Source organism: Wolffia australiana, chromosome 5, assembly GCF_029677425.1.
Source record: "Wolffia australiana isolate 7733 chromosome 5, ASM2967742v1".
Lineage (NCBI taxonomy): Eukaryota > Viridiplantae > Streptophyta > Magnoliopsida > Alismatales > Araceae > Wolffia > Wolffia australiana.
The window spans coordinates 18431676-18503764 of NC_135839.1; the positions used below are offsets into that span (position 1 = coordinate 18431676).

Sequence of the window (72089 nt, forward strand, 5' to 3'; positions counted from 1 at the left end):
ATCGATTTCGTCGGGTCTCTTTCTAAGTTCTCTTTCTTCTCGGATCGTCCACGTGTCAGCCTGTCAGGACTTCCCTACCCTCTTATCGGTTCCGAAGGCGTCCGCTCTATATTAATTTTTTTCACCTTTTTTATTTTCCTCCTTTCTAATTTTCTAATTGGTTGGTCAGCGGCATAAATAATACATAGAATCGGCCCGGCCAGGTGTTAAGGTTCGATTACTCTGTCCGCAGAGAGAGAAGAAAGAGAGATAGAGAGATAGAGAGAGAGAGAGCGGGCTCAGTGAAGGAGGCGGCTATGGAGGCGGTTGGCCTTCGGGAGCGGTCGACGATGGGGAAGAGCTGAGGAAGCTGGGGCAGAAAGAGGAAGACGATTTTTGAATTTTTTTTTTCGGAGTGTTGTGATTGAGGATGGGGGCGGCGAGGTGAAGCGTGCGGCGGAGTTTCTTTCTACTTCCGGATCTTGTTTTCTGGTCTGTTGCTAGCAGTCTATAGAGAAGAGGACGAGTCGCCGTCTCGGGAAACCCTAACTTGGCTGCCGATCCATGTTTCTCTATTGCGATCCCAATTTCTGAGAGGTTTTCTGGACGGCAGGGTTAAATTTCTTCCTTTGTACTGGTCTAGCGTTTGTGGGCGCTTTTCTCGCGATTTTGGTTGCCTCTAAGGATTTTATCCTTCGAATTGGTGGAGAATTGGGCGCGAATTAAGGGTCAATCGATGGAACCTCGACTGGGAAGCAAGTTCCGTCTCGGTCGTAAGATCGGGAGCGGGTCATTCGGAGAGATTTTCCTCGGTCTGCGTTTTCCCTTTGCCTTGAATCAGCTTTTAATTTCTGATCTGATAACTTATGCTCTGCGACTGGATGGATTTCACAGGGAGTCATATACAGACGAACGAAGAAGTTGCCATTAAACTCGTGAGTTTTTCTCGTCCTTTGTCATATTTTCATGCATGTAATCCGCCGTTTTCGAAAGACAACCAAGCATTGTCACCACGCGTTACTTTTTTTCGAAGTTCTTAACTTTCTAATTATTTTTGCCGTTTGGCTGCTGTACTTGATTGTATGGTTCAGGTCATCGATTGCCACTAGCGAACTTGGTTGGTAAAACGTTTCTACTCTGTTTGTGTCCGACCTCGCTCTTAGGTTATGGTTTTGTCGAATTCAAGTTCGGTAACAGGTTTTCAATATTATTCGGCAAATGGGAAAAATGTTGGAAAATAGAAAACTGTCATTTCTCTATAATATCTCATCAGCTCAAAGGGTGGGCTCGGCAAACTTTAGGATTGATGAAAGTGAAATTTAGTTTTTTAAAGCGAATTTTTGTTTTAATGTCTTGTTTCGAAGTCCCAAAATTTAGTTGGTTGTGACCACTGATTTACTGATGCCAGTCCATTTCTTTGGTGGCTGGGCCAGTTTCTGCTTCGTATAATATGTTATATAGATTTACACGAGGTTGTCTTTCTATTGATCCACAAAAACTGGTTATCCATAACAATTTTATGGGATCTTTTTTTTTATAGGAGAGCTCCAAGACGAAGCACCCTCAATTGTTGTATGAGTCGAAATTGTACAGAATCCTACAAGGAGGAAGTAAGCCATCATGCGGGCATTTTATCATTTTCTGCATTTCATTTCTTATTTCTAACTTTGCCTGTCTGCCTGCCTTGATAATTTCCAGCCGGAATTCCGAATGTTAGATGGTATGGGGTCGAAGGTGATTACAACGTTCTAGTGATGGATCTTCTAGGGCCTAGTCTTGAAGACCTTTTCAACTTCTGCAGTAGAAAACTCACTCTGAAGACTGTGTTAATGCTCGCAGATCAAATGGTAGATGGAATGTTTTAAAAGACACCTGCGGTAGAAAATCTGTTTTCTTCGAATGGTAATTTAAGGGATTTCTTTATTTTGGTACAGATTAACCGCATAGAATATGTCCATTCCAAATCGTTTCTGCACCGAGACATAAAACCGGACAACTTTCTTATGGGTCTTGGAAGGCGTGCGAATCAGGTTTTATTCAAATAAGTTTGTTCTTCTCTACGTTGATGGTATCGTATCATATCTTTGGATAAATATTTGTGAAACGTCCTTTGTTCCGCTAGGTTTTCATCATTGACTTTGGATTAGCGAAGAAGTATAGGGATTTTTCAACCCATCAGCATATCTCTTACAAGTAAGCGATTGTCAACGATTAGTTTTATGCTTTTATCCTTAGGTTTGTTTTTGAGGTGTTGCTGTTTCATTCTAAGCTTAAGAGCATACGACGCACTGTCTTCATTAAATTGTGACAATAGATGTTATGGCTATCATATCTTCTGAAATTTGGACGAAGGTTGCTAGATTTTATGTGCTGCATAATTTATGGCTATGTTTCTTTCCGATTTGAATCGTGACATATATCAATTTCTTTCTGATTTTTTGCTGTTTCTATTATTGGAACGTGACATATTTGACGAGTGCTAATATATTTTCGTTGAATAAGTAATTTTGTTTGTATATTCATTTTGATTGTTGTCCGCTAATTTGGGATTCGCGATGTTGGCTTTTTTTATTGAAACATAAGTCGGTAATGAGCTTTATATTTTCCTCTAGCTCGACTTCTTATCACGATTGGGTAATGTGTTTCTTAGGATACAGACAGTGCGTTGATTACTTCTATGTTGCTAATATGCGTGCAGCTTCTCAGTCTTTGTACACAATAAAAGTGCCGATGAGGGCAATAGTATCCGTATCCGCTGGCCTTATTTTTGGTCTGTCCAAGCGTTAGATTTTTTTGGTGTGTTCTTTTATGATTTCGCTTCGACATGAGAGCGATGAATTATCACGAAGTTATATTTTTTGAGAACTTAAACTGTGGAAGGAGCACTGTTGGTGCTCTCCCTTAAATAATGTGGCTACCATTCAACTTCGCATGTCTGCACGATCAGAATCTATTAGAACGGGGCCCATTGAAGTCCAATATCGAGGAAACTTGGTGATTCTCGTTCATCCTGTCTCACCTTTTCCTTCTATCCTACATACTTTCCATGTTTGATTCCTGGATTTTGATACGATCCCACAATGATCGTATCGTCTCCGATGTAATTTGAGGATAAGGTGAGTTCCCGGGGTGAAGAGGAGAATGGGATGGTGGGGGGGAAGGCCGAGCTGAAGGGGTAGGGATCGGCCGGGGACGAGCTTCCTGAAGATGCGGTGAGGGAGAGACGATCATGAGGACGGGGATCGTAGAGGGAGATGGATCTTGGACAAGACGAGAGGAGGGGAGGGAAAACAATCACTCAATATCAACTTTCAGGTTGCCCTCCCCAGAAGAAGGGCTGTGCTATTTAAAGGAACGGAAAAGGAAAACATGAGGAGGATTCCCTCGACATGGCCCGGGAAACATATCAATTAGCTCGTTGCAACTAGAGCTGTGAGAACTGTCTTTCACAAAAATGGTTGTCCATGTGTACTTTTACGGTAAAAGTAGGACATTCTTAGGATATGATAACAGGATTTTGCTTACTGAGAATTAGTTATGAACTGCTCAGCTAATGCCTGTCTGTCGGCTTGCTTCGGGAAGTCATTTGATACAGTACAGTATCGAATGGTAAAAATTCTGATAAATTGGACTTACAGTTGGTCCTCGCTCGTAGCTTCTTCTCACACAAGAACTCCCGACTTTGTCCTCGTGCTTCTCCGCAGCCATGAACCCCTGATGAGCCTCTAACCGGTTGCAGCTGCAGCTCCTCCGGAATAACCGGCTCCAAGAAAAGCCCCAAATCCTCCGTACCCCTTTCCCGGGTCCTTTTCCTTTATTTATACTTTTTTTTTATTTCCTTCCTACGCTAACATTCAAGAAGTAGGTAGTTATTCTGCCAGCTCAGCACCAGCTGACCCACTATCTTTCCCTCCTCACCTCTTTCTCCTTTCATATACTCTTATAGGGATCGTATCATCTTTATTAATGCATTTGGTGCTAATTTTTTATGTTATTCTGAGAATCACGCCTTTCACTTTTTCACTAATGTTTAATTCTCTTAACGGACTTATTTTTTCATTTCATGCACTATTCTTTTGATCTCCTGTTATTTTATGATTTTCATTGCGAATTCGAGATGTTACTCCATTATTTTCTCACATTTTCAGGGAAAATAAGAATTTAACTGGGACTGCAAGATATGCCAGCGTGAACACACATCTGGGAATCGGTAAGTTTAATGTGCTGTCAATAGCTTTCTCCAACTCCATTTATCGATGCGACATTTCCTATGGGCCTTCATCGTTTGATCGCTGACCAGCTTTTTTCCTCTTGGATATGATAGAGCAAAGCAGGAGGGATGATTTAGAATCTCTGGGCTACGTTCTCATGTATTTCCTGAGGGGAAGGTAGCGGACTTCCTGTCGATTATTCTTTAAAAATAATGTCTTTTTTATGGTAGGTTCTAATACTTTCATCATTCTGCGTGTATAGTCTTCCCTGGCAAGGCCTGAAAGCTGGGAATAAAAAACAAAAATATGAAAGGATTAGCGAGCGCAAAGTCAACACTCCGATTGATGTGAGGCTTGAACCTAGAACTCTCGTTATCTTCTTCTTGACAGGGTACTGACTGAAATTTCTCCTCTTGCGTTTATATCCTCTTGTTTATTAGGTCCTATGTCGTGGATATCCTTCGGAATTCGCTTCATATTTTCATTACTGCCGTGCCCTTCGCTTTGACGAGAAGCCAGATTATGCTTATCTAAAGAGGATATTTCGCGAGCTGTTCATCAGAGAAGGTATGCCGCATAATGCAAAACGGAACTAACTCTGAAATCGACAATTACGAAACTAGTTTAACTAGCATCGTTTGGTAAGCTCCAAGTTTATTCTTCCCTGCAGGATTCCAGTTTGACTATGTATTTGACTGGACGATCTTGAAGTACCAGCAGTCTCAGACGACGAACAGACCTTCTAGACCTGCTGTAAGCCTCAATAAAAAATAGGCTTATGTCCCCTTGGCACGTCATCATTACTCTTTTCAATATTCTTTAGGCTGCAGCCGGTGCGGGGCCGAGCTCTGGATTAACTCCTGGCGGGCCCAACGCAGAGAGACAGTTAGGTAGTAAGTTCTCTCATCTCTTTTTTTTTTTCCCTTGAATTTCTTTTTAGGCGGCCCAAAAAAACAGAATTTGGCGTTTTCAGGGGTTGAAGAGGGAGCGTCGTCTGGCTGGCCTGCGTTGGAACCTTCTCATCGGCGTTCAGTAAACACCGGAGGTTTCTCCAGGCAGACCCCGACCAAGGAGGTTCCGGTGAGTGGTCGGGTCCTCTTATAACCCACTTAACCCTTCTCACCGTTTGGAAGAACACACCAAGAACAAATCATATTTTATTTAATGTTGAGCCATTTTTGAAGGGGTGATTGCAAAGTTAGGCCAAGATTGGCTCGTATTTCTGGTAACGGTATTTATTGCCTGAATTCACCCATGTAGCTGCCCAGTTACAGCGTCCTGGGCCGTTCAGGTGGATCCTCAGCGCGTGCTTCTGCTGTCCCTGCCCTCTCTAGCAATCGACTGACCCTCGACTCTGCCCTCAAAGGCATCGAAACACTCCACGTAATCAGCGGCGAGGACCAACTCCGTCGTCAGTGAACTCCGGTAAAAATAAAATAAAATAAAATCCCATAAAACCCATCAAAAGCTTATTATTCCTCACTAACTGGTGTTCCCCAAATGTCATGGTTTCATCTGCAGGCACTCCTCTCTGATCTGCGAGAAGAGCCCGGTGCTGAGGTACCTCTCTCCGCCGCTGGCAAAGACGGTGACGATCATCTTCCCTCTCATCTCCTCCCTCTTCGCAATCTGCTACCAGATTGTGATGATGATGATAGCCATGATGATGATGATGATGATGGTGGAATGGGTAAGTTAAAAAGAGTCATCTTTGGGGGGTGGTTCACCTTGAGGGCGGCAGCTAAGTTGGCGCCGGAGGAGATGCCGACGAGAAGACCCTCGTCGGTGGCGAGCCGCCGAGCTTGTGCCATAGCCTCCGCCGAGGTGACTGTGATGACTTCATCAATGTTCCCCAATTCAAGATTTTGGGGGATGAAGCCAGGCCCCATTCCCTGAATCTCATGCGGCCCTGCCGACCCACCTGCTTTTGAATTTAGCCGATCAATTAACCTTGTTTTCTCTTGTGTGTTTTTTTTTTTAAAATCTCTCTCAGATCAATTGAAATTACCTGATATGACTGGGCTCTCCGCAGGCTCCACGCATATGATTTTTATGGCAGGGTTCTTTGATTTGAGGAACTTGCCCACCCCGGATACGGTTCCTCCTGACCCTGATCCGCACACAAACACCTCCACCTTCCCTGCCGTGTCTTCCCAAATCTCAGGCCCTGCCATCGGTAAACAATTCACTAAATTCTGCTGACTTCACTGACAATCGAAGCTATAGAAGAAGAAACTTGAAGAAGACGAGAAACTTGGCTAACCTGTGGTTAGGAAATGTGCATCGATGTTTGATGGGTTGATGAGCTGGTCGAGGGTGTGGCCGTGGGAAGCGCCAAGTCTGAGCTGGTTCACCTTGTCGTACATTCCCTCGATGCCCAGCTTAGAGTCTTTGTTAACCGTGGAGATTAACCCGTGATCTTAAGCTAATCGTGTTTTCTTCTGAAATGTTTGTTGTGGGGGAGTTGGTTACCGGAGAGGACGACGTCGGCGCCGAGGGATTTCAAGATGATGCGACGCTCGATGGAGTAGTAATCCGGCATCACCGCGATGAACTTGTACCCTCTCCTGGCGGCGATGGCGGCCATGGCAATGCCCAAGTTCCCACTCGTCGGCTCTACCAGCGTCGTCTTTCCCGGCTCTATCAGACCCTTCTCTTCCGCGTCCACCATCATCCTAAACATATAGATTGACATGCAGATCGTTAGATAGATAGATAGATCGATATACAGATAGATAGATAGACAGGTAGAGATAAGTTGATAGATAGATCAATAGATTGATAGATCAATTCAGACAGGCGGACAGATAGACAGGATCCAGATACGGATATATGGACAGACAGATGGATGAATAGATTGATAGATAGCTAGATAGATCAATAGAGAGAAAGAGGAACGGTTTATCGTAAGAGATGATAGATAGGCAGACGGACAGATAGACCCATAGAGATACGGGCAGAGACAAGTACACAGGCTTATAGATAGACATATAGACAGAGACCCAGATACATAGATACACAGGCAGATGGATGGATGGATGGATAGATAGATAGATAGACAGAGAGACAGATATACATAAAGGCATACAGAATGACTGAGAGAGAGATACACAGATATAGCTGAAGATAGATAAGTAGGTAGATGTATTAATAGAAATATAGATGGATAGACAGGTAGACAAATAGATAGATAGACAGATACATCGAAATATAGAAAGAAAAATAGATGGAGAGGCAGACAGATACAGACACATATACACAGACAGACAGACAGACAGACAGGCAGGCAGATAGTTGGATGGATAGATACATGGACAGACAGACAGATGCAGTGACGCAAATACACAGATAGACATATAGATATGCAGATAGTTGGACAGATAGATGGATAGATATGTAACATATAGGCAGAGACACATATACGCAGATAGACAGATAGACAAGCAGATAGTTGGATAGATAGATAAATAGATAACATATAGACAGAGACACATATACACAGATAGACGGGCAAATAGATGGACAGGGAGAGAGATAGATAGGTAGGTAGAGGTAACAGAGAGATGACGAACCGGAGGGCAGCTCGATCCTTGATGGAAGAGAGGGGCTGGTACATCTCCAGCTTAGCCACCAGACGCGCCTCCACACCATCTTTCTCAGCCACTCGATTCAGCTCCACGAGCGGAGTCCACCCTATCAGCTACGGGGAGGCCGCTTATCGTGAGATGCAAACACCCATATCATCTTTCTATCTCTCTCTCTTTCTCACTGTGATACCTGGATGATGTCGGTGGCGATGCGTTCTCCTTTGGCCCGCTCTTCGGCCGGAGGCGGTGCAAATGAAGCGATTCCCCTGCTGTTCATTTCCCAAGGTTAAGCTGCTCGGCGAACGGCGCAAAGTCGCCGATTTGTCTGCTAAAGATTGGAATTTGCTACTGTGTCGAACTATCCGTCCCCGACTGAGGATCGCGGCCCGCGAAGTCTGTACGATAGCCACGTACGACGGCACAGGAGCGAGATGAGAGAGTACAGCCGGGTATGATCGTGAATGACTTCAGCCGATGACTTGGATGATCGGCTATCGCATTAATATTGTCGGTGGTGGCCGGGAGATAGTTTCAGGAGAGAATAAGATGACAGATATTATTCATTATCAGTTAAGCGTGGTAGCTGGAAGATAGTCAAGGCGTAGAGTTGAAACATGTGCATCACTTGTCCTGTAGGGTGGCAGTGTCCAAGGGAATGAATAATTGATTCTGCAAGTAGTAAAATGGGGAAATACTAAGCCGATTATTACGTTGAGTTGATCAATTTTCTCACTTGAACAGTTTGTAGAAGCTTTGGGGTGGGGCAGATTGGACTTGCTGCATTGGCCCAACGACTTGGAATAAAATTATTTGATTCATCCCTTGCTATATTTTTATGATAAGACTAAGATCATAGGTATTGTAAAAAGGGATATTTTTCTTCCAAGACATTTAAAATATTGGCTGCACCAAATGACATGTTTCTAAATTATATGGACTTATATTGATATCAGCAACAAGTTTTGTATTTAATGAAAACTCAAACTGTTCCTAAAGACCTCCAGAAGTTGATTTTATCGAGTAAATAGCTGACAAATCCTCAAGGGTAGTCTTATTTTGTTTGTGATTCCTCCAAATCCTGCATTAGAGGACACTATTACAGATTCTATTGATTTGTACTGATCATGGGAACAACTTTTGCACAGGATAAAAATTCAGAACTCTTTAGTGAAAAATCTCCTGGAGAGTATTTTGAGATATTGAAATCGTACGATTGAGCAACTGTGCAACCCAATGGATGCAATGGGAGGGATATAAAAAGGAGATTGATTTTCAAATTTAGGAACTTTTAAGGAGGAAGGAAATCACATATCAAAGTCATCCGCATTCAATCAAATGATAGTGAAAAAGGAATACAACAGAGAGCTTGTAAACTCGTTGATTGGATGACCCAAGTCTTGCTTGGTATACTCTCTATCCATGTGATCTATCTAACATGTGATTTTTAATTAAAAGGATGAGGAAAACTTGGACTCAAGCTGTCCTCGTTCTAATTAGGTGGATGTATTGGTGATAGGGTGTGTGCGTGTGTGTGGGATGAGCGGTTGGGGTGCTCTTCAATTTTTTAAAGATGAGTATGGTAGATTGTGGTATGAAATTAATGACTCGGATGTTTACGTAAGATGGATCACAAATTCACCACCATTTTTGAGGGAGTTTAAAGGGTTTCGACAAATGACTGAGATGCATCAAAAAATTAAGCAAAAATGTTTAACTCATTAAAATCCTGTACTAACACGCTTAAACTCCCTTCAAACTCCTTAAAAAGGCATGGAGTTACAATCCATATCAATAAATACTTACGTATGTATATATTCTAGATGTATCTTTAGTAGTATGATCATAAGTTCCACCAAGTAATGAAAGGGAAGGCATGTGGTGGTGACATGCTTGAAATTTCATTATTCTCATATATGTGCCACAATGAGTTGAACCCATAAAATAACTAAGCAAAGCTTATTCAAATCTTATGCACCTTATTTGACAAAAATACTATACTTGAGTATCATAGTATATCTCAAAAGAAGATAGACACATCCCCACCATAATGTTGTTAAACAGAGGGCCAGGAAACTACCTGGGAAAATCAATGACATTAGAGTGATATATTTGGTGGATATTGACCAAAGGTCCCTTACCCTCAATCCATGAACCACATAAAAAATTACATTCCTTGGTGTGGCATCACAATTAGTGGATCTATAATGGTCATTTGACAGTTGAAGGCCCCACATTAGGCACAAAACTAGTGAGTTTTTCTACCAAATCTGTTGGGTTATGGGGTATGTTTTGTTCATGAAATTTATATTCAGTGAAGAAGAAGGTAAAGATGAATTCAAAATTGATCTCTAAAATACATTAAATATGAAGTACCTTGTGGGGAACCTTTTCACTCTTGACTTGGTTCTTAGGAAGGTTTCTTTAAGCTGTTCAATTGCCTGGCCTCTAGAAGTATCCACACAATTAGAAGGTTGTTGGATCTCCTCTCCTTATTCACCACTCATTCTTGAAGACCTTGTGGATCTTCTTATCATCTAGGGGTGCTTGAATAGCGAGTGGAGAAAATAGAGAAAGAAAAAAGGGGGAGGGGGAGTTTCCCCCTAGATCCAACTGGCATGGGCACCTAAAATGGGTGCCTCCGTATTTATAATTATTAAGAATCCTCAATAATAAAGTATATCTACTAACGTCGTTTTAGCCTTACGTGTTAGACCCTTTAGGCACATATATCATTCTAGTCAATAACCTTAAAGGTCTAATAACATTTGTCAAAAAAACTTATTATTTTACTACATCAACACAAATTATTAATCAAGAATCAATTTAACCCGATACTTTAAGTTTCTATACCATGGGGTGCCAAACTACACCTCATGCTCTAGAAGATATAGTGTAGTCTTTGAAATTTGATATGGAACCTTATTTGACATTAGTTACCGTGCATGTACAATCCTTCATCTTTGCAAAAATCTCGGATGATTTAGGGTATGATTGATATGTAACATGAATCATTGGAGAGTGCCTTCTCCAATATCCTCACTACTATGGCCTAGAGTTTATCTGTATCATCTTCCTTGAGTCAATCTCCTCCTAAACCAAAGGCAGATGATCCCGTCTTGACCTTTCATCATCTCTGTGTTCTTGTTATTACATTTGAGCTAAGAATTCTTTGAATCCCATGGTTAGAGTCTTGTAAGTCACAACCAAGAATAGTTGTCCATCCACAAGATGTCATTGGTGTATGGTTAATGGATCTCTCGTACAATCGTGAAATTAATCAGCCTAATTAAATTTTAGGTATAATACTATTTATACATTCATGTAGATCAATTTAATGAACTCTTCCTCCAAAGAACTCTCACCATTTGTCCCGAGTGTCTCCCTACTTAGTGTTGAGCTCTGTGCCTTGGTTCAACATAAAAATATGGTTTCATGGATGCAGAAGCTTTAATTGATTCAAAATCAATCTATGAAGTTATACATCACATGTACCTTATGGGGAAAGTTTTCCACCCTTGACCTGCACTTTGAGATTGTTCAAAAGCTTTTCACGTACATGACCTCTAGAAGTATGCATTCGATCACGTTGCTCATGGATCTCCACATCTTCTTCCTCAACTCGTCTTGAAAATCTTCAAGATCTTCTCACCATGAACACTATCTTCTTGGTTGAGTGGATAAAACAGTGGAGTGGAGAAAGGGGGAGCTCTCAATTATGGTTGACCTGGGTGCTTGAAATGAGTGCCCCTTCCATAAAGCAAAATATGTTCACCAATGCGCCTATGATCTTATGCGCGTGACCCTTTAGGCCGATGTATCATTTTAGTTGATAACTTTAGTGGCCCAATAACAATTATTAAAAACCTTAACAATTAACTATATCATCATATAGATCAATTAATTAAGGATTGATTTAACCTAATCGATAAGTTAAGTTTCCAGCCCGTGAGTTGCCGAGCTACACCTTGTGCTCTATAAGATATCGAGTAGTGTTTGAACTCTCTCATGGAACCTTTACTGTCATCGGTTACCGTATATATATAATCTATCAACCGCATGAGACTCTTGAATGACTTAAGGTAGGGTCTATTGTCAAACCTGAATCCATCATTGGATTAATACTAATGGGTAAAGGGATCATTGGAGAACGCTGTCTCCAATATCCTCACTATCATGGCTAGGGATTTTCTGTATCATCTTGCGTGAGTCAATCTCCTCTTATACCAAAGGCGGATGATCCCGTCTTGACCATTCAATCATCTCTGTGAGCTTCTTCCTACATTCGAGCTTTGACTTGTTTAAATCCCATGATTAGAGGCACGTAAATTGTAGTTAATATCTAGTCATCTATCCGCGTTGTCCTTGCTGTCTCAGGTCAATGGATCGCTTATACAATCATGACATGAATCAACCTGATTGACGTTTAGATATAATACCATTCAGGGATTCTTCAGATCAATTCGGTGAACTAGTTCTCCAAAGAGCACCCATTATATGTCCTTAGTGTCAGCACACTAATAGCCACATGATTAGCTATACTTATCATATAAGCAAGATCATCTGGTGCTATTCTATCCAGACACTTTGATGTCCAACTCAACTATCCATCGAATAGGAATATTTAGAATACATGTTTAAAGACTAGTGATCACTATATTATGATCTCATGATAATTCACTAGGTCATTGTATGTATTCATTAACTTCATTATAAATATCACACTAGAATAATAATGAACGTAATATTTTATTCAATGAACTTAAATAAAATATGGTGGTGTGATTTGGCTTGACTTCCATGTAATACCCGTAACTAAGGATAACGATATTAGTCATACTTATAATGTAAGTATGATTAGATAGTGCCTTTCTATCATGACATTTAGATGCCTATCTCCACTATAATTGAATAGTAATATTTTGAGAATACATGTTTATAGAGTAGTGTTCATTGTATTACGATCTTATCATAATTCACTAGGTCATTGTATTTATTCATGGACTTCATTGTATACATCACATGAGAATAAAAATGAATAGATGTTTCTTTCAATGAAATTAAATAAAATTTTTCGTGCGAATCGGTTAATGGAAAAATACTATATGTCGAATTCCTCAACAAAGTTTGGCCTAATATCGAGGGGTGCACGTTACTTTTCTCTGTGTATTAATTTTTTAATGAATTTTAATTGTGCCCTAAATGATGTATATGTTTTCACTAAATGTAGATTCTTCACAAAAAAATATAGAATTTTCTGACATTTTTACTAATAAAAGAAATACATCAAATCTATAATCAGCAGCATAAGACATGCCTTTTCCAGACCATGTTACCATCATTCTAATCTAGTATAACTTGAAGAGGTCGGATTTTTTGCAACTATTGTAAATAAACATAGATATATAGAGAAATCTTGCAACCAATACTGAAAAATAAGCAATATACCAAATAAAAGGACATGATCATGTATTTTAGATCAATCTTGCAACCACTACTGATAATCACCCATATCACATGGGAAACAAAGGCACTAATGTAAATTAAATTCATTTTTCTGGTTAATGTGGAGAGAAGATGTTTGGATATTTTTATTTGAAAGAATTGGGATTCAATGCCTTTTCATTTGGTGATCATATGCTTGGGTAATAGAGGACATTGATTTACAATATATGTTGTTCAATGAATGGGACATGCCCAAGTACATGACATCTCATATGTGTCAATATACCTTCTCAACTGAGGCCATAGTTGGCCCTCCCTGAGATACACTATATTTTCTCAATCTATCATACCATCCCAAGTATTTTCTTACCTCAAATCTTGCTATGTAATTATGACACACCAAAAACACTGATGTTGATATATAATTAATGACACTTTACTATGAGGTTGTCAATTGATGTCTTTAGAAGGGGAAATCTATGAATTATCTCTCAAAATAAAATTAGATAATACTTGAATTTCGCCTCTTATTCATGAATGAATTCATTTCATTGGTGAAAGAGAATAAGCGTGCACTAATATCTACTATATTGTGCTTAAAAATATAAAAAGTAAATATTTTAATTAGGTTCATAACTAGTGCACTGCTAGAGGTAATCTTCTCATCCATATGTAATTTCATTAAATTCATCAGGTTTATCTCCACGTCACAAGTTATTAAATCATTTATTAAGGTGAAGTGGTGGTGACCTGTCCAGGGTACCAATGACGATGTTGCTGAAAAATAGAATGATGAAGACAAATAAGTAGTAAATGGTGTGGCTCACTATCCACATTTGTGATGTCCTATTCAAGACACATATTCCCAGCTCATCAGATTCCTTTTCATGATGTATCATAAATTAATCCAGTGCATATATTTTTATTACATTAAAATGGTATTTTAATTTTTACTGATTAATGATATTTTATGAATTATAGATTTTGATGTATTTTATAAAAATGAATAATGGTGGAAAATTAGACCACCATTATTCATTTTAACATTTTTATGAATTATTTTTAGAATTTATGATATATATATATATTTATGATCATATGATATGAAAATAAATAAATAAAATACATTAAATTTATATTAAAAAAATATGTTATTTGTGATTATCACCTATCCCCTAATTGGTCTCATTATCTCGCTACTCCAACCTACTCACCATCCCATTACTCACCAGTGTAATTCTTTCATATTAGTAACCCAATAATTATCTCAATCCTACCAATAATTATCGACGCACCCTAATGACTAATCCTGTGACACTTAATCCCACTCTCACTATCACAAAGGCTAACCCCCAAGCCCATAATCATTCCGACTCCAATGACACAATAATCTTTATTGACATTCTGAATTAATTAATTATATTGTCATATAGACAAATGAATGTTGGATCAATGAGACCCAAACGATAGGTTGAGTCTCCATCCTATGGGGTCCCAAGCTACACCTTGTGCTCTAGAAGCTACAAAGGAGTGCGTATTGACTCACTTGTGGAACATGTTTGTCATTAGTTACCTTGTACATATAGTCTTTCATGCAGTTAACACTCCTAGGATTACTTATGGTGTGATCAATTGTCAACCCTAATCAGTCATTTGAGTAAGTACTGATGCGTTCAAAAATCATCTACGAACTCTTCTTTGATGTTTCACTACCTTGGCCAACAACATCATCACACCATCTTATTTGAGCTTTCATCTCTTATACCAAGGGTGGACGATTCCATCTCGATCACTGAATCGTCTTCGTGAACTTGTTGATGCACCCAAACTAATAATATTTATAATCCCATGATTAGAGACTCGTAGGTCATAGTCAAAGTAAAACTTTTCGTCTATAAGACGACTTTGGTGTCTCAGGTCTAAGGACCCCTTACACAACCATGAAGTGAATCAACCTGGTTAATAATTTGGTAGAATATCATTGGGGGATTTGTACGGATCAATTCAGTGAACTCTTTCCACTAAAGAATACCCACTATCTATCCTTATTGTTTCCACACTAATGGCTAAGGAACTGGCCACACTCATCATATAAGTGAGTCCAGAGGATTCTATTAGGATACTTTGATGTCCTTTTGAAGTATCCTTAGAATAGGAATATTTACAACATATGCATAAAGACTAGTGATCTTTATATCACAATCTCATCATAATTTACTATTCATGGACTTCACTATAAGCATCACTTGTGCACTATAATGAATATGTTCTATTTATCAACATAGAATGAGATATGGAATGTGTGATTGGCTTTTTGGCCACATATATTTACATCAAAGCCTCCAGCCCTTGGTTTTCTAAGTTACACCTCTTTGTCTAGAAGATACAAAGGAGTGTTTTCAACTCACTCATGGAACATGTTTTTAATCAGGTACTGTGCATTTATAATCCGTTATATTATTGATGCTCCTCACACAACTTAGGGTAATCTTAGGATGTTTGATATAGTACCGTTTTGGGATTTTTACGAATCAGTTCAGTGAACTCTTTTCGCTAAAGAGCACCCACTATCTATTATGTGTTTCCGCACTAATGGTTATAGGACCAGCCATACTCATCTTTTGCTCTATCCACTTATCTTGATGTCCTTCTTGAGTATCCTTCTAACATGAATATTTAGACCAAAAGCTTACTCACAAGTGATCTGTATCTTATTTTTTTGTAAATATGGAATCTAAGTTTACTTTTTAGGGTAGGTTGAGAAAACAAGATGAAGAATATAATATATTTAAAGAAGGATGATTAAATGTTTCCATTAGGGTGTTTATTATTTGAATTGTTATATAGAGAGAAACTATTATTTTTTTAAAAATAAATAGTAATAGTATAGTTTTAAAGTTGTAATTTACACTCTTTGCATTCTCTCTTTCTTCCTTAACTGTTCAAAATTGTTTCTCTTAGCAGCTCAGAATTCTATATAGGGAATGTCTTGTAGTGAAAAAATTCACACATCTTCACAAATTCACACAAATGATTTCCGTTCTATGCTTCAAATATAATATCACTTGTTAAAATTGTAGAAAAAATAGATAATTAAATGACAACCATTGTATATCCCCAAGATATTTATGATCATAAAAGATTCTTAGTTTAAATTTAGTACCAGAACAAAAGACTTCCACAATTATGAAGATAATTTTGATATTACACAAACTGTAATATTTTACAACCATAACTTTTAACATGTTAATATATAATTTTATAAAATATGTGTAAGTTTTGAATAAATTTATGATTGTTGACTTCTACTCTTATTTAATGAATAGATTTTATATGACACAAAATTATTAACATTTAGGTTATTATTTATGAACCATAAGTTTCAACCTAGGCATAGTATTTTACATAAAATATTGGTCTTAATTAAAGTTATTTTTTTTAACCTCCACCACTATCTGGATAATAACTAGTATATATGAATTCTTGTTAAAATTATGATTAGATTATATAACCATTAAAATGGAACATTTAATGAAATATTTATAATATAGAAATCAAATACGCTAGAAATGAAAATAAAAATTAATGGCCCAATAAAAATGAGTGGTTTTTGTGTGTCTCTCATCAGAACAGAAATCATTGTCTGACAACCATTGTAGACAGATGTCAACTGTCGTGACAATATCACAATGCTCATTTGAAACATTATTGCATCTGTAATACTGCACTTGACATGTGCCAGCTGTCTCATTATTTCTTTGATCATAAAAATTGCTTTTTTAGCCGATGGTGCCTTTGATTGGCAAGCAAGGGCATTACCAATCATTTGGGTTGCAATATACCAAAAAAAACCTTCAATATCATGATGTCAAGAACATCCCTCCTCTCGACTCTGGCTACCATCATATCATACATAGAATTCTTCCTTAGGGCAATCTAAGGATACCTCTTTCTCGTCCAATAGACAAAACTACTAGCACAATGCTAAATGGTATTTGCCACCTTATGGCGAACCCTTTATTCTAGTAACTATCTCCCTGAGCTGAAGTATGGCTTCACCTGATGTAGATGAACCAATGTGTTGTTCACTTTTATTCACCCCCAGGAATATCATTATCATTTATAGTCACACATACCTTTGACTTCAACTCAATATCCTCTGAAATTTGGTGACTGCTTATATGCTCATGTTTTCTCTAGTGAATGATTCATCCAACTAATGTATGCCAAGCACATGCTCACTCATAGCGCATTTTCTAATGGCCCAATGCATTGTCCCCTGCATCAAGTGTTAGCTATATTTAGGCAACATAGGCCAAGTTTCTTCCTATGCTTTTTTCATATCCTTGTAACGTGATTTTGCTTTTGCTGTAATAACTCTCAACGATGGGACATCTATCTCTTCTTGTGTAATATAAAGAAGATGACTCACTAAGTACTTCCTAAAAATAGCCCATAATGAATTGTAAGTACATGTGAATTACAAGAATTCTTTTGTCGACTATAAGCCACTGTAATGCTGGTTTGTACTGTATTAGATAAGTCAGCTAGTGACCATTATTCTGGTACTCGACTCCCCATGCCCTTCAAGGTGACATATGCTTTACGATGAAACCTTAAAAGACATATCTACATTGGATTGCTGCTATAATATTTAATGCGGTCTACAATGACACCACATAAGTTGCATATGAATTTCTATCCTCCCATAGAAGTGTAGTATCTTAACTACTCATACGAATGAAGGCAAGTTATTTTCTGTTTGATGTTTTTGCTACTGCCATTTGATTCATCTTTTGTAGACATGTCTAAAAAATCTGGTTCGTGTGAAGATGCTTCATGTTCCATCTAATTATGAAATAAAAAATGCAAGATTAACCATTAAAGAGAAGAATGAAAAATCATGAAGGAAAAATAAGAATCGTAGAAGAGGGCTTTGAAATACTTCTAACCATCAGCTATCGCTAAATAGATAATAATGTTGCAGATATTTTTCTATTAGTCGGCTTATTAGTTTTATGCGGAAAAAATAAGATGTGCCAATTAAACGAGACATTTGATGATTAATAACCAAAGAAACATTTTTTGTGTGAACATAATACATGGATGTTTATGAGCAATGATGAAGTGGGGCCAGATTGTTGCAGAGATCTGCTGAAATCATACTTTGGCTTTTGATGATTTGTCATCTATTAGAAAAGTCAGATTATGTGTGGAAATGAAGTTTTCTGTAGAAAATTAATTCAGCCAAGGAAAAAATTGGATGTGACATATTTTATGTGAAAAATCAATTTCCATCTGCCCAAGATCACAAAAGCAAGTGGTCCAATAAAATGATGTAGAATAATCCCTCATAAAGAAGGGGTTTTGTTGTGGATAGACACTAACTAAACCCTCTACATTTCATTAATAATACTTTTTACAGTTTCATCAATGCATCCATTAACCACAAAATCATTATGCTTATATATCACAATACACATTTATGCAATCCTTTTTAATCGCAAAAATGGCGAAATAAAAATTCTGGAATATGAGATAGATTAAAGGACATTGTCAAAGCAGTTTAACTGTACCTGCATGAAAATATGTTTTCAAAGGGTCTAGATTTTTCCTGTTGTTACATGTGGCATAAAAGAGGAAGAAATAGTTTCATGTATATCATATATTTGTATACATCCTTAACAAAAAATTAATGGCAAGTAACTTTATTCTGAATGCCTAGATGAATAGGTTAGTTAGACGAGGTGTCTTACCTTGTTTCTCCTTTCTGGCCAATGTTAATCCAGCCGTTCTTCTTGGCATGAGCAGAACCTAACTTGAAAACCCAATCACCCAATTTTATATGTACAAGCATCAGAAAATAAGAATAATGCCGCAAAATTTCTCAATAAATAGAAGATAAACAAGAAGTTATACCTAAGAATTTTAGTGGATAATCCTTTTGGGACACTTTTTGCAGTGACTGACTAATTGTGATGGCGAGGACGCCATCACATCACCGTCAAACGCGTCGCCTCGGTCAACCGGAGTCAACACGTCTGCTATGGACCCAACGGCGAATTCAACCGAAGTCAACCCGCCACGGTCAACCAAAGTCAACACCAAAGTCAACACGCCGCAGCCGTCGACAAGCACATCTCCACCTGCGCACGTCCCTACGCGCGTCATGACACGACGCCAGAGGCAGATCCACTACTGCCCTTTGGCGTGACACGGCGCACGTCTTTACTTTCTCGTCTCTAATTTCTCGTCATTTTCTTTTTCCTCCAAGGCCTATATATAGGCCATTATTTTCAAGAAACATTAGGCAGTCATAATTTCAAGAATTGAGTTTCAGTTAAACTTTTCTTGGAGGACTGCCCAGCCTCCCTCTACCTTCAAACCCTAGCCGTCGCCGCCGCCACCGCCGTCGTCACCGCCGTCGTCACCGGCCACCACCTCTCCCCATCCACCTTCTTCTCTTCCACCTCTCCCCATCCATCTTCTTCTCTTCCACGTTTCTCCCACCCTCTCTCTCTTTCTCTCTCTCATCTGCCTCAGGCGCCCTTCCAAGGCCGCCCAAGGCAGCCTCCCAGGACGCCTAGGGCTGGCGCCCAAGGCCGCCCAAGGCTGCCGCCTCAGGCCGCCCCGGGCTGCCCAGGCCGCCCAGGCTCCGCCCAAGGCTGCCCCTGCCAGGGCCGCCCAAGGCTGCCCCGGCCACCCTAGTCAGGCCGCCCCGGCCACGCCCAAGGCCGCCCCCTGCCAGGACCGCCCAAGGCTGCCCAGGCCGCCCCAGCTAGGCCGCCATGGCCCGCCCAAGGCTGCCCCTGCCAGGCCCGCCCAAGGCCGCCCAGGCCGCCCCTTGCCAGGACCGCCCAAGGCTGCCCAGGCCGCCCCTTGCCAGGACCGCCCAAGGCTGCCCAGGCCGCCCAGCTAGCCGCCGCCCAAGGCTGCCCTCGCCAGCCCGCCCAAGGCCGCCAGACCGCCCAAGGACATCTAGACCACGCCCAGGCCGCCTAGCCAGACCGCCCAAGGCTGCCCAGCCGCCCCAGTCAGGCCGCCCAGGCCACGCCCAAGGCCGTCCCTGCCAGGGCCGCCCAAGGCTGCCCAGCCCGCCCCAGCCAGGCCGCCCAGGCCTGCCAGTTGCCCTGCCTTGGCCGCCCAAGGCCGCCCAGGCCGCCCCTGCCAGGGCCGCCCAAGGCCGCCCAAGGCTGCCCCAGCCAGGCCACCCAGGCCACATCCTAGGCCGCTGCCTCGAGCGCCCCAGGCCGTCGCTCGTCGTCGATGCCGTCTGACGCTTCGAGCCACGCGCGCTCCGGGTGCGCTGTGCGCCCTCCGCGCACTCCGCGCGTGTGCCGGCGCTCCACGCGCTCCGTGCGCTCCGCGCACCCTACGCGCGCTTGGCGCGCGCGGGTAGTCGCCTACGCCTGACTCTGCGACAACGACATCTACTCACTACCAGGGCCGTCCAACGCCCGGAATGCCCAGAATCTACCTCGTCCAGTGGGCCACTCAACACCCAGATTCGTTCAGCCTCGTCACGATCTGAATTCCCTGCAACCTCTTCACGCACTACGATGCCGAGGTACACGTGAACTCTTTGGTGTCAAAAGTGTTCTCCGTCCAGTATTTTCTCGAGAAGTTTCCACCGCCGTCAGAATTAGATTTGGTTTGGATTTCCCACTTCCTCTCTCTCTTTCAAGTGTTTCTTTGTGACGCGAATTCGGATATTGATTTCGGTGCTTAGGCATCGTCGCGGTGGGTGAAGACAGTACTCCCGCCCTCGACGAGGATCGGAGCTGCACCACTAGTTTTTCATCGGTTTTAAAGTCCGAATCCGACCGTGTGTATTTTTGTGGCTGTTTTATCCCTCCCTACAAGCCCGTCTATTACCCTTTGCCCGTCATCATCCATCCGTCCATCCCCTTTGTCACCTTTTCCTTAGTCTTCCTACGTCAAATTGTGCTTCAGCGACATAAAGAAAGTGTAGGCAACAATATTTTTGATCAACACCATTTCTTTAAAACCCAATAACGAATCCTTAACGTAGAATAACTGAGAGATTTTTACTATCTAACTGTCAGAAATGCAAGAATCCAGCGTCAGAATTGAAGAATCCCCACTAACATTCAAAGACAATGCCATTTCATTTTTATTTACCACTTAAAAATTCACATCATATTTCACATTTGCCATTCAAAAGGCCTTGTGTAGTTTACAGTCCAGTTTCTTTGCAGGGTGTTCGATATGCGATATGAAATTCAAACCAAACAGGTTTATCTAGCATTGTTTATTTTTCAAGATTATATGTCTCTTATTCTGCTACATAGCATTATGTTCTCTCTCTTATGATATGTAAATTATTTCTCATTACAATCTGTTCCCTCATGATCTGTTATCTTTGACGATCTCATGATCGATTTCAGAGTTTTAATTTATTCCTCTCACAAATTGTTCTATCTATGAATCTGTTCTATCTCACAATGTGTTCCCTCTCATTATCTATTTTCTTTGATTTGGAAATTCGTTCTCTCTCTCTTGATCAGTTTGATAAACTAAAAAAATTAGGGTTTTAATTTGTTGTTGGTGTTTTTAAGTTTAATCAATAAAAATATAACATTCACTCAAATATTTAAACTTAGGTAGAGATAATTACAGATCATCTCCATATAGAACTGTAATTATGGACTTAATATTATTTAAATAGTGATTATTAGATGAAATGAGATAAATATAGTATACTGGGCCAAGAGATGACAAATTTAAGGTGACAGGGTTATAATTATAAATAAATTAAAATGATAGTAGTATATAGTAAACACTGATAATCATCATTTTAAATGAACATGTGAGAGAAAGAATGAAGTGACTGTAACAAAATATGGAAGTAAATACACAAGAATAACATGATGTGAAGAACACATCATCTAAGGAGAATAAGGGGCAATATGCCGATGACATGGTAGAGCACAAATGGTAAGATGTGATTGAAGGGTATAAAGACATAGTGTGATGGCAAAACCTGAGAGTTAAATGATTGCCACCTAACAGTGATGTTGAGAATTACCATTGTAAGTTGATGACACTTATCATAGATCCTTATGTTCCACAATGATCATCATATTTGCAAGTGCATGCAAGGCCCCCTTGTCTTTGTTGCCTCTTCTCACACACCCAAGACACGAAGAACAAGCTTGATGGATCTCAAAAACTCACTAGCTTTCAATCATACCACACATTTAGAAAAAGAAGTTTAAGGATGATTTTGCAAAGGAACCATACCTCTATTTATAAATCAAATGGAAATTGGTAAAAATTGGGAGACTTTGAGAAGGAGTTTGAATATTTTAGTTTTTCATATTTTTTTAAACACGTTAGCAAACTGTTTCAGAATAAAACTGAGAAGGACGGAAAGAAGGGAGTGAAGTGAAGTGACCCACAAAATTTCAGTTCAATCAGCCTTCTGGATTGTTGAATTTTAAGCAATGAGGTTGAAGCAATTATGGCAATCCATTTCTTCACTCGCCACATCATCGGCGATGCCACTTCCTCATTTTTGATTGACAAATAAAGTATTGAAGGGTAATCCATTTAATGATTGGTGCATTTGCCTCTTGTTTCACAATTGGCAGCTACGAGAGCATCACATGTGTGATGTAGCAACGTTGAGGACAAAGACAAAAGGTCAATTTTATTAATCAATCATTGTGTGATGTAGCAACGTGGTGCTGCACGTCACATTAACACATTTTTATCTATTATTTAATCCATTTATTTTCATAAATTAATGACACCTTAACATGTGTCATTCCCATTAAAAAGACAATAAAAAACAAAGGATTGCATCACATTTCCGTGTGCCATGTCAACATTTATATGCCTCAAACCAATGGCGGTGTTACACTTGTATCATGTGTAACACTGTAAATGTTGAATTTTTTAAAGCACTAAATATTTTGATTTTTATTATTCCCTCCCTTTACCATTGCATCACATTTAATGTGATTCACATCCATTCTTTCTTTTCAATGGCCCATATCACCTTTGATTTTTTATATAAGAAAATGTGTCTGTTAATGATTGCATTATGACATTACAATTTATGATTCCAAAATGATACATTTTACCATAATTAACACGTTATCACTGCCCAAGCTCTTGAGTGGTTATCATTTGATCCAATTGAATAGCAACAAATGGCACGTGCAATTTACAGACCTTAAATATATTAATTAATCTTTACAGAATAAATACTATGACATAAATATAAAGTAACTACAAAATTTAAATTATAAAATAATATCTCCATAAATATATCATTAAAAAATACATAAAAGAGTAATAAAATTAAGTTTGTTAAAAACACGATGTTGGAAAACTCCTTAAAAGTACAATTAAATCCACAAAAGTTAGACTATGACTCTTAATATTGATTTAATCATTTAAATTATGATAATATGCATAGATAATTATTTTAATGCATAAAATTATGTAAAATCCTTAGAAATAACCTAATAATTATTGTGTTATCATGGTTCTCACTAAAGATCTGGCAATAAGTAGTTGCTAAAAAATAATCACTTTTTCTCACTATCTGGTTCTTTCTCTTGTCCATGGTCTGCTGCTCTCCAAATGGCTCTTGTTCTTGTTCCATGGATTCCAATAACAAGGGATTATGGTTGTTGCTCCATGGATACTAAAAAAAAGGGTTGGTCCCTGAATTTATAAGGAAAAGCTTAAGTTTTTTCACTTTGCATTCTGTGAGGAAAAAGGCTACGGTTACTTAGAAGAGTCTTGTTTCTTCCTCCTGCAAGGATGATACATAAAAATCTCTCTTTCAAGTTTATGGATCAGGAAACCTTAGCTCTCCTTCTTCAACTATCTACCGTTGTAAAAAGGCTACGGTTACAGTCAATTTCACCTACAACTCTAATCATTATTGTATCTGAAATTTCTCTTGAACTCTCTTCTATAATAAATCTGAAATTTGTTTGCCACTCTTTCAATTTATGACTCTAACAGTTATCTGAAATTCTCTTCATTTGTGAGTCTGAAATTTCTGTGTGACTTGCTACTGTTGTGATTTTTCATTCAATTTATATAATTTATCAAATAAATGTTTGGTCTGAAAAACATACAGCTTTAACAAATTGCATCTCTCTCTCTGAAAAACCATCTACAGAATCACTAAAAGTTATCTTTTGATTTATAATACTTTGATAACTGGACATAACTATCTCTGAATAGATTTTCTACATTACTGAATTGTACATTTTAATTTGGAACATTTACTTTTGTTTTTTCTCGAACTTTTTCTACCTCATTTTCTAGTTTTACCTCAGTTCTTATGATTATTAATATTGTTCCCTCTTGTTATTCAATTTTGATTTTATTTTTGAAACTTATTCTCCTGCTACTGATTCTCATTTTATTTTCCTTATTCTTTTTCCCCTTCTGATTCATCTTTTTTAACTTTTTATTTGTTTCCTTGTTCTTCTAACTTGTCTTCCTCCTCTTCATCTTCTTCTTCTTCTTTTGTGTTTCTTTTTGTTTATTGTTTTTATTCTTCTTCTTATCGTTATTTTTCTCCTTCATCCATTTCTTTTTATTTTATAATCCCTTTTTCTTATTTATATTTATTCTCCTTTTTTTGTTTTTCCTTGTCGTCCCCTTAATGTTCTTCTTTTCCTTCTTTTTTTCTTAGTCTTCTCCTTTATATCCTTATTTCAGTTATTCTTCTTTTTCATCATTTTTTTTCTTTTTCCCATTCATAATTACCATTTTATCCTCCATCACCGTCTTCTTGTCCTTACTTTTTATCATTTTTCTTCTTCTTGTCTTCTTGTCCTTCATATTCATCTTTGTCATTTTCTTCAACTCATTCTTCCTTTTGTCTCCTTCTTCACCCTTTTGTCATTATTTCCTACTACTTGTTATTATCTTTCTTATTATTATTCTTCATCATCTGCTGCTTCTCTTTCTTATTTACATTCTTCTACCTGTTTCTTTTTTTCCTACAATATTATTTGATTATGTTTAATTTTCAGTATTTTTATTATTTATCTTTCCCTTGTTTTCATTCTCATGTCTGGGGGATTTGTGAGCTCCCGCACCGTGGGAATGCATGAGAGTGTTGCTTGACTAGTCAAAGCCCCCCTCAAAGAGAGGGGCACGTGGAAATAGAATCGCCCCCCTCTCTCTTGTCGTTTTGTGAGGAAAGGGCCCATTTGGGGCCCATTTCCTTCTTATTTAAAGAGATTTGCTTCTCATTCTGAATATTTCCTTCATTTAGTATTCCGTCTTGTTAATCTTTTTCTTCATTTTTTTTGACTTCTTCTAGATTTTATTCTGTTTCTTTTTCTTCATCCTTAACTCTTCCTTCTTCTCCTCTTTTTCTTATCATTGTTCTCATTTTTGTCACTCTTGTTTTTCTTCTTATTGTGTTCTCTTGTTCTTATAATAATTCGTACCATATGGTCTTTATTCTTCTGCTTCTTCTGTATTGTATTGTATTTTTTGTCATTGCCATTGTGGCTCTTCTTATCCTTGTTTTACTTCTTTGTCTTCACCTCTCAGTTTTACTCTTCCATTGTCTTCTCCTTCCTCTTCTTCTTCTTCCTTATTATATTGTTTTCTAGTATGTTCCTTATAGTTCTTCCTCTACTTACACTACGACCTTGTTTCTACTACTACTACTACTACTTCTTCTTCTTGTAAATCATCCTTGAACTCTCAAGAGATGCCTCAAGAACAAGAATAAGAACAAGAACTGAGATAGAAGAGAGGGAAGATAGAGAAACAAGAGAGAGAGATGAAGTTGTGATTAGATCATTGAAAATCCGCCAATGTTTTGGTTAACATTGGTTATTATTTATATTACAATAGAGTATTTATAAATATTTATTTATTCTGAACGTTTAAATCCTGGCCGTTATAATTGTTATAATGGCTAGAATGATTTAAATCCTAACCGTCAGTTAGTCCTCTTATCTAGATGGAATCCTGGCTGTCTACATGTAATCCTATTCTAGATTGAATCATACACGTCTATATTTGAACTTACATGTAATCTTAACCGTCTATTTCTCTTAACGAGTATAGGGTACGCGTTTGAATTTTACAAGTCTACACTTATTAAAATTCCTCTTGGAGGATCCTCTCTTGACCTGGAGCCCTTTGCTGACGTGGCTTGCCGACTTGTTCAATCCCGTCTTCGTCTTCCTCTTCTTCTTCTTATAAATCTTCTTCTTCATGTAATTCTTCTTCTTCTTCTTCTTCTTCATGTAAATCTTCTTCTTTTTCTTCTTCTTATAATTCTTCTTCTTCTTCTTCTTATTCTTCTTCTTGTAAATCTTCTTCTTTTTCTTCTTCCTGTAAATCTTCTTCTTCTTGTAAATCTTCTTCTTCCTGTAAACCTTCTTCTTCTTCTTCTCCTTCTTTGTCTTTTCCTTATTCTTCTTCTTGTTCTCCTTCTACTTCTTCTTCTCCTCCTTCTTATTCTTCTTCTTCTTCTTCTTCTCCTTCTTCTTCTTCTTCTTCTCCTGCTTCATTTTCTTCTTCTTCTTCTTCTTCTCCTTGTTCTTCTTCTTCTTCTTCTTCTTCTTCTTCTCCTTCTTCTTCTAATTCTTGTCCTGCTTCGTTTTCTTCTTCTTCTTCTTTTCCTTCTTCTTCTTCTTCTTCTTCTTATTCTTCTCTTGCTTCAAAGAATAAGAATAAGAAGAATAAAAAGAATAAAAAGAATAAGAATAAGAAGAAGAAGAAGAAGAAGAAGCAGAAGAAGCAGAAGAAGCAGAACAAGAAGAAGATGAAGAAGAAGAAGAAAAAGAAGAAAAAAAGAATAATAATAATAATAATAATAATAATAATAATAATAATAATAATAATAATAATAAGAAGAAGAAGAAGAAGAAGACGAAGAAGAAGAAGAAGAAGAAGAAGAAGAAGGTGATGAAAATGAAGCAGGAGAAGAAGAAGAATAAGAAGAAGAAGAAGGAGAAGAAGAAGAAGAAGAAGAAGAAGAAGAAGAAGAAGAAGAAGAAGAAGAAGAAGACGAAGAAGAAGAAGACGAAGAAGACGAAGAAGAAGAAGAAAAAGATGAAGAAGACGAAGAAGACGAAGAAGAAGAAGAAGAAGGTGATGAAAACAAAGCAGGAGAAGAAGAAGAATAAGAAGAATATGAATAATAATAATAATAATAATAAGAAAAAGATGAAAACGAAGCAGGAGAAGAAGAAGAAGAATAATAATACTACTACTACTAATAATAATAATAATAAGAAGAAGAAGTAGAAGAAGAAGAAAACCAAGAAGAAGAAGAAGAAGAAGAAGAAGAAGAAGAAGAAGAAGAAGAAGAAGAAGAAGAAGAAGAAGAAGAAGAAGAAGGAAAAGAAAACGAAACAGGAGAAGAAGAAGAAGAAGAAGAAGAAGAAGAAGAAGAAGAAGAAGAAGAAAACAAAGCAGGAGGAGAAGAAGAAGAAGAAGAAGAAGAAGAAGAAGAAGAAGAAAACAAAGCAGGAGAAGAAGAAGAATAATAAGAAGAAGAAGAACAAGAAGAAGAAGACGAAGAAGAAGAAGAAGAAGAAGAAGAAGAAGAAGAAGAAGAAGAAGAAGAAGAAGAAGAAGAAGAAGAAGAAGAAGAAGAAGAAGAAGAAGAAGAAGAAGAAGAAGAAGAAGAAGAAGAATAATAATAATAATAATAATAATAATAATAATAATAATAATAATAATAAGAAGAAGAAGAAGAAAACGAAACAGGTGAAGAAGAAGAAGAAGTAGAAGAAGAAGATGAAAACGAAGCAGGAGAAGAAGAAGAAGAAAACGATGCAGGAGAATAATAATAATAATAATAATACTAATACTAATAATAATAATAATAAGAAGAATATAATAATAATAAGAATAATAATAATAATAATGACAATAATAATAATAATAATAATAATAATAATAATGACAACAATAATAATAATAATAATAATAATAATAATAATAATAATAATAATAAGATGAAGAAGAAGAAGAAGAAGAAGAATAATAATAATAATAATAAGATGAAGAAGATGAAGAAGAAGAAGAAGAAGAAGAAGAAGAAGAAGAAGAAGTTTTATGGTATCGCTCTCCTTCTTTAGAGTGCTAGTTCATACGTACGTTTACGAAGCAATCATGGAAAAAGAGCCGGAGAAGGGCAGCGGGAAGTTGATGATCGTGCTGAACACAGCCGTTGACATGATTCCTTGGATGATTCTTTCGAGTCTAGGGCACCCTTGGGCATAGAAGTGTGGTCTCAACTGGGCGTGTGTTCAGCACATGCAGAGGAAAATGACAAGAAGAGAGAATAGGATAGACCAAGCGCGCGTGGAGGCCATTCGTCCGCTCTAAAGCTATACATCTTTTAACTGGTTGAGGTGCGGTGATGAAGGGGGGTTGGGTATGCTGCTCCTTATATACATTCCAGCACACCTATCGGACGACACCAACATTGACCCCAAGCAAGGTTCTCTTTAAGGAGTAAGTTTGAGCAAGTGCATAAAAAACTAAATTGTTGATGTGTAGGGCATGGATACCATGGAACATTCAATAATGGCTGCGAAGCGCCATTCAATAATTATTGAATGTTAAAGAGTAAAAACTCCAGTCGGTCGACTAAGGAGTGCAAAAGTATCTATCGAGGACAGGCTGGATGGGATTGGAGGCGCATGACGAGTGTATACAACTCGTTTCACTATTTTAAACTTAGCCCAAGTAGGGCTCCGCTAGGTTAGGATAGCAAAATTTCCAAGAAATTCAGACAAGGACATTTGGTTTGCGTTTCTTTTGTCTACACGTATATTAATTTTAAAAGAAGATATGTGACATAGAAGTAATTTGCGCTCCTTACCCGAATAGCATCCACATATCTTAAAGTCAACTAGAATGGGCCTCCGTTTACAATGTAGGTCCACATTTAACTAAGTGCACATAATGCCCTTATGGTCCAACATTAAAAAAGAATTAAATATTCGTGGAATATGCTTAAAAAACAAAACGCTCGTGTCATTGCATCTATCTCATCAATAAATATAAAGCATAGGTTGGAAAGAAAGGCCACGTCTTCTTTTGTTTACCCACTTGATGGGCTAAGGCATTAGATGAGGGAGAATACTTTATAGTTCTCATCTATTAACATCAACATAATGGACCTTCACTGACAACGACACTCCTAGAGCTGGAGGATCACAAAAAAAATTCCGATATGCGTGTGGAGAAAAATTTCCATTATTTTCGTCATTGATCAGAGTTCCTTCATCATCAGAAGTACGCCACTCGTCCGTTCCGTCAATCCTCCACTGAAGTAAACGAGACGGAACGGTCGTCACGGTGACAGAACGAATGTCTTGTTAGGTTCTAGAGGCCTTGAGATGGATGAACAAATAAAAAACGATGCGCAACGAAAGACTTTTGCGAATTGAATGGCATCAACAAAAACATTGAAACGATGTACCTAATGCACGAATCTCATTCGCGATTTCTTCGATCCCGGAGCGAGATGAGTCGAGCTGCTCAAGTGTGCAGCCTCTAGACGTATCCATGCGGTCCTCGGCGCGTCGGATCTCCTCCTTCTTGTTGACGAGCCCCGTTCTTTCTCCTTCGGCGTCGTTACGTCGTCCTGATCACATCAGGGATGGAGAGGGGGTGTGGGGAGAGTGGAGAAGAAGGGGAAAGGCCCCTGAACAATTCTGGCCTGGGTGAATTTCGTTCAAGGCCTTCCCCTATTTATACTAAGTGGGTATTTTTTATAAAAACACTCAAAACTTAAGTATATCTTCCAACGTCCAAAAGACCATTTGCATGTGACCCTCTAGGCCCATGTATCAGTCTAGTTAATGACTCCAGCGGCCCAATACCTTTATTGGCCTTCCAAATTAATTAACTATATCATCATATAGATTAATTAACGTCGGATCGATTTAACCCAATCGATAGGTTGAGACTCCGACACGTGGGGTGCCAAGCTACACCTCGTGTCCTAGAAGATACAAAGGAGTGCGTATCGACTCACTAATGGAACCTGTTCGTCATCAACTACCGTGTATGTATAATCCCTCATCCACTTGATGCTCCTTGGACGACTTAGGGTATGGTCAACTGTCAAACCCTAATCGGTCATCCGAGTTAGTACTGATGCATTCGGAAATCATCGAAGAACTCTTCTCCGATATTTCACTGCCTTGGCCAAGGACTTCATTGCATCGTCTTCCTTGAGCTTTCACCTCTTATACCGAGGGTGGACGATCCCATCTTGACCACTCAATCGCCTTCGTGTACTTCTTGATGCACCCAAACTAAGACCGTTTAGAATCCCATGATTAGAGACTTGTTGGCCATAGCCAAAGTACAACCGTCCGTCCACAAGACGTCTTTGGTGTCTCAGGTCTAAGGACCACTTACACAACCGTGACGTGAATCAACATGATTGACAGTTCGGTATAGTACCATTCAGGGATTCGTACGGATCAATTCAGTGAACTCTTTCCACTAAAGAGCACCCATTATCTATCCTTAGTGTCGCCACACTAATGGCTACCGGACCGGCCATACTCATCATATGAGTGAGGCTAGATAGTTCTATTCTATCTGGATACTTCGATGTCCTTCTCGCATATCCTTTGAATAGGAATGTTTAGAACACATGCTTAAAGACTCGTGATCTCTGTATTACGATCTCATCATAATTCACTAAATCGGATCATGTATTCATGGACTTCATTGTACGCATCACACGTGCAGTATAATGAATATGTTCTATTAATCAATATGGAACGAGATGTGGAATGTGTGATTGGCTTTCCGGCCACATATATTTCCATCACATCTTTGACCTCTCCCCCCCCACTCTCACGAAGACTCTACTGGCGCCGTTCTCCCCCCACCCTTCGTCTGTCTCCACTCTCCCCCTCTTCCACAGCTATCTAGTTGGAATTTTAGGTTGACTATACTCAATTATCAACATTCAGGCCATGCCAAATACATCATCCTGAATTTTTTGTGTGATCTTAGAATAAAGTGGAAAGTAGTTCAGGAGGAATATTTGGTTGACGCCGCCAATAAACAAACCCACCAAAAACAAAGCATTCTATCTCGTGGCTCACTTCTTCATTTCTCGTTCTGAATGCTCGACCAGATTGAGAACAGAAGGCACAAATTCAACAGTGGAAGAAATGGCAGGATCTATGATGTTCGTATCTTTGATGGTGCTATCAATAACAGTCGTGGCCTACTCCAAGCCAAGGCCAAGCCAAGGTAAATTTTCTTTTAGCTGATTTTCATTGCCGAATGAACTCCAACTAACTTGATGAAAGTTTGTGTGGGCTGTTTTGTTGTATTGAGGAGTTTTATTCGCCACGTCAACCAGCCACATTAGCACGACACATCAGAACCTCGTGTTAGGACTTAATCAAGATTAGTGAGTATATATATATATATATATACATATATATATATCAGTTTCTAACGAGTATATGTTATATATATATATACATATATATATATATATATATGTATATATATAACATATACTCGTTAGAAACTTAGATAATATTATTCAATATAAGTTCAAAGATAGAATATGATTAAATATAGACGGCTAGGATTAAACAATAGATAGTTATAATGGTCAGGATTAAATTGTGTATATCCATTATAACAAATGGGTCTATAACACTGATCAACAATGGTGATCAGTGCACCCAACTTGTTATAACAGCTCGGATTAAACCATGTTTTCAAACTTATCTAACCGTTATAAACTGTTACAACGGATATATACATAAAACATGACATTACTATTTTTAACTATTCTATACGTATTAGTGTTGGCCCAACCGATATCCGTCCGTCATCCGGTATCGGAAAACCGATATCTGATATCCGGAAAAAAGTGGGACGGTGCTGGATATCAGATATTGGATATCAGATGATATCCATCTCTGAGGGGTAGACAGAGATCGGTACCAGATACCGTAGGTAGACGGATGTGACGCATACCGGATGTCGGCTATCGGTTTTCGATATTCGGATACCGGTAACCGATATCCGCATATTTTTTCGATTCCATCGCAATCCCACATGGGAAATTTCTAAATTCTTTGGAGGTTTAAATTTACCTCAGCCGTCATATATTTAAATCCCATAGCGCACGCCCACAGATGCTACGTCTTGGATAGTTTAGATATGTCCCTAGCATGTATTATTGTCAAATGTCGAAATCAATATGTCAAAATTGCAACATACTTGTGGGGCACAGTTAATGTTTTAACGAAATAAATATAACAAAATTTTATGAAAATAAAAGTGCATAATATATTTAATATTTTTTATAGATACTAGAAATAGTTAGTGAGGGGAATAATAAATCTGATAGTTTAATAATAAAGGGAAAGTGTAAGATATTAGTGGAAGTGTTATTTTAGATTTAAAATTAAGATACAAGAGTAAGGATACTAAGCTTAGCATGATATTTAATTATAATGATTATTTATTTTGAGTGATATTAAGATTATATATAGGATAGGATAGAGAAATATAGTAATGACGGATATAAAGAATTATTAATTTTGGGAAATTCAACAAATTTTCAGGAGAATGTTGAAATTTTTTTAATTAAGTTCTTCCCCACCTTTTGGTGCTTCAATAAGTTTATTTAACCAATATTTATATTATTAAATAAGGTGCATATTTGAATTAAGTAAGTTACTTCTATGGTTAAATGCAAATTATTAATTTTTGAAAATTCAACAAATTTTTAGGAAAATGTTGCAAAAATATTTAATAAATTCTCCCCCACTTTTTGGTGCTTTAACATGGTTTGTGGAACCCATATTTATAATACTAAATGAAGTGCACATTTGAACTAAGTACTTTACTTGCTTGGTTAAGTGTGAATTATTAATTTAGGGAAATTCAAAAATTTTTCATTAAAATGTTGCAAAATTCAATAAATAAAAATATAAATTTATATACATGGTCAAGTCTAAATTTTTAAAAAAATTCACTAAATATCTAGGACAGTGGTGCAAAGTTTTAAACAAAGGAGGCTCTGTCAAAAACGTGCCCTTCCCCTAGGAATTTGCCCACGGCTATGTCAGAGATTTGTGCTTACTTGGTCATCACCTGCGTTGCGAAATTTAAGAAACAAATAACGATGGTTACGTAAAAGATGGCAAAAATGTAGTTCATGTACTTGATGTGTGCCTCGAGCACATGCGACCACACCATCTTGTCCATCATCCGCATCCGAATCCTGCTCAACGCCAGTGTACCATCGTTTGTTGTCCGCACGGAGCCAACACTTCATAGTGATGAGTGTTTCGATGCTTATCGGTGATAGGCATGATCTCTTGTACGTGACAATATCGTTGCCCACCGAGAACATGCGCTCGGAAGGAGTGCTTGTTGCACATACGGACAACAGCTCCCTTGTAACGGCTGCAAGTAAGGGGAAACACTTCGCCCTTGTGCTGGCCCACCAGGATAGTGGAGTGAACACTCGCTCATTAGGCACGACCTCCGTTAGGTATTGTTTGAACTCGTCCCACGCCGACCTCGTTGACGCACGTGCCGGTTGGACTTTCCGCATAATGCTCTGAAGCCAAGATTCCAACTCTTTACCTCTTGAGTGTCCCTCTTCAACATCCCCTCTCGGTCCACGCCTTAGCGAGTCACATGGTAACAAGGACCGTACATATGCGATGGTTGCTTCTCATATGCTCGGACGGAGCATTGACCCTTTGTGGAATGGATCCATCAATATCGCAACGATGATTGCCTCATTCGCCCATAAGATCTCTGCATACTGTGGAAGCTTGCAATGCATCGCCTTACACGCTTGCGCCATGTTGGAACGATCTCCTTCATGCAACCGTCGTATGCTTGTGAAGAAATTGCCATCTTCGATTTGCTGGACCACTTCCTCCATGTTTTCTTTGAGGCCGTCTATGAGATATAATACATCACATATCGCCGGCGTCACTATCTTGCAAACATGGTCAGTGGATACGGCGAAACATCCAAGGATACGACAAAACTCTTTCACCAACTCCCACTCGTCCTTAGACATCTTTGTCGCCATCCCCTTCCAGCCAAAAGCCTTCGACACTTCATCAATTACATCTTGCTTCTTCATGGACGCCGTTAATATAGCGTAAGTGCTACTCTATCGGGTCGGACAGTCTAAGACGACCATGTTGGAGTCCTTGACTTGGGGGTCATCTTCACATGCCTTTGCATAATGTTCTCTCCCTTGCGTTGAGCTCCGAATACTGCGCACTAGTGTCCGCACCTTTGCAACTACATCACCCAAACATAACGGCCGGCGTGCTCCGTCATTGTCGTCAGATGCTGAGAACATATCTCCAAGTTCGTTGTCCTGGTCGCTGTCGTAGTGGTCTGTTGTCCTGGTCACGTCACCTTCTTCAGGCCCTACAGCTTGGGCCGAAGGAATGCCAAAGCTTTTTATTGCCGCTTGCACGACAACGTTCAGAATGTGTGCAACACATGGGATGTGCCTTCTGGCACTAAACATCGGGTTAATGATCTTTATCTTTCTCGCCATCAAAGCCAACATCCACTTATTTGCCGTGGCATTGTCAGTAGTCACGGCGTAGACCTGCATAAATATCGGCCACATGTAAAGTCACGAGTTTAATTAATAAGATAAGTTTGACCTTGAATGCTGACCTTCAGCCGCAGACATAATTCTTCTAGAGCCTGTAGAACGATGGATGCCTCGTTTTCCCCATCGTGCTTGCTGATGATTTCTTGGATGGCAAGTACCCGCTCTCGGGATACCCATTTATCGTCCACCCATTGGACAGTGATGGCTAGTAGTCCAGTACCATTCTTAGCAGTCCACGCATCTACGGTGAGTGATACTCGGTCCACATTCTCCCATATCTTCTTTACATCTTGTTTCATGTAACCATGCATTTGGATGGTCCACTGCTTAATGACCTTCGCACTTGAAGGATCCAAGTCAAGAAGTGTCGCGTAACACCACATCTCCTTGAACGCGACATTCTGAACAATGCTCCACAGTGAATCAGTCATGCATATAACTGTGCAATGACATTCTTCATTTCCTTTGGCGTATGCCCTCTCATCGGCCCTCATTGGCTTGGCTCTCCCTGTTGTTTGCTTTGCATTTTGTAGGATATACGCGGCTGATCAGGGTCTTCCAACACCTCGTCCTTAAGCTTCGCGTGACGAGCAGGATGGCAAGCTTTGAACTGTTGCCAAAATACGTTGGTGCTTTTGTCGGCCTGCCGCTTTATCACTTTTCTCTTATTGTGCGGGTTCATCTGCTGGCACAGTAAGCATGCATAGTATCCATCACCCATGTGTTCGAAGTAGTCAATGATGACTGAACGGTTCGAACGAGGGTGACTCTGTACGGCACGAGAATTTCCCGCGTCCGTACATTTAGGACCTATAGCTCCTGACCCAGATCTGTCTTGGGTTGGGGCACTACCTTCGGGTGGGTTCATGGTTCTAAAGGCATAATTTGGTGAGCAATGGTTGTTTAATACGGACGTACGAGAGAATGAGGGAATAAAGGGTAATTAAAGATGAGTGAATGTGAGGGGAGAGAGGGAGAGTTAGGAAGTAAGATAGAAGGAGGGGAGAGAGGTAGAAATAGAGAGTAATAAAGGGTAAGAGAGAATGAGGGAGAATTAGGGAGTAGGAGAGAATGAGAGGAGAGAGGCAGAATTAGAGGGTGGGAGAGAATGAGAGGAGAGAGGGAGAATCAGAGGTAAAAAAATTAAAAAGAAGAGAGGAGGAGAGAGGCAGAATTAGAGAGTGGGAGAGAATGAGATGAGAGAGGCATAATTAGAGGGTGGGAGAGAATGAGAGGAGAGAGGGAGAATCAGAGGTAAAAAAGTAAGAAAGAAGAGCGAGTGATAGAAGAGAGGAGAAGAGAGAGGCAAAATTAGAGAGTGGGAGATAATGAGAGGATAGAGGGTAAATTAGAGGTAAAAAAGTAAAAAAGAAGGGAGAGTGAGAGAACAAAGGAGAGGAGAGAGGCAGAATTAGTGAGTAGGGGAGAATGAGAGGAGAGAGGAAAACTTAGAGGTAAAAAAGCAAAGAAGAAGAGAGAGTGATAGAAGAGAGGAGAGGAGATAGGCAGAATTAGAGAGTAAGAGAGGGTGACAGAGGAGAGGGAGAGTTAAAAATAAGAGTAAAAAAGTACCAGAGCATGAGAGAGAATGAGAGGAGAGAGGGAGAAATAGAGAGTAAGAGAGGGCGGGAGAGAATGAAGGAGAATTAGAGAGTAAGAGAGAATGAGAGGAGAGAGGCAGAATTAGAGAGTGGGAGAGAATTAGAGGATAGAGGGTAAATTAGAGAGTGGGAGAGAACGAGAGGAGAGAGGCAGAATAAGAGAGTGGGAGAGAATGAGAGGAGAGAGGCAGAATTATATAGTGGGAGAGAATGAGAGGACAGAGGGAGAATCATAGGTCAAAAAGTAAGAAAGAAGAGTGAGTGATAAAAGAGAGGAGAGAGAGGCAGAATTGGAGAATGGGAGAGAATGAGAAGAGAGAGGCAGAATTACAGAGTGGGAGAGAATGAGAGGAGAGAGGGAGAATAAAAGGTAAAAAAGTAAGAAAGAAGAGAGAGTGATAGAAGAGAGGAGGAGAGAGAGGCAGAATTAGAGAGTGGAAGAGAATGAGAAGAGGGAGGGAGAATTAGAGAGTGGGGGAGAGCGAGAGTAGAGAGGGAGAATTAGAGGTCAAAAAATAAGAAAGAAGAGAGAGTGATAGAAGAGAGGAGGAGAGAGAGAGGCAGAATTAGAGAGTGGGAGAGAATGAGAGGAGAGAAGATGAATTAGAGGTAAAAAAGTAAAAAGTAAAGAGTGAGAGAGGAGAGGAGAGAGGCAGAATTAGAGAGTAAGAGAGGGTGAGAGAAGAGAGGGAGAGTTAGAAATAAGAGTTAACAAGTACCAGAGCATGAGAGAGAATGAGAGGAGAGAGGGAGAGTTAGAGGTAAAAAAGTAAACAAGAAGGGAGAGTGAGAGCAGAAAGGAGAGGAGAGAGGCAAAATTAGAGGGTGTGAGAGAATGAGAGGAGAGAGGGAGAATTAGAGGTAAAAAAGTAAAGAAGAAGAGAGAGTGATAGAAGAGAGGAGAGGAGAGAGGCATAATTAGAGAGTAAGAGGGTGAGAAAAGAGACGGAGAGTTAGAAATAAGAGTTAACAAGTACCAGAGCGTGAGAGAGAATGAGTGGAGAGAGGGTGAGAGAGAATGAGGGAGAAATAGAGAGTAAGAGAGAACGCGAGAGAGAGGGAGAACTAGAGAGTGGGAGAGAATGAGAGGAGAGAGGGAGAATTAGAGGTAAAAAGGTAAAAAAAAAGAGAGAGTGATAGAAGAGAGGAGAGAGGCAGAATTAGAGAGTAAGAGAGGGTGAGAGAGGAGAGGGAGAGTTAGAAATAAGAGTTAAAAAGTACCAGAGCGTGAGAGAGAATGAGAGGAGAGAGGGAGAAATAGAGAGTAGGAGAGGGTGAGAGAGAATGAGGGAGAAATAGAGAGTACGAGAGAATGCAAGAGAGAGGGAGAATTAGAGAGTGGGAGAGAATGAGAGGAGAGAGGGAGAATTAGAGGTAAAAAGGTAAAGAACAAGAGAGAGTGATAGAAGAGAGGAGAGGAGAGAGGCAGAATTAGAGAGTAAGAGAGGGTGAGAGAGGAGAGGGAGAGTTAGAAATAAGAGTTAAAAAGTACCAGAGCATGAGAGAGAATGAGAGGAGAGAGGAAGAATTAGAGAGTAAGAGTAAATGAGAGGAGAGAGGGAGAATTAGAGAGTAATAGAGAATGAGAGTAGAGAGGAAAGGAGCGAGGGAGAATTAGAGAGTAACAGAGAATGAGAAGAGAGAGGGAGAATTAGAGGTAAATAGGTGAACAAGAATCAGAGAGTAAGAGAGAATGAGAGGAGATACGGAGAATTAGAGAGTAAGAGAGAATGAGAGGAGATACGGAGAATTAGAGAGTAAGAGAGAATGAGAGAAGTGAGGAGAGGAGAGAGCGAGAATTACAGACTAAGAGAGAATGAGTGTGGAGAATTAGAGGTAAAAAATGACGAAGAATTAGCGAATGAAGAAACAATGAACTATAGCATATGCAAGAAACATCTATAATTTCCATACCTTAAGAAACAAAGAACATCATTTATGAACTCTAACGAAGAACATCTTTTAAATTAACCTTAGCATTGGGATGCAATGCTTTCGTCAATTTAACTATAGAACTGAGAATCAGCAAAGGAAGCAGGAACAAAAACAAATAAAATTTAGAAGAATTAAGATGCATAGAATAAGAGCATTAGAGGAAAAATGGTAAAATTAAACCAACGGCCCAGACAAACATGACTGAACGTACCCGCGAGTCCGCCATCCGCCAATTCCGCCGATGCTGCCATCCAGCGATGCCGCCGTCCACCGTCCGGTGACGCCGCCGTCCACCGTCCGCTGTCCGCCATCCGCTGATTCTGCCGTCCGCCGTCTACAATTCTATTTCCGCCTTTCGTGTATTTTGGATTCAAATTTTTGAATCCAAAATACATGAAATTACCCTAAGAATAAAATTCAATGTGGATATAGAAAACTGATATCCACACCCGATATCCGATATCATCATCCTCCCCCCTGTGACGACATCAAGACTGATATCGATATCAGGTATCGGCACTGTAGCAACCGATATCCGATACCGATATCTGATATCTGGATATCGAAAAGAATGGATACCGGAAATTTCCTTTCAGATATCCGATATAGCATCCGTCCTGATACTGTCATCCAGAACCGGTATCGGGACGGGTGAACACTAATACATATTATAAATACTCACCAATGTGACACTTTAATCTTTGTAGGTTAATACAACGATCTTGCTCTACATCTGCGTCTTCTTCTTCTCTTCTTCTATTCCTTCTTCTCTATCTCTTCTGTTCTCTACATTCTGTTCTTTCGCCATCGAATATGATCCCACGGGGAGATCAATCAATTGCAAACACGTTGATCGAATAACGAAGTTGATTTTATTTTAGTGTCTTTCTGATTCCATGGGCTCTATAGATTTTTTTATTTAAAGAGAGCAAAATAATGACAACTGATTTGTCCTTTGATTTTCATTGTTAAGGAACTCCAGATACCTTGATGAACATCACAATAATTGGAAATCGATGTATTTCTGATTCCATGGGTTGTATAGATTTTTTTGTTTAAAGAGAGAAAAATAATGACAACTGATTTGTCCTTGATTTTCATTGTCAAGGAACTCCAGATAACTTGATGAACATCACAATAATTGGAAATCGATGTATTTCTGATTCCATGGGTTGTATAGATTTTTTTGTTTAAAGAGAGAAAAATAATGACAACTGATTTGTCCTTGATTTTCATTGTCAAGGAACTCCAGATAACTTGATGAACATCACAATAATTGGAAATCGATGTATTTCTGATTCCATGGGTTGTATAGATTTTTTTGTTTAAAGAGAGAAAAATAATGACAACTGATTTATCATTGTTTTGAGTGAATTATGAAACACAATAGATAGTGATTTTCATTTTGGGCAGTGGCGGTGAGAGAGCGGCGGGGGAGAGGAAGGGGAGGTGGGCAGAGCTGAGAGGGGGGTGGGAGGGGGATGGGCAATGGCACTGAGCGTCATCTGTAATAGTCATACATTTTTTCGCCATTTTTCCTTCATTTTCGTCATCTGTCATTCATCACAAATGACGTATGACTAATGAGGAATGGCAGAAATCCCTCCTTTCAGTCATCTGTCCATCGCCATGGACGATGATGGATGATGAAAACTAAAATGATGGATGATGAAACATCATCTGTCATCCAGCTCTAAACACTCCAATTTCTCGGAAAGGGGACTTATAGTTGTATGGTGGGAACTAAATTACTAAGTAAACTTCAATATAGATGCCAAAGGTATATTGGAACAGGTTTGTGAACAGTTCAGAACAGGTGAACTATTCACAAACAGTTGGCATTCATGAAGGTTTTTTTCTATCTCTCTCTCACTCTCTCCCTCCTCCCTCTCTCTAGGATTGTCCATAAAATTTCATCCGTCATTGTGTGGAGCGACAAATGGATGACCCGGCGAAGTGTATTCAGTCATCCATCATTAGTCATCCGTCCTCTGTGGTGAATGACTGATGACAGAAAGAATGAAACAGAGATGAATATGACTGTTGACGTTTCTGGGTGACGAACAGTGAGGAAATATTTCTCTTGATTGCTCTCTCCCTCTCTCTCTCTCCCTCTCTCTCTCTTTCTCTCTTCATCACCCCCTCTCTCTCCCTCTCTCTCTCTCTCTCTCTCTCTCTCTCTCCCTCCCCCCCTCTCCCTCCCTCCCTCTCCCTCTCTCTCTCTCTCTCTCTCTCTCTCTCTCTTTCTATTACTCAGTGAGCCTTCCCAACGGATACAATTTCCCTGCAACTAGCCGTTGTAATGGCTAGAACTAACCGTACTTAGAAGATGCCTATATAAGTGTAAAACCTCAACTGTCTCTAGTTATGAGAATTCAATTTTTTTAATTCATCCTGTGATTCTCTTTCCTTCTACTTCTCTATTTTATCTCTTCTAAAACTTCTTCTTATCTACCTTCAATTATTTCTAGTTTTCTATTCTCAATCAGCCATGGACGATTCTCAATATGGTACCAGAGCCATTTCTGCAACAAATGGGAATCTCACCACTGCTCCAGGCTCATCAAACGCAACGAGCTTTTCACATGTCCCATTCACCATTCCACTCAAATGACCGTCTCAATGAAGCTGCATTCAGACAAATACCACTCTTGGAAGGGCATCATCCTACCTTTGCTGAACGGCTATGATTTAAACAAGTTAATAGAAGATACACCTCCTCTCTCAATTTTAGATCAACATGGGAATTCAATTGATAATTCCGAATTCAAGAACTGGTTGAGAATCGATCAGCAAGTGCTCGGGTTCCTACACTCCATCACGGAAGCTTTACTCCTATGTGTCACCAAAGCCAAATCTGCCTGAGAAGCATGGGAGAAGATTGAACCACCTTTGTAAGCAGACAACAATCAGGGGTTATGGAACTACATATGTGGTTTCATAACATGGGAAAAGGCTCCATGACCACAGGTAAATATGTGAGAAATTTCCGTTCAATTGTTGAAGCTTTGGAAACCGTTGGAGAACAAGTGAAACACCCATTATATTCACTTTCATTCAAGATCTAGGTACTAAATATTATCCATTTGTGATAAGCATAATGCCAATCGCTAACACATGAGCTTTGAACAAAATTTTCCAAATCTAAAAGCACACGATGCACTTCTAATGTATCATCAAAGGGTCAATACTGATGGATTTCCTTTGATGGCTAACACAGCCGTTACAGCCCAAAGACCCACATTCCAGACATATTTTAGCAACTATAACACTGGACAAAGAAGGGATTATAACAGAAATTCCACCGCAAACTAAGGTCAAGGAAGAAGTAGAGGCAGTAACCAACGTTTTCAATCCCTTTGTCAAGTATGTTCCCAATTCGATCATTGTGCTAGAGAATGACAGTAATTCATCAAGCTTTCCCAAAGGTCTTCTCAATCTTAATCCTGTCTCACAACACAAGCCTACACTGTTGATAACCAAGGTTCATACCCTAACATTGGAGCTCCACATCATGTAACTCCAACAACAATATCCTTCAACAAACACAAAACTATCAAGGACATAATCATCTCCAAATCGGCAATGGCACATGTTTGCATATTCTTGCTATTGGATCCTCACAAATTACATGCGATTGGACCCTCTCTTAAACATGTTTTGTATGTTCCAGAGATCTCAAAAAATTTAGTGTCCATCCAAAAACTAACTGCCAATAACGATGTCTATGTCGAATTTCATGCATCAGATTGTCTTGTGAAGGATAATATAACTCATCAAATGCTGCTACGAGGAACTACTAAAGGTGGACTTTACTACTTGAACCACTCGTTATCCAAATCAACTAACATCAGGAGACGGACAACTTCAGCAGTCTACCATTCCCGGCTCGGCCACCCCCAACTAAATACATTGACCGTTATTATTTATAAGTCTGGACTTCCGCTTTCTCAAATTCAAAAAACATATATTTTGTGACTCTTGCAATATTTCAAAATCACACAAGTTGCCTTTCTCACCTACCAAAAATTCTGCAAAATGTTGTCTCGACGGCATTCACTCTGACCTTTGGGGGCCTACTCCCCTCTTATCTCATTCTGGCTACTCTTACTATGTCATATTTGTGGGTGATTTTAGCAAATATACATGGCTTTATTTTCTCAAAAAGAAAAGTGGTATCCTCCATTTTCTTCAAACTTTTCAAAAACACATAGAAAATCAGTTTTACTCCATAATTAAATATCTTCAATCTGATTGGGGTGGGGAGTTTCAGTCCCTTCACACCTATCTTATGTATCATAATATTGTTTATTATGTGTCCTGCTCTCACATGCTTGAAAAAAATGGGTAAGCTGAGCGGAAGCACATGCACCTAGTTGAAACTTCTTGCAATGCTTCATCATGCCCATATGCCCAACTCCTTTTGGGATGAAGCATTTGTAACTCCAGCTTATCTAACTAACGATATGACTTTTTATTTGCATGCTTACCAAATTATACTTTTGTCAAAACCTTTGGGTGTTTTTGTTATTTGCACATGTACCTAGTTGAAATTGCTTGCAATGCTTCATCACGCCCAGATGCCCAAATTCTTTTGGGATGAAGCATTTATAACTGAGGCTTATCTAATCAATCAACTTGCAACTCCTGTGTTGGCTCATAAGTCACCATATGAAATTTTATTTGCATGCTCACCTAATTATAATTTTCTTAAAACCATTGTTATCTATTTTAAAGACCATACACCAAGCATAAACTTGACACTGTATATGAAAAATGTGAATTTCTGGGTACAATCCTCTTTCCATACAGGTGATAAAACCCTAAATTTGGTATCACTTCAGGTAATTAACCCAAATTTATACATTTAAAGAGTTTAAAATGGGGTTTTTATCATATATTTACATGTAATTAATGTTTCCAAGTAATTTCTTATGTTTCCCTGATTTTCTGTAAATTTTATCAATTTTTGAGAATTTATGTAGCTTGGATTGATTATATTTCACTGAAATGGCAGGGCTCAAAATTAATTCCAATGTTAATTAATATGGGGATGAGTTACTGAATTTTCATGATTTTTCTGAAATTTTATTCGATTTTTTGGTAATTTATTTGAGGGATAAATTATTTTTTTAAATAGAAAAATGATATATTAATTAGGAAAATAAGAGTTTTAAAGTAATTTCTAAAGTTAGAGTGGTTTTTCATACATTTTTATTGCAATTATCCCCTGAAAATACCTCTCGGTTGTGTGCACATGTGTAAAAGTACTATTAAAATAGTTGCAGGGTTTTATTACAATTAATCAGGATTTTTTAATGATTTTCAGGAAAAATTGAAAAGAGAGAAAGTGAGAAGGGCAAAAACACAAATATTCTTTGGGCTGCGTTTCTTGGCGCGAAGCCCATTTAATCAGGGAGTTTTCTGTAAAATGTTGGAAAATTCTATTTCCAGGCGATAAGTTCACCTCCTGTGCGGCGCATACCAAGCGCAAGCACGCAAGGTGACGTGGCACTCTCTGACTGGCTCACGACTGTAAAAACGCACATGTATGTACAAGATGCTACACACAAATTTCATTCTTCTATTTTTTCTTATTTCCAATAGGGGGTATGTTCCACACTGAGACAGGGGGGCCAAATGAACTTGAAATTTTACAGCCAATCAGCATTTGACACGTTATTGAGTGTAAGGAAAAAAATATTGATCTAATGGCTATGATTGGTCAAAATTCATTTATTAATTTTTGATCCTGAACTCTGATTGAGGTGGTTTTTTAGGGATTTGCTTGTCTTGACATATTATTTTCTATTTGTATGGTTGGATTATTCAAATCAAGCCCATATTCTATCTGTATGGTTGGATCTTCTTATCCCCTCTATTTGACCCGCTTGATCCTTTTTATTGGATCAAAGAAGTCAATCTAGAGCTTCTTACTTCTATTCTTCCCATCTCTAATACCCCCTTTCTAAATTCTTCATCCAATTAAGGTGATTTGATCTTGTTTGAAGATATAATTAACTCTAATTAGGGCCTAATTATTCAAGTAGATCACTAATTAAATTCCTTATTAGCTTCCCCTAGACGATACCTATGCTTATCGCTATACATCTTCAGTTAGGGTTTCGTAAGTTTTATTGTATAAGCTAAAATCAACAACGGCAAGGAATTACAAATTTTAAAATTCACCCCTATTTTTGGCTTATCAACTGGCTATTGCTGTCTGGCGCTCCAAACTGTTATATTTTTCGTCCCATGTTATATTTTTTGAATACTCTTTTCCACTTTCTTCTATTGCTTCTACCTTGTTTGATCTTCTTCTTGATTCATTTTTCAACACTTTCCTCAGTTAGAAACTACCTCCATAACTCTCATTCCTCAAGTCCCTCAAGCTTAACAAGCATTGAGACCATCACATGAGAATGCACTGCCCCAGACCCTTGTCCATCTTCTCCACCCGCTGCTCCACTATCACCCTCTAGCCCAATTTCTTCCAACACTCCATCTTCCACATGTAGCTAATGCTCGACCTGTTATCCTAATTATCCCTCCAATTCTGAATCGCCCATTCTTTCCACACTTGATCACTCTCCTGAATCAGGGGCTCCCTTAAAAGTTCGCAACCTTAATGATATCTACTTAAAAGGAAAAGTGTGTGATGCATCTTATCCACCCATCACTAGACCACATCACACACTTATTCCTCTATCCCAATGTCTGTGATCAAGTATCCACTAACCCAATGTCTGCTATCATACAACCTACCTCCTTCACCCTTGCCTTCAAGAATCCAAACTGGATGCAAGCCATGCAATTAGAATTCAATGTTCTTATGCATTATCTTATGGGGGAATTCTTTCCTCGATATCTGAACCTCCATATCATTGGCTGTAAATGGGTGTATCGCCTAAATACAAACCATCCAGTGAAATTGACAAGCATAAAACTCGTCTAGTTGCCAAACGATTTAATCAACATGAGGGTTTTGACTTCACTGAAAATTTTAGCTCAGTTGTCAAACACACCAGAATTCATCTCCTTTGTCCATCACCATTAGTCACCAATGGAATATTCATCGATTGGACGTATCCAGTGCCGTCTTACATAGAGATCTTACTGAAACCATCTACATGGAGCAACCACCTCGTTTTGAAAATCCAGAATATCCAAATGATATATGTCTTATTAAGAAATCAATGTATGGACTTAAACAAGCTCCTAGAGCTTGGTTTACTTGCCTAAATACATTTCTTCTTCTTCTAGGTTTCGCAGCCTCAAAGACTTACATCTCACTCTTCTATAAACTCTCTTCTAAATCTTCCATCATTCATTCTCATATATGTCGATGATATTCCTATTGTTAGTTTAGGTGGCCAAGAAATAACCTAAGGGGGGTGAATTAGGTTCTCTATTTATATTTTATTTTTATTTTAATTAGTCTTGGATTTTTCTACGTAAGAAATGAGGTAGGGGAAATGGGAGATACAATTATTTTTTTAGATAAATTGCTCTAATCCTTAATGCTGTTCGGGGGTATCTGTCCTGAGGTGATGATGTGCCCTTATCAAGTTTGTGTGAATGGCCCCCAAGAAAATCACTTGGAATAGGGATGAACAAAGATACCAAGAAAAAAGAAAAATTCGATGAAGCTTTGTCGTCCTTAACCCTCAAAGGCTTCCAAGGAATGACGTTGCTTGATCTATTTCAACTTAATCCCCAAAGCCATCTTCATGTGGCCCCCAAAGCCTTAACCTGATTGATCACAAAGATCTAGCAATAACAGTATATTTCCAAATAATGTATTCTCCTCAACAACACTTCATATTGATGGCTACTCAAAATAGTATTGAAGACAATGATCAATTTTAAGTATTCCAACAAGAAAACTTTTATGTCAAAACTTTATTTATTGAAAGATAAAGATTTGTAAATATAGCTATGAATTCCCTTCAGTAATACCTCCATGTTTTTGGTTGTTCTTTCTTCAGTCGTTTTCTCCTCCGCGTTTTTCTTCGGATAAAATTCTAAATTTGTGATTCACCTTTGATGCTTAAAATTTCAATAGCTTTTGCACTTCTGCACCAAATGCAATGATTCTATGTGGAATGGTTTTTTTACACAATTTTGCACAATGTTATCTCACATAAAGTATTCGATGCCTCCAAATCAGAGAAATCTTCAAAGATCAATCTTTCAACATTCCTCCATGTCCAACTTCGAACTCTTGTAACTCTTTGCAAACTCAACCAAAGGATGCGATTCAAATTTCATTGGTTTTGTATGGATATTAGAAACAATTTATATGTTGAAAAAAAGGTCAAAATTAGTATATAAAATATTCTAAAAATTATAGACTTATCACATTGATATTAGCAACAAATGATCTCTTTAAAGAATTGCTCAAAAACTACATGAAAATTGCTCCAGGACTTTTGGACTGCGATTTTCAAAGGGCAAGGATAAGGGGGTTTGAAATTAGGGCTCAAAAGTGCATATATGGACTTGGAAATCTGAAAGGGTATAATGGTAATCTGTCAAAAGGCCAACAGTCTTATTCATTGATTATGATTAAGTAATATAAAATAATAATAATTTTAATTTTGATTTTTTTTATATTTACAAATTTGCCATAAATTCAAAATATCTTTCAAGAGTTAAGAGCAAAAACTAGCCGTTATGCCAAGGACATGAGATTTAAAATAATATTAAACTTTTAGATATGTTAATCACAACATTTAAATAAATTTATCATCATTAAATAATATTATCTTGATGTAACTAATTTTTATTAAATCATCAATAAATTCAGCTTTAAATACTTGATGGTAGCAATTAATATTTTGAATAAGTTATTCAACAAATCAAATGAATAAAAATTCACACAAGTACCTCAACAGTGGCAAAACCTATGTTTCTCTTCATGAGATAAAATTATATGTCCTAAATACATGGTTTGACTTATTCACTGCATGGTCAAATTAAGCAACCTTTTAATATATCTAAGGCTCTTATTTTATCTTTACATACAATCAATCAACTACTTGACAGAGGCCTTATTGTGCTTTGATCACAACCCATATTGAGGCATGTATCACTTTGAACATTCATTAAAACACACACAAAGCATTGCACAAAAAATAGCATTGATGCATAATCTTAACTTATCATTTCTCCTAATTTGTTTTCCATCTTAATAGTGGGCTTTGATCTCCGCTTTGAGTTAGATATCAAATATTTAGGACTGCTCACTACTTTCTTTGCATCAGTTTATCAAACAGTCCACAAAGTATACTCTTTCTCAATCTAAATACATTACCAAAATTCTCACTCAATCTGATACGGCATTTTGTAAACCCCCATCAACTACTAGCGTTATTTCTAGCCCTTGATGGATATTAGGTCATCGCCATGCCAATGACACTACCATGTTTATTTATGTTCATTGAATAAAATATTTGCGTTCATTATTATTCTGTGTGTTGTTTATAATGAAGTCTATGAATATGTGCAATCACTTAGTGAATTATGATGAGATCATAATACAATGATCACTAGTCTTCAAACATGTATTCTAAATATTCCTATTCGATGGATAGTCAAGACAGTCATTGAATTTTTTGGATAGAATAGCACTAGCTGATCCTACTTATACGATAAGTATAGATGATCATGTGGCTATTAGTGTTGCGACACTAAGGACAGATAGTGAGTGCTCTTTGGAGAAAGAGTTCACTAAATTGATTAGCAAAAATCCCTGAATGTCATAATACCTAAATGTCTATCAAGCTGATTTAAATCACAGTTCTATAAGTGATCCACTGACTTGAGACACAAATGACATCTTGTGAGTGGACGAATACATATTGACTACGACTTACGAGCCTCTAATCATGGGATTCAAATAGGTTATATATCAAATGTAGTAAGAATCCTACAGAGATGATTGAGTGGTTCAGACAAGATCATCCGCCCTCAATATAAGAGGATATTAACTAAAGGAAGATGATGCAGAAAATCCATGACCAGGGTAGTAAGGATATTGGAGAAGACGTTCTCCAATGATCCCCGTTACGCATCAGTATAAATCAAATCACAGATTATGGTTTGACAGTAAACCATACCCTACTTTGTTCGAGAGTCTCACGCGGATGATGGATTATACATAAACGGTAACCAATGACCGTAAAGGTTCCATGAGAGAGTTCGATACTACTTGGTATCTTCTAGAGCACGAGGTGAAGCATGGCACCCCACGGGCTAGAAACTTAACCTATTGATTGGGTTAGATCGATCCTTATTTAATTAATCTATATGTTTCTATAGTTAATTAATAAGCTTGGTCAATAAATGTTATTGGGCCACTAAATTTATTAACTAGAATGATAAATGGGCCTAAAGGGTCACACACACAAGGTCATAATGGCATTGATGGATATAGTTTACTTTGTAGGTTTTTGAGAATAAGCTTAAGTAAAATATAAAGAGGGAAAGAGGTCTCATTTTAAGCACCCATGCAAGCCTGATTTGAGAGCCCCTTCCTTTCTCCACTCTCTTCTCCACTCTTCCAAGGAAAAGTGTCTTCATAGCGAGGAGACCTTCAAGATTTTCAAGAAGAGTTGAAGAAGAAGAAGAAGTGGATATCCAAGCATTGAGTGATTGTGTGGATACCTCTAGAAGGCGGATGCGTGAATGGCTTCAGAACGATCTCAGAGTGGCAAAGTGAAGGGTGGAACGAGTTCCCCAAAAGATTTATTCAGTGTTTCATCTTAAAGATTGATTGTGAATCGATTGACATGCTTCTGCATCCATGGAAACGTGTTTTCCATGGACGAACCAAGGCACCAAACCCAACACCCCCCTCCTCATTTACCTCTCCTAATCCCACCTTATTTTGAAAGCTTGTGGGATCCCTCCAATATCTCATCTTAGCACGACCTGATATTACATTTGGTGACAACAAATCCTGTAAGAAAATGCAAGTACCTACCATGGCAGACTAGAAAGCCTTGAAACATCTCCTTCAATATCTCAAGCTCACTATTCTCCATGAACTATTTATTCATGCTCACTCTGACCATTCTCTCAATGATTTCATTGATGCAAATTGGGCTGGGGATCCCATTCACCACAAATCTACTAGTGTCTTTCTTATTTTCTTAGGTCATAATGTGATTTCCTAGAGGTCCAAGAAGCAGCCAAATATTGCTTACTCGAGCATCAAAGCCAAATATGAAGCCCTGGCCAATGGATCTATTGAAGCCATCTGGATCCAATCACTCACTTGCGAGCTGCATCTTCACCCGTCTTATGCTCCAACACTCTGGTGCAACTGATGGAAATATATGTGGCGGATAAGCCAATATATGCATTTTGCATATAGTTTGCATCTCGTTCCATGTTCATTGATAGAAAACATTCATTATATTGCACGTGTGATGCTTATAATGAAGTCCATGAATACATGATCTGATTTAGTAATATGGAGATCGTAATATGGAGATCACTAGTCTTTATGTATGTGTTCTAAATGTTCCTATTAAAGGATACACGAGAAGGACATCGAAGTATCCAAATAGAATAACACTATCTATCCTTACTTATGTGACGAGTATGGCTGTTCCTGTAACCATTAGTGTGGAGACACTAAGGATAGATAGTGGGTGCGCTTTAGTGGAAAGAGTTCACTGAATTGATCCGTATGAATCCCTGAATGGTTGAGATGAGTAAGCACAGTCTCGATGATGTGCCCGTGTTTCCTCTATATTGTCCAACTCTATTGAGGTGTGTGGGGACAGGAAACACGATGATGGATGACACATAATTGAAGATGCATACGAAGAGCTTGGAATTCACGGCCCCAATCAGATTGAAAGCGAGAAATTCGGACAAAATTTTTCTTTCAACCAAAGATTGAAAATGAAGAAAGGTGGCAAATACGTCACTTTTGGGCTTTAACAGAGAAAACCAGGTAAAGGGACTCTATTCATCGATAAAGATAAAAAAATTAAATGAGAGGGGAGTGGAGCACGACCTCATAAATTGGAGTGAATAAGTTGAAGGGGTTTCTGGGATTGAGTTTGAGTTGAAAGAAAGGGAAGTTTGTGGTTCTTGGAGAGAGCACATGCCATTCAAATGTAGCATTTTGGAAGATGAGTGGAAGGTAAGCCAAACCATTTTATAGTTCGTTGGAAATTTGAAATGATGGATGACCAAACTGATGATGCCAGGGCTCGAACGAGCTTAGTTTGCCAAGGTATGCAGCTGTGCGGTTGTTCGTGTTGAGGCAATACATGTCTGCCTCAATGTTGCCCTTGAGTAGCACCTGTCCGTTAGAGCTGTCCTTAACTCGATAGTGATTAGGATGAAATTAGAAGAAAACATGATTATCAATTGGAAATTTTCAGACAGAAGATGAGCGACTATAATTACTTTGAGTATACGAGAATGCCACTTGATTAGCTCATGGGTCTTGTGAGACTAACATTCGGTTGAACCGATCGTAGAACTCCCGAGCCCAATGCCCAGTTCATGACCATATCTGACATTTCGATGGTGGCTGTCCAATTTGATTTGTATTTGATCGCAATGAACCATTTCTGTTGTTCCTGTTAAAACCACCATGCCCACGATTATGGTTGTCATGCTTACCTTTTCCCGGATTCATATCTGTTGGAGAAGATTGGAGTTGATTCATCATGGCCGGAAACTCAAATGATTATTTGATGGACTGATGGTATGTGAGCATTGCATCATCCTCGTGAAGATGGGAGAGAACCATTTATAGTGCATGAACATCCGTTCCTATAAATACCCTTGTATTCCTTCCGCTCGATGTACAAAAACGTAATCTTAAGTTTTTGTTTATCTTCGTCATTTTCTCTCAGTTGTTGTTAGTATTTTCCATCACTAGATAGACTCCGCGCATGGAAGCCATTCGTCCGCTCTCAAGCTATACTATTTTAAATGGTTGAGGTGCGGTAATGAAGGTAGGGGGGCTATGCAGCTCTTTATATACAGTGCCGCACAATTATCGGATGACGCCAGTCTTCACCCAAAACAATGTTCTTCTTAAGAGGAAATGAATTAGAACAAGTAGATACAAAAAAGTTATTAGATGCGTATGACATGGATGCGGAGGAGCCTTCAATATTGATGAGTGCGACATATGTCTGGAAATCGCCATTCACTGATGATTGAACGTTAAATAGTATAAAAATTAAGTCGGTCGACTAAACGTGGGCAAAAAATATCCATGGGGGACAAAGCTGGATGGGGTGAGAGGCGTGAGACGAACATATATAACTCGTTTAAAAATTTAAAGCTTAGCCCCAGTAGAATGCGGCTAGGCAAGGATGGCAAAGTTTCCAAGAAATTTAGATACGGTGAACTGGTTAGTGTTTCATATGTCTACATCTATTTTATAATAGATCTAATTTTATAAGAAGATAAGGGACATAGAAATTATTTGTACTCTTTAGGCGTGTATCAGTCACATCTCTTAAAGTTAATAGAATGGGCCTCTATTTACGACTCATATCCACAATCAACTATATGCACATAATGTCATTATGGCCTGACAGTTAAAAAGAACTAGATATTTGTCGAATATGCTTAAAAAGCAGAACGCTTGTGTCATTACATCTATCTTATCAAAAAATATATTGAAGATGTTGGAAAAATAAAGGCAACCTGTTTGTTGGTTGACCCAATTGATGGGCTAAGACATTTGATGAGGGAAAAAAGTATATAGTTCTCAATTCTTAATGTCAACATAATGGACCTTCGTTGACAACGACATTCCTATTTCTCAAAAAGAGGACATATCATTGTATGGTGGGAACTACATTACCAAGTGTGATGTATCCTTAAGTATGGATGGATGTGGTATATGTTTTGAAGGCTTAACTAGCTTTGTATTGCTCTTTTATCCATAAGGTCTACGTAGACAGGAGAATATTTCACTAACATCTGTCCTCGAGCTGGAAAGATGATCAGTAGTGGATGGCAAATGCGAATGATTTGTTACAATGAGTTGAATTTATAGTGTAACAAGTAATGGTAAGTTACCACTTATTACAGTATGATCATGACTATTATAATTCCTATCTATATTTGATTCCAGCCATCTATTGCGTTTCTTATCTATGTTGAATCCTAGCCATCTTATGTATGTTTCCTATATATGCTTAGTTCTAACAATCTATGTTGGAACCTATATTTAATCCTAACGACTACATCTCGTAGTGAGTATAGAATATGTATCTGGTGAGTAAAGAATATGTATTCGGATTACCATTCTAAGGTTGTCTTGAACTCTCTTGCCAGATAAGTTGTTTGTCATTGCTGACTCCGCGAGACTAATTCCCTTACTAAGGCAACAATATCCCGAAGCAACACTACTCTAAGAGTGTGCCAAGGTCTAATCCTGTGGCCAAATAGTGTCAATGTAATCATCTCGTTGAAGCAAAAGGACAGTGTTAATCTTGTCGTGAATGTGAAGATTTAAAAAAGAAGAAAGAGATTGATTGAAGAAAGTGACAAAGAACAAACTAAGACATGTATTATGTTGCACTTTTGGGTTTTACATCTAGGAGGTATTAATAGTGTGTCAGACCTAGGGTTTTACAACAGTTATTTATCGAGTTGCAACGGTTATATATTGTTGGATTGACTTGCATATGGGAAAGTGGGGGTACGTGGTGTGAGATTAAACATGGTCTCTGCGGGAAGGGGTTTTACACAGAGACGGAACACCGTATCTTCTTCACGCCCCACAAACGTAGCCATGGAACAAGGTTGAGCATGTTGAGAAGCAAGAGGAGGCAAGCTTTGGGTAACAGTGTTGTGAGAATATCCGCCAATTGATGGTTGTAGTGAGAATATTCTGACACAGCTATTTCAAAAGAAGGCTACAATGGTATCCTGTTGCTATTTCAACAGCGGAGGGACAACGGTCAAGAATTCAACTGTCATATTGATGGGTTGAAAATACCCGTGTAATGCATTTGTTTATTGAGAATTTATTTACCAAAATCTATCTCCTAGGGCCCTATCCATTCTCTGATTCTCATCTCCCACGTCTGTTCTCAAACGTTTCAACATGAATAACATTTGAGTTAGGATTGTGAGATGCTCCTCTATCTTCTTCTTTATTATTCTCTACTTTCCTCTTCTTGAATACATCATGGCATCTCACTTTCCTTAACAATAACCACTTGTGGAGAGATGGTCAATAGGACTGTCGGTTCAATCGGCATCACAAAAGGCAGCGAGCATGAATGTAGAGTGGTCGGAGATTAAGAACCCATGGCATATGCTTCCTTCGAGGTAATACAGAAGGAGCTTCAGGGACACCCAATCAGCAGAACTAGGATAATGCATTGTATGGCATGCACGATTGGCGCCAAAAGCAATGTCCAACATGGTGAGAGGGACATATTAGAGTGTACTGATAAAGATGAGGTAGAGGGTAGCATCCACACCACCAGAGGAGGCAGAGGTAGAAAAAGAAGAAAAAAGGGACCATAAGGTTGGAAGGGGTTTGTAGACACCTTTTTTAAAATTTTGAAGCAACCAGTCGATGTATTTGGTTTTGAGTGAGAATGTAGCCTTAAGGGTGAGACAGGAGTTCAATGCCAAGAAACAAATTGGCTGCACTGAGGTTTATGATGGAAAAGGGAGATTGAAGAGTCAAATGAATCAGAGAGGACTTGGGGTTGATGATGAGGACACTAGAAAATAAAGTATCGATAGAGAGAAGAGAAGAAGTCGAAGTTGAAGAAGTTGGGACAGAGAAGAACATCCCATAAACTTAAGGAATTTGTGGTTGTCCATCCTTATATAGAGGATAATGAGAGTCTAATGGAGTCCTAGTATTTACGAGGATATGACACCTTCTCAGCATAACCATGCTGAGAAGTTTGTTGACCAAAGATTCTATCCAAAGGATTTCAAAAGTTTCATGAGCAACGGATTTTTATTCTGCTTCTGTACTGGATAATGACACTGAATATTGTTTCTTGGATGACCAACTAAGCAGATTGGGACCAAAGTACGTAAGGTACCCTTGTGTGAACCGATTATCAGTGGAGTCACCCACCCAGTCAGAGTCACAAAACACATTTAGTTGAATTGTTGAAGAACGAGTAAATAATAAATAAAAACCATGGGTACCTTTAACGTACCTTAATAAATGCTTGACAGCAGCCCAATGAGCTGGTTTGGGCTCATGCATATTTTGATGTGTCAGATTCACATCATAAGCAATGTCAGGTCGGGTAAGAGTAAGATATTGCAAACTCCCAACAATTTTTTGATAAAGGGTTGGGTTCGTTGGGTCTATGTTTTTACTGGATGCACCGAGAGATAAACTACATGGAGTAATTGTGGGTTAACAGTCTCTCATCTTGGCATCATGAAGAATTTGCATTAAATATTTTGATGAAGATATTCTTTTTTTTAAAGACAAATCTTCATCAAAATATTTCAATTCCAAGGAAATGGTTTACCTTACCAAAGTCAAAAATGGGAAAAGCACTTTGAAGAGAGTAACTGTTCCTGTAACATAATTATAATTAGACCCAAGGACTAAGATATAGTCAACATAAATGAGAATAAATATTTCAGATTGAGATGTGTTTTTAAAAAAATAGTGATCTGTCTTAGAACTCTCAAAACCCAATCCAGTTAAGAAGATGGATAATTTTTGATGCCACATTCAAGGGGCTTGTTTGAGACCGTAAAGGGTCTTCTTGAGCAGGCATGCAGGGTTAGGATGATGTGGACTTGTAAAACTGGGAGGTGTGGTCATGTAAATTGTTTCATACAGGTTTCCATGTAGAAAAGCGTTGGAAATATCAAGTTGTTGAATATGCCAACTCTTGGAGATAGCCGCAGATAATAAAAGTCAAATGGTCATCATTATACTAAAGGCTTATTGGTAATCAATGCCAGGAGATTGACTAAAATCTAGAGAAACTACTCTAGCCTTACATTGATCAGTGGAACCATCAGTATTGAGTTGAGTTTTAAATACCCAATTCTAGCTCACAATATTGACACTAGCAGGTGGAATTGCAAGAACCTAGTTTTGTTTTGGTGAAGAGCACAAATTTCATCGTCCATAGCTTTTCTCCATGTCGGCCTGTTTAAAGCCTGCAACACACTCATAGGTTAATGAAATCAAGGATTACGGTATTTGTTACTTACCGCAGTGTGGAGAGCATTGGAGGTGTGAGGAAGATTCCTTCATTCACGAGTCAAATATGATACATTCAGTACATTCTTAAAGGCGGTATTGATGAGCCAGAAATTATAATGGCAGTTGGTTTACGTGAGAATATAGAAGCCGTGGGTAAAGCTAGAGGCAAAGAAGTAGGAACAGTAGCCTCAGTAGAAACCAGCGAAGGTTGTGACACAGGTTGATCAAAAAGTGCAGTGGATGTAACTTTTAGAAGGAGATAGTCAATGGAAGCAGCCCCAAGTAGACAGTCAAAGGGGTGAGATAGATGAAAAGAATGCGATAAGGAAAAATTTGATTCATAAAAAATAACAACTCTAGAGATGTAAAGATGATATGTAACTAAAGAAAGACATTGGTAACTGTTTATGTAACGAATTATATCCAACAGAAATACATCATTCGGATCGGGATAAGAGTTTATTTTTGCTATATGGACAAAGATTAGGAAAACAGAGACATCCAGAAACTTAAAGCAATGTATAATCGGGTGTTTTAGAATGTAAAAGTTCAAAAGGGGACTTGTTACGCAACACAAAGAGATCATGTGATTTATGAGATCTGCTGCGGTATCAAGTGCCTCATACCAGAACTTCATTGGCATAGACACTTGAAAAGGCAAACATAGCGCCGTTGTGGGCGAGGAATGTGGAGTAGATGTGGAAATAATAGAGTTTGATGCAAGGATTCCCTTGGTAGGGAAGTGAGGACAGTATGATTTGATGAATGGTGAATGGAAAAACATGCTCATTAAACACAACATGTCGAGAAATGAAAAGTTTGTCCCTGAATGGAAAAACACGCATTGATCAGATCTGTAAAGAAGCTCGTGTCTAGTATATGGATGAAGGTGAGGACAACGCAAACATCCAAATGATTTTCAAATTGAATAGTTAGGTACATGGGTAAACCAAAGTTCATGTGGGGACTTATTGTGTAGAAGATGAATTGACATTTTATTGATAAGATGCTTGACAAAGGCAAATTACATATTATTTTTTATGTCTTTGGAATAATACTTTGCCTAAAGTCAAATAATTTTGATAATAGATATAAAATCACTCCTATGTATAGTTAGAAAAAGGTCATCTGCACATGGCCTGGCCTTTAGAGGTGTATTAATTGATTGAGTTACTAGTTAATAAGCAATAATAATAAGGATAGTAACTATAAGAAAAAATAAGTAGTTTGTAAGTTGAGGGAATGTTAAGTTAACAAGAGAAGTAGATAGGAGAGAGTATCAGATATTTAATATATATAAATTTACAGACACTATGTAAAATAAAGAAGTAAGATGCTAGATATTATAGTTAAGGATGATAGTAATATAGGTAACGAAGAATAATGATCCAGGAAATATGATGTTAGACTTAAGGAGTTCCTTAAGAATAGTAATTATTATAATTAAATTAAAGGAAAATAAGAAGAATATAAGTAGAAGTTGGATAGATAGAGACATATTATTTAATTAGGTGTACATAACTTGTCTAAAGAAGTATTTAAATATACTAAAAATTTAAGATTAAGCTAGATAGGGAGAGAAGAAGTAATTACCTAGGTATAATATAAGTGAGTAGTTAAATAGGTGTAGAGATATTAAGAGAATAGAGTTTTATATAATTTTATAAGGGTTTAATTAATTAGATCGAGGCAGTAGTTAAGAGAGAATGAATGGCCTACTTAAATTATCAGGGAGTATACATATATTTATAAAGTAGCCTCTAGTAGTAGAATATGATTTATTTACATATGACATTTATTATAGAGTTAATATATATATTATACACTTTTATATATTTTTATCATTTTTATAGTAGAAAGTCAGAGTTAACAGGGTTGTTCTATAAAATACCAAGAGGTGTTCAATAGAATGCTTGAGAGAGGTGGGGGTAAGTGTAAACCAATATGTATATGTATGTATTTGGAATTTATAAGGTTGATAAAAGAAAAACTTATATAAATTGATAAAAATATTTCTTGAACTTGCACGTTGTTTGATGGAATGCCAAAATGAATTTGCAATAGTGATTTTGATCGAACTGAACTAAATTATGATTCAAATAGCTTGATTAAAATGTATGTTAATCATATACTCAATTGCAACAAGAATTAACTAGATTACTCATTGATCTGCCCTTATTTCATGAGTGAGGGCGACGGAATCAATCGTCGTCACCTAGCTTTGGTATGCGAATTCCCTAGCTCTTTGCCTCCATCATGGCACAGATCTGAGCTCCCCTAGCTCTTCCTAATGCCTCCCTGAGTCTTGCGCACCTGCCGTACCTGTCACGATGCTTTCACGAGCTTCCAACTTCGAGAGGGACCTTCGCCAGCATCTCTTCTTCCTGCAACGAGAGATAAGATGAACTGGAGATCCCCTTGTCCATTTAAGGGGTCAAGAGGGGTTCTCTCGACCCCGCAAGGTGTGAGGTTTGATTGCCAGCCAACCGATGAGAACAATGCCTAGGGTGGAACAAAGACAATATTGCCTCCTAACCGTTCAATTGCTGGGAATAAGCCGTGGACCATTTTGAAATTGGTGCACTTTCCAAGAAATTTATAAAGTCAGAGGGATTTTTATTAATTTTTTTGTTGCAATTATGCCCTTAAATAGCTCTTGGTTGGAAATATAAAATGGATACATTTATAAGAAAAATAAGACTTTCCAAGCAATTTATAAAGTCAGATGGGATTTTTATTAATTGTTTTGTCAGAATTATGCCATTAAACAGCTTTTGGTTGCAAATTCCAGGTGCAAAATCCAATAAAACTATTTCCAAGGCTCTATTGAGTTAACTGGAATATTTGTATGTTTTAAAGGATATATGGAGGAGAGAGAAAGTGAAAGGAGCATATACATAAACGTTTTTTGGGGGATGTTCATTTGTGCGTGCCCATTTGACCACGGATATTTCTGCAAACTTCTAGTAAATTTTCCAAGTTCACAGACCATGGGGCAGGTACACAGCGCATGCACGGGAGGTGACGTGGTGCCATGTTGTTGGCTGGTGGTAGTTAAAGCGCACATATACGTACAAAGTGCTATGTACGATGTTAATTTTTTATTTTTTCACTTATTTCAGCAAGGGGTGCATGGCGCGCCAAAACGTGTCTAAGTGTGCCAGCCAATGGAAGATCGGCACGTCATCGCGAGTAAAAAAAATCATATTGATCCAACATATATTGTTAGTCAAAATCCATTTATTAATAACTTCTGAGCCTGAAGCGTGATTGAGGTCATGTTTAATAGAACTTCCCGTCTCAACCTCTTATTTCTATCTGTACAATTGGATCATTCCGATTTGCCTACATCAATAAATAAATATTAATAAATATTTGAGGGTAAACTGGTAATTTTTACCATTTAACCTAAGTATAAAAGCTGAATTTTGAGTGAAGGAGTTCATTCTAGAAGAGGATCTTTCACAGCTGCAATATTAAGAGGAGAACCAGCCAGGATCAAGCATATTTGGTTCTTTTATGTAAATTTTTAGTGTAATTTGGATGATTTGTCAATAAATTGCTTCATCGTTCTTCTCGATTTTGGTCTGAATTTCTAATTTTTTAATCTTGAGTGAAATCTACTAGCCCTTACTGGGATTGAGAGGAGAGATTGTGAACTTTACCTAGCTATTCCACTTGCACATTAAAAAAGTTTATAAAAAGTTTAACTTTAGAAGATATTAAATTGCCTTTAGGATCTATTAGTTAGTAAATTGTGATATGAAATTCCGCAAATCAAACTAAAACCAAACTTATTTCAAAATCTTGATTTAATTCTCCTTTGATTTTCTTGTTATCCCCTCTGTTTGACCCCGTTGATCCTTCTTATTGGATCAAAGAAGTCAATATAAAGCTTCTTCTCCTATTCTTTGCATCTCTTCCCATCTCTTTCCATCTAATTAGGGTGTTTTATCTTCTTCGAACCTTATATTAACTCTAATCATGGTAAAATTATTCAATTAAATCACTAATTTACTTCCATACTAGCTTCCTTTGGAAAATACCCGTACTTATCATTATACATATGAAGTTAGAGTTTTACAATTTTTTTGTATACGCTAAAATAACCAACCATATGGGATATAAAATTGCATAGTTCACCCCTATTTTGGCTAACACCCTATTTATAAGAAGCCCTCAATGACATGGGCTTTTGGTCAGGTCAGCTCGAAGCCTGGTAATGATTTTATTTTGAATTTGATAATATCGCGGTGCATTGGCTCGCAAATCAGTCTTATTGTTTCTCGACTCGGCCCAACAAGAAGTTGAAACAAAGAATGGTATAGAATCCCATACTGGCGGTATTTGAAAAACAAAATGTTATAAACATCTTAACTTATATATTATTTTGATCTAAATCTACTTCCCTCTCCATTGTTCGGACTTGTCTATTGGCCTCAATTGGCCTTAAGTTGAGCCCCTATGAGGGACTCTCTAATGGCCATTGCGCTTGTGCTTGCTGCTGACTAGTGATGAATCAAATTGTATGTGGTAAATGACATATTTTAGTGAATTTTTTAATCACTTTTAATATTTAAATTTATCAGTTAACCATCATTTATATCATAATTCATGGATTTGACCTAAATTACTTATTGAGTATTTATAAGTAATTTTTAGACTAACCGCACTTGACTCATAGATTTCAGTGGAATGAATCTCACTTCTCTTTTAGAGTTTTTGACATTTTCAGGATTAGGTCTCATTTGAGAGTTATTGGGCTAAGGGAAAGAGGTCCAAGAAGGCTCAACTATGTTTAGAGCTCCATGAGTTGCCCAGGGTTGCAGCTTGCATGATTTTAATAAGTCTATAGTGAGCCTTTAATCTCATTGAGGCCAAATATTGAAAAAAAGGTAAATACAAGTGAGTGAGAAAAATGAGGAGCAATCACAGGACTCAAACATAATGGGAGGACATCTCTACACCAGAATTGAGGCTGCAGAAAAGATCCACATTATTCAAGCCCTTGGGAGATCCAAGGGTCCTCATTTCCCTCTCTTCCCAATATAAACCCCTCACACGCCAATGTAATACTCACTCTTTTTTCAATCCAAATCCAACATTTAGTGGCCTGTGTGCAACTCTTCATGATTCCTCTTACCTTTAGTGAGAGTTGGGTAGAGCAGAGGCATTCCAGAGCAAGAGATTTTGGAGAAGTGGAAGAGTCTTGATCACCTTCGGCCTTGGCTACTACGACAAAGAGGTTCAATTAGTGCTTCATCCCTCATCCCTATCTGTTCACCTTTGTCTGTATTTTAGTCTTAGAGCAGCTAGCCAACATCCAAACGGTTCTAACGCCTCCAACACCAAAACGGTTAAATTTATTTTATTTTATTTAAATTTAAAAATAACCCGTAAAAATCTTAAAAATTCTCAAAACTCATACTTTATCTAATGTTTCTTTTAAGGATTATTTTTAATATAGAAAAATTTTCCCAATTTTAACTTTAGTATATCTAGGTTCTTTGTTTTATAGGTAATAGATTATAAGTACAAAATAATTCAAAAGATTGTTTTGAACTGAAAATTCACCGACTATTACTTTGCTCTTTAAAGATCAACACTTACTCTCCATAGGCAAGGTTTCTAAATATTTTTGTTTTCATTTAGATTACCTAAATGACTGTAATTATTGACTATTTTCTCACTAATACACCCCAAAATCTGAGGTATCGACGGGCGCTATTGCCGGGGAGCAAGGTGTTACAATTAGTGGATATATCATTTTACATTTAATTATATCTCATATTTTTGTTAAGGGTGACTATCACTGTTAACCAAATTACTAACCTTCTTTTTAGCTTATGGTTTTCACAAGAGCTTAAGGACCATTCAAAGCTGTCAACGAAGACCCTAGAGCACTACATCAAAAAGAAGTTTAACATGAGGTTACCTCTACCCCTCCCTCTAAAGATCCTTTCCAAGGTAAATTGACTGATAATGAGAGACCTGAATTTCTTATGGAAAATATGAAACTTATAGAATCTTGAAAACCAACTAGATTAAGGAAACTCCCAAACTCCACTCACCCTTAGGACCTAGTGTTTCTTTCAAGATTGACATGGGTTTTTGAAATTCTTTACATACCTTTAATAGATTACATTCCAAAGATGTTTTGTCATATTTGATGACAAAACATGATCGTGATCAAATTTTTTTCTCTATCCCTAAAAAATAGACCAAAGGAATATTTAGGAAGTGGAGGATCACTTTCAAATCATGGGAAGAAATTGAAAACTGCCTATTGAATAAGTTCTACTATCTTGAAAAAATAAATTCCCTAAGAGAAAATATTCTATTTTATTCTAGACATCATTGATGGCATCGTCAGACGGATATTCCCCTAACGGGAATGTGACTACGTGAGTGCAAAATGACCTAGGTGGAGTGTACGTGCAGGTCGGACTTGTAGGAATTCATTGAGTTCCAAACTTTGGGTTGGGCGACCGATGATGGTGATTGTGACCTCCTGACCCTCGTGGGAGAGATGTTGTCGACTACGACGTCGAACAGAATAATTCTGTAGAAGCTCAAACGTGACAGAATCACTCAAATTCGTAGTTTTCTTGATAAAATTCTCTCAACCTACCTAACCAGAGCGCGGTGGAGTGCAGGAAAAAAATACAAATTAATGTTAATGACGAGCAAAGGGGAATGGCATACCTCATTGAAGGTGGCATTTGTTGATAGAGAATCGATCGGTACATGAACCTGTGCGGGCAGATAGGCGAAAGAGGTGTGCAATATTGGCACGGTGTAGAACTCGATAGCAGGTGGGAGATGTGACGCAACAATGCGACGGCTTGAAGGATTGACCGAGTCCGGTGGGCACATCCAAAAAGGTAGCAAGGGTGGCACAATGGCCAGGTAGAGCAGCGAGCTTCGCGGTTTGGAGTACAACACGACAGGATAGGTGGCGCGCGTGCGGTTGGAGGACTCCAAGCATGGCATGGATGCGGCCGTGAGCGGTACGCGGGCTCAGTGTTAGTGATGATGCGCAGGATTCGGCATGGAGCAACACCAGCGCCACTCGTGTCGATGCACAACAACACTAGTGATGCAGGGCAACAGCTTGGTGGGACGGGGTATGCTCCAACATAAGTACTCGTGGGCGACCAGAAGATTGATCTCAAGTCTTCTCTAGTGGTGTATGAGTAGCTAGATGCACATGTGCCTCGCACAACTCAAAAGGGACAGCGATAGAGCTTGGCAAAGGCAACAATGCTTGGTGGCACCCATTTCAGAGGCGGGGGACACAACCCATCTCCTGACAAGGGGCTGAGCGTCGCTATAATGGCATGACTCTGCCGGACCAAATAGAGTGTGGAACGCCAGTCGACACTATTATCACAGTGAATTCTAGTTGGGAGCGACCACGTGTAATATTGGATGGCTGCGGGGTTGATTTTCACTCTGTAGTCATGTTTCAACATTGGACAACCGTGGACGTCAGCGCACCTGGTGACGTTAGTATCACTGTTTTCATAGAATGGGTGAGGCCACGAGTGGTGTTGACTAAGTGTGAAGGTGGATCTATTACCAGGGTTGTGAAATAACCGAAGCCTTTTGATGTGAGTCAGCATACGCCGGGATCACACTGTGTGGCCACAAGCATAAGTGTTCTTGTAGCATCTCAGAACACTGATCGATGGTGATCGAGATGCAACGTTGACCCGCACGGGGATGACTCTGATCTGCAAAAGTCTGATATCACAGAGATTCCGCAAAGCGCCTGTGCGGTAGGGAAGCACGCACGATGCCGCTACTTGCACTAACGACTCAATACACGCTAATTTCAGCGACCGAGGACCTTGTGTTGGGTCTGATGCCTTAGTTCGGCCATGGAAAACACATTCCATGAATTCTGAAGCATGTCGACCAATTCACAATCGATCTTTAAAAGAAACTATTGAGTGTACCTTTTTGGGGAACTTATTCTACCTTTGACATACTCACTTTGAGATCTTTCTAAAGAAGTTCACGCGTCCATCCTCTAGAAGTATCCACACGATCACTCTTCGCTTCGATCTCCATCTCTTCCTCTTCAACTCTTCTTGGGGACTCTCTCCTTGGTTGATGTAGAGAATGAAGAAAGGAGGGGGCTCTCAAATTAGGCTTGCATGGGCGCTTAAAATGAGACCCTTTTCTCTCTTTATATTTCACTTAAGGGTTTTCTCAAAAACCCTCCAAAGTAAAATATATCCACCACTGCCCTTATGATCTTGTGCGTGTGACCATCTAGGCCCATGTATCGTTCTAGTTAATAACTTTAGTGGCCCAGTAACATTTATTGACCAACCTTATTAATTAACGATATCAACATATAGATTAATTAAATAAGGATCGATTCAACCTAATCAATAGGTTTAGTTTCCATCCTGTGGGGTGACAATCTACACCTCGTGTTCTAGAAGATACTGGTAGTCTCAAACTCCCTCATGGAACCTTTATTGTCAACGGTTACCATATATGTATAATCCATCATCCGCGCGAGACTCTCAAACTACTTAGGGTATCGTTTATCGTCAAACCCTAATTCGTCATTCAATTAGTACTAACGCATAACAGGGATCATTGGAGAATGCCTTCTCCAATATACTTACTACCCTGGCCAAGGATTTCTCTGCATCGTCTTCCTCAATTCAAACTCCTCTTATACCGAGGGTGGATGATCTCATCTGGACCACTCCATCGTCTCCGTAAGCTTTTTACAACATCCGATCTATAACTTATTTGAATCACATAATTAAAGGCTCGTAAGTCATAATCAAAACATAGTCGTCCACTCACGAGATGTCCTTGGTGTCTCAAGTCGGTGGATCACTTATACAACCGTGACTTGAATCAACCAGATTGACATTTAGGTATAATACCATACAAGGATTCGTAGGGATCAATTCAGTGAACTCTTTCTCGGAAGAGCACCCACTATCTGTCCTTAGTATCACCACAATAATAGTTACAAGATCAGCTATACTTATTGTATAAGTAGGATGAGCTAGCGCTATTCTATCCCAATGACTCAATGTCTGTCTCGACTGTCAATCAAATAGGAATATTTAGAATACATGTTTAAAGACTAGTGATCACTGTATTATGATCTCATCATAATTCACTAAGTCATTGCACGTATTCATGGACTTCATTATAAACATCACACACAAAAATAATGAACACAAGTATTTTATTCAATGAACATAAATAAACATGGTAGTGTGATTGGCTTGATCGGCCACATAATATCCATCACCTAGTGGCGGCCCGGCGAGGCTTGGGTGCCGTATGGCAGGGTTTCTTCCTTTCCCTCTCTTTTGCTTCTCTTCTTCTTATTGGAGTGACATCTGGCAATGATAATAGCTGCCACAATGAAATCCAGCTCCAAGTATGAGCCGTGCCCATCATGGCCTTATATAGGGCCATAATGGGTCCTTTACAATGAGTCCAAAAAGGGTCCAATAAGAGACCCCATTTTACAATATAAATAAAAAAACTAGGAGATTAAAATGATGCGGAAATAAGCAATTCAGACAGATACAACGAAATGTATACAAAAATACAATGATACGGATGACGAAAACAAAAACATGACAAAGTGGCGAACGTAATGAGCATGAGTCAATGAGAGATTTGATTTGAGTCAATGGCGCGGTCGTGCTTCTCACCTGGGTTGGTAAACCCGGATTTCTTCTCCATAGCCTTGGCGTGCCAGTTTTGTGGTGCACGAGCCAGCTGGTTGTCGGTGACGATGAAGATAGTTTTGATGATGTGGCGGCAATCCCGGACGAGCGCTCTCCATAACTACTTTTCTCACAAAGAGAGGAGACCTTTAATGAGGCTTGGGAGAGATTTAAGGATTTTATTCGAAGGTGCCCTTACCATGGAATGACCACAACCTTGGTAGCTCAAATATTTTATAAGGGGATAAATGAGATATCTAGAACTAAGGTAGATGATAGATGTAATGAAAGTTTCTTAGATACTTATGAAAAAGATCTTATTAGTATAATTGAAAGGGTTTTTGAGAATGATTTATAGCCTAATGTTATATCTAGAAGTGCTAGGCAGTGAGGAGGAAGATAAGGAGGAGTCTCGAATGTCAATGGCCTGGAAGTTAATGTTGAGATAGCCGTGGTAAAGGGGGACATAAGATAAACGAATTGAGCAGCTCACTAACTTAACAAAAAATGGTTTAATGAAATCCAACTTGCCTGACCCCCTAATGGCTTTTGTCCTATTTGCTTTAGTGATGAACACTTTTAGTGTGAAGGTCAGAATGATGATGAGCAAGAACTCAATTTGTTTGGCTTAAAGCCCCAATGTAACAGGCTGCAAAATTACATCAACCAAGGCCCCAACCAACAAACTTGATCTAAACAGACACAACATCATTATCAACTCCTTCCAGCTCGAATCTACCCCAATCATGGAATCCAACAAGGTCAGAATTTTAATTCTAACTCTCAAGACTCCATGATGCAGATGATGGCTACAAATGATGGAGCACCAGAGGAAGATGATAGTAGAATAAATGGACAAGTGAGATGCTCAAAAGATGATGCACCAAGCACAAACACCAATGGAAAGTGGAGGTGAGGGAGTTGAATCCAAACCCCACTCAGGTTGATTTCCAACTCAACCTTTAAATAATCCAAGAAGTATAAGTCATATAGAAGAAAAGCAGGATACATATTTGTTTGCCATTTCAAGATTAAGAAATGGCAAGGAAATCCAAGATCCCCACTAGAGAAATGCAAGTCAGGCCAAGGAGAAGGATCATGCATCCAGTATAATCCTCAACCTTCAACCTATAGGCCTCAGATGATGTAATGCAACGTGACGGGACTGAGTGACTCATGTCACACAATAGGGGATGGACGAGAAGGCGTGTTGCAATAAGATTAAATACCGCGTAAGCGTAGTAAAGACAACCAGAAACACATCTAAAGCGGAGCAATCTGAGATGCGAGTGTTCGCCTTAAAGTTGAGAAAGTACATACAACAACACGAGGGATCAAAGCACAAGCATGCTCCCAATGATCTGAGTGTTCAGCTCAAAGGCTGACCGTATGGGGAACGTTCAGCTTCCATAAGCATCCATGAACATAATTGCGAGCGACACCAATCCATTACCGAGAGTAAAATTTCTAACGCAAATTCAGTGGCTAATCATATAATTACATTTAAACTCCCTTGTTGTAGTGCAGTAAAAAACCAGAACTAAAAGATGTAATTATAATACAAGATAATGGAGGGGGAGTGGAGACTACCTGCGATTCAGGGGGGACCTCCATTAGTCAAAGGATGATGATAAAAAGAGTAAAATGATGCTATGATGGGGCCAATATACGAAGAATGGGGCTATCATAAAACCACAAATGGACACGACACGTAACAAGACACAAATGCAGCTTTTCAAAGATGGAAGCAGAAATGTGGGTTCTTCACATCGGCTCAGGCTCCACAAAGTGGCTTGTGATGAGTATGGACTCGCTCAATTGGATAGTCCTCCATCATCCTAGCCCTTTCATACAACACTTAAAATCCCCAAACCATCACCTGAGCATGAGGAAAGACTATTACAGAATTCTAAGAAAGTCAGTATAGCCATACCAATAGATGACATGATCAAATGTGCCCCTTCCCTTAAAAAATATCTCAAAGACTCTTGCAAAAGTAGGAGTATAGATCAGGGACGCGGACGGGACGATTTGTTCATCCTAGGAGGAAAAAATCATCCTGTCCGAGGATAAGGACAAATTTTGGGACAAAAATTTGTCCGGGAACCACCGGACGGGACGATGGACGGACGAATCTGGAAGGAAAACTACCAGATAAACATCCAACGGTTGAGATGTCACCACGTGGCTTGCAAGTACAATTTATAATATATTATAATATATTAAAAATATAAAATGTGTTTTTTCATCCCGGGACGAATTTTGAGACAAAAATTCATCCCGAGAGGACTCGACGGGACGAAAAATCATCCTGAGATTATTGGATGGGACGGATTTTTTGTCGGTGGACGAAATACCGTCTGTCCTTCATCCCTGAGCTTATGTGGGACGTAGGATGGGACATAATTCATTCCATCCTGTCCTTCGTCCACGTCCGGGACGATCCGGATCTACAAGTAGGAGGCCTAAGGAAGTTATCAAACTATTAGACAATGCCTCTAGCATCTTAAATGCCATACCTCTGGAAACACTGATCGTGGAGCTTCATGTATTATATGTGAGCTTGGTGGAAAGACTTATTCTGGAAAACTTTTAGATATAGGAACCAACATTAGCATCTTACCAAAAGTACTATTCGATCATTACAATTTTTGGGTGAAAAGAAGAAATCTGTGTGGATTATAATCACTGTGGAAAATTGCGAGATTCAGGTTGATTTTATTGCGACAGGTTAAAGTAAAAAAAGATCTTATCCTAGCACCCATTATCGTTGGAAGACCCTTCCTAGTAACTCTATGAATATCATGGATTGGGAGACGGGTACGGCAGAATTTAAAGTAGGGAATGAAATGGTTAAAATAGATATATCAAAGCTGATCAAGTATCCTAGAGGATGTAATAAGGAACAAACTCCAGAATTAGTTAGGGCTTACCTTTTAGGAGTGGAAGATATTCTCACCTTTCTCAACCACAAGAAGATCAGTTATTAGAAGTACTAAGGGATCAAAAGATGGATTTAGAAAATGAACATTTGAGGATATTGGAGGGATCCCTACTTCAATATGCGACCTAAGATTTTTTAGAAGATAACTCAAAACCCATTAGTCTGACCCCACATAAGAGATAATTTTAGACAAAGAAATTCTTAAGTGTTTGGAAGTAGGAATAATATATGCAATAACTGATAGCCAGTGGGTCAGCACAGTCCACATGGACCGTCAAAAATCATGAATAACTGTATAGAGAAGACTAACCACTACATGGAGAGTCTACTTTGATTATAGGAAGTTCAACAAAGCAACCAAGAAAGACCATTACCCTCTCTCATGTGTTGACTAAATTTTTGAAAACTTATCAGGAAAATTTTTTTCTTGATGAATATTCAGGATACAATCAAATAAACATCCATCTTGAAGGTCAAGAAAAGTCTACATTCACTAGTCCAGTAGGTCTATATGCATTTAGTCGCATACCACTTGGTCTATTCAATGCTCCTGTCAGATTCCAAAGATGCATGAAAGCATTTTTTATGATTTAGTAGGCGAATGTTTAGAGATTTTTACATTTGAAAACCGACCACTAAGTCTTACCAACGTGCTTAATAGATGCATTGGTTGTAAATTAGCCTGAGTTGGGAAAAATCTCATTTCATGGTGCAGGAGGGAGTGGTGCTAGGACACATGGTCAGCAATATAGAGGTCATCGGGGATCTTCCAATGCCCACAAGCCTAAGAACCCTTAAGGGTTTCCTCGGCCATGTAGGTTTCTAGAGGAGGTTTATTCTCAACTTTGCCAAAATTCAAAACCTCAAATTAAATATATCTCAAGTAAAAATAATGGTATTATTTTAGATATAAATTGCTCTTTTTGTATTTTAGGACTTAATATAAGCTCTCACACAATCTCCCATCGTATAAGTTTGTAATTAGAACTTGCCATTTGAGATAATGTATAATGCTTCTGACTTTGCCGTTTAGGAGAAGTATTTGGTTAGAGAAGAGACAAAAACCTGTGGCCATCTACTATGCTAGAAGAACCTTAAGAGATGCTCAAATTAATTACTCTACTACTGAAAAAGAACTTTTAGTTGTTATTTTTACTTTGGAAAAAATTCGGCTTTATATACTTTGCAACAAGATCACTATCTATATGGATCATGCTGTCCTTAAGTATTCAATGTATACAAAAGAAACTGAACCTATGCTAATTAAATGGATATTACTAAATTTGACTTAGAAAAAAATACAAGAAGTGATGTGAACATGTTGTGGCAGATAACCTCCCTATGATTACTTGTCCGGACTCCACAACTATCCAAGAATCATTTCCCGATGAGAAAATCTTAGCCATCCAAACAGGGCATGTGCCTTGGTTTGCAAATATTGTAATTTTTTTTGGGACAGGAAAAGTACCTTCTGATTGAAAATACAATGAGAGAAAAGAAGTCTTCAAGGATATCAGACATTACTTTTGGGATAAACCACAACTTTTCAATCAAGGTGTCGACTAAATTCTTGGGAGATGTGTGCCAGACGATAAGCGACTAAGCATCCTAACATTCTCCCATTCTAAAACAGGAGGAAGACATTATTCTGGTAAGGTAAAAGGCCACAAGGTACTAAGATGTGGGTTTTACTGGTGAACTCTCATTAATGATGCCCATGAGTTTTATTTGAAATCTTTGAAATCATATGCCTCTTAAGCCCATGTTATAGGCTGAAAACTATATTTATGGGGAATCAATCTTATGGATCCATTTCCTTAAATTTATATGAATATATTTTGATGGCCATAGATTATGTTTCAAAATAGGTAGAAGCCATTACCACTAGAACAACTAGTAGTAAAATTGTGATTGATTTTTGGAGACATATTTTCTGTAGAATTGGCTGCTTAAGGAAAATTATTAGTGATGAAGTCTCTGATTGAAATAATTTTAATATCCGATATATTTTTAAAATCCATGGAGTTCATCATAGAGTCACCACCTCATATCATCCTCAGGCCAATGCCCAAATCGAACTATGCAATAGGAAAACAAAAAGACTATCCAAAAGGATAGTTAAACCTAATGGAAAAGACTGAAGGATTATAAAACAACACAAGGAATGTCTCCTTTTAGGTTTATATTTGGGAAACCATGTCTTCTAGCACAACAGTTAGAGCATAAAGCACTTTGGGCAATTAAACGTTCAAATCTTTCTTTAGAAAAAACAATAAAAGCCAGGTTCCTCCAACTACAAGAGCTTGAAGAAATCCGGAAAGAAGCATATGAGAATGCGAAGATTAATAAAGCTAGGATGGTCTTCCATGACAGCAAAATCAGAAGAAGGAATTTTTAGATTAGCCAAAATTTATGGCTTTATAATTGAATGTTAAAATTATTTCCTGAAAAGTTTAAAAGTAGATAGGACGGTCCCTATATCATCCAATATATTTTTAATAATGGGGACATTCTTATTTGTGACCCTAAGTTTCATAAAAGCATCACGATTATTGGGCAACGACTCAAGCCCTATCGTTAGTATGATCATATCCAAGAGCCCATTAACGTCGCTTTGGAGAAGCCACCCAATGCAGCAATAAACCATAACCAATAGCCTAGTAAGTTTCCTTTTCCCTTTTTGTTTTTGTTTTACTCTCCTCACTGTTTCTTTTACAGGTCATTAGGTCACAGTTCCATCAAAAGAGGAGGATAAGGAGAAGCTAAAATCATAACAACATACTTGAAGAAAAGACGACACCCACTGTTTGTTATCCCTCAACCTTTTCCTTTTTTATTTAAACTAGGATTGAGGACTCTTCATTAACTAGGTAGGGGAAGTGTAATTCACATTGCGGTATTCATGTCATAAATATCAAATTATTTTAAAATTTTTAAAGTCTCATTATTTTTTAATTAAGAACAAATCTATGGACAGTTCATTCGATCCTTAATTGTAGGAAAACCTGTATGAAGTATAAGCCTCTATAGAACCTCACTATCTCATCATAGGTGGATACCAACTACAATTGTAAATGATATGTCATCGATTTTCAAAAAGGATGGGTGCACGGAAGGGTGAGAGTCATAACTGAGGAGTCAAAGGGTGTATACCTCATGATCCTTGAGGTTTTAGAGTTGAGTGAATGTGTGACCCCCACTCTACACCAATCAAATTTAGCAAACCTACTTTGGAGTGACCAACTATAGCTCAATCTTATTTCAAATAGCCTAAGCTCAAAATTCTTTAGTTTATTCATACCACCTTTAAATTTTATGATCTTTTCATAACATTTGCCACTTTTCAGACTTGATCTATCTTTCACCAAGCCCCACTTTGAATAACTAGTAGGGAAACTATTCTGCAGACTTACCGTTCTACTTAAGAAATGCTCAACTCCCAATTATATATCTTCCTTTTTAAAAAAAATGACCAAGCCACTCATGCTTCCCTCAGATTTTAAATCTCATTCCAATAAATTTCAGACTGCATACTCTTGTTCTGTTCACTTGTTTGATCCTCTAGAAGTGATGATGTGTGAAATACATGTGGAATGATCATGGAAGAGTTTTAAGCGTGTCAAATTATAACTAGGTAGTTCAGCTCACAATCCATTTCCTTTTTACTTACCTCTCAAAAACCCTTATAAAATAATAAGAAAAAAAATTAAATTAGCAGGGAGCTGTTTGTTCTCTTTCTATGAGCTGCCTAGTAATCTAAAGTACAAGTTAATTAGTTAAAATGGAGGCTAAAGAAGAACACCGGTTGGAAATTAATTAGTGATACTTTGGGGGATC

The 72089-nt window shown here is 38.4% G+C and overlaps 2 protein-coding genes and 1 pseudogene across 2 annotated transcripts; 1 reads left to right on the forward strand and 2 right to left on the reverse strand.

Moving 5' to 3' along the window:
• Positions 1-204: 204 nt before the first annotated feature.
• CKL5 (casein kinase I-like 5) lies at positions 205-6204 on the forward strand. Its single transcript, XM_078575894.1, has 15 exons — positions 205-791; positions 874-914; positions 1520-1589; positions 1678-1826; positions 1914-2009; positions 2102-2172; positions 4128-4189; positions 4304-4367; positions 4453-4537; positions 4631-4757; positions 4861-4943; positions 5014-5083; positions 5164-5270; positions 5451-5615; positions 5712-6204. Exons 1-14 carry the CDS (start codon positions 716-718, stop codon positions 5607-5609), a joined length of 1260 nt encoding a protein of 419 aa, XP_078432020.1. The 5' UTR covers positions 205-715; the 3' UTR covers positions 5610-5615; positions 5712-6204.
• On the reverse strand, positions 5603-8287 carry LOC144703667 (bifunctional cystathionine gamma-lyase/cysteine synthase-like). Its single transcript, XM_078575895.1, has 7 exons — positions 7968-8287; positions 7763-7890; positions 6663-6865; positions 6454-6579; positions 6199-6357; positions 5918-6111; positions 5603-5819 (listed from the first exon to the last, which is right to left on the reverse strand). The coding sequence occupies exons 1-7, from the start codon at positions 8052-8054 to the stop codon at positions 5694-5696; spliced, it is 1023 nt and encodes a 340-aa protein (XP_078432021.1). The 5' UTR covers positions 8055-8287; the 3' UTR covers positions 5603-5693.
• A 57131-nt stretch (positions 8288-65418) lies between these two features.
• Positions 65419-65515, reverse strand: LOC144704037 (small nucleolar RNA R71; annotated as a pseudogene).
• Between the last annotated feature and the right edge of the window lie 6574 nt (positions 65516-72089).

Coding starts and splice junctions, on each gene's coding strand:
- CKL5 (XM_078575894.1), top strand. CDS start 716: ATGGAACCTCGACTGGGAAGCAAGTTCCGTCTCGGTCGTAAGATCGGG. Junction 4,538..4,630: donor AAGTCAACACTCCGATTGAT/GTGAGGCTTGAA, acceptor CTTGTTTATTAG/GTCCTATGTCGTGGATATCC. Junction 5,271..5,450: donor CCCCGACCAAGGAGGTTCCG/GTGAGTGGTCGG, acceptor TCACCCATGTAG/CTGCCCAGTTACAGCGTCCT.
- LOC144703667 (XM_078575895.1), bottom strand. CDS start 8,054: ATGAACAGCAGGGGAATCGCTTCATTTGCACCGCCTCCGGCCGAAGAG. Junction 7,891..7,967: donor TCGCCACCGACATCATCCAG/GTATCACAGTGA, acceptor GCCTCCCCGTAG/CTGATAGGGTGGACTCCGCT. Junction 6,866..7,762: donor AAGGATCGAGCTGCCCTCCG/GTTCGTCATCTC, acceptor CTATATGTTTAG/GATGATGGTGGACGCGGAAG.